The following is a 72,089-nucleotide window of genomic DNA, read 5'->3' on the forward strand; positions in this document are numbered from 1 at the left end:
GTACATTTAGGAAACCTAACGGGTGGCTACAACCCCGGGGAATCTTTGTAAAGGCTACGTAGTGATGCCCTGCTAGGCCACCTAGGTAGTGGTCAATGGGGAGTAGCTCTCTCCGGGCAGAAAGGGAATCACGGCTTGTGGGTAAAGTGCACAACCTCTGCAGAGTGTTTGAAAACTGATATATCAGCCGTGCTCACGGTTATGAGCGGCCAAGGGAGCTCCAGTGATTAGTGGTACTTGATCAGAGACATTGTGGTACAGGTGGCTATGAGAATCGATGGTTTTGGTTATGACTATGGTGCTGGTAAGTGGTATTCTTTCCGTTTGGAAAGGGTACATCGGGTTAATAACTTGGGTAATGCTAAAACCTGGCTTTCTACTAGTAAGTAATAATCTGACCAACTAAAAGCAACTGCTTGACTTATCCCCACATAAAGCTAGTCCACTACAACCAAACAGGATGCTTGCTGAGTATGTTGATGTGTACTCACACTTGCTCTACACACCAAACCCCCCCCCCCAGGTTGTCAGCATTGCAACCACTGCTCAGGCGAAGATGAAGCTGTGGAAGGAGACTTCCAGGAGTTCCAAGACTACGACGAGTTCTAGGTGTGGGTTAGCGGCAACCCCCAGTCGGCTGCCTGTGAAGGCCGCGGTTATCTACGTTTCTTTTCCGCACTTTGATTTATTGTAAGAACTATATGGACGTCTCAGACGTATGATGTAACCGAATATTTCCCTTATTAATACTATTTTGAGCACTGTGTGATGATGTCCATATTATGTAACTGCTGTGTACGTGAATAACTGATCCTGGCACGTACATGGTTCGCATTCGGTTTGCCTTCTAAAACCGGGTGTGACATAAGTGGTATCAAAGCCGTGCTGACTGTAGGACCGCTAACCTAGAGTAGAATGGTCGTTCTAAGGACTATAGACCTCTGTCCCTTCCTTGACTTTGATATCCCTTCAAAAGTTGGTCATACCGATCAAACCTATGTTCTACTATATATTATACCTTGCTGAAAATCATGTTTTATTCTAATCCTTCATTTACTTATGATTCATTATTTGCTGGTCATATTAATTCTGTTCTCACCCTTTTGCTTGCGATGTCTTTTATAGATGGCTCGACTTAGACACACTGCACGTAAGTCCGTCATCCCCTTCTTACCCTCCCGCCTCGCTGAGCGTCCGCTTCGCCGTCCCGTGGCCGGACAGTCCAGCCACTTGGAGAGACTGCACCACCGCCTGCATGAGGAGCAGGAACGTCGACGACAGGAGCAGGAGCAGCAGGGCTCTTCCTTCTCGCTCCACCAGGAGATAGAGTCTGTGAGGAGCTGCTCCCCTGTGCTTCCCCTGGAGGCGCCCCCTGCACCACCACAGGGCGCCCCAGCCCCTAGAGCAGCTGCTGGAGGAGATCCAGACGACGGAGATGGTGACGACAGCTCGAGCCACGACACCGACTTCTCTGCTAACCATGAGCTGGAAGGATGGTTTGCTCGATCCATCACTCGCGACGCTGCTCGCGGGTGTCACTTCCACGATGCACTCGATACCCTGCTACGTCGGGCACTTAACCGGCATACTTGGTCCATCGAGTATCACTGTGTGGTCTACCAGCACTGTCGCGGGGTCTACCCGGACCGCTGGGAGGCAACTTGCTTGGTGCGCCGCCCGGAGAACAGTCTCCAGGGTGCGGAGGCCTGCTCAGAGCACTATTCTATCTCTGAGCGGGACTCAGCTGAGGCAGCCATGCAAGATGCTGCACGGCGTGCGCTTTCGCACTACTGCTCGGTTTTCGGTGGGGTAGCTGACGGTCTTGACCTGAGGTATTACCCCCGCCGTTCATCTGGCAGCACAGGAGGCGTGATTGTCTCACCCGTCGGTGAGGGCAATCCTAGGTTGAGCAGCACGGTCAACCTAGCCGCCGTGCTAAACACGGAGCTGGACCATGCATTGGACGAGCTGAGTAGGGCTCGTGCTGAGATCGCCCTGCTGCGGGCTGAGCGCGCGGAACGTCGTCACCTGGAGGATGGTTCCCCCGCTCCCGTCGGGACTCAGCACCTGTACCGTTCACCTCGGCGTGGATCTCAGTCTTATGGCAATCCCGACTGCAAGACCAAGATAAATCTAGAACCATAGATCGTTAGAGTTGGATCTTGTAATTAATACGAAATATATATATACATAGAAGCTTCAGTCTTAGCGTTAGTCTCAGTTTTAGTTAGTCTTGGTTAGACAGGGTAGTTTGCTATATCCTGTGCATTTATGTTTGTCATGATGAACTATGTTTGGTTTGGATCTTTGTAATGATTGTCACCAGAGTGTGGGTATCCCCTGCATTTTGGTTTACCTATTATGTTAATGGAGTTAGTTATATAGTTGGGAAACCTTTTATTCCCCTTTCCTCTTTATCTGAGAAGCTGTGTGGTCTGTGTTGGAGATCAGTGAAGATGCTCATCTGTTCAGTGCTGTTGAAGAATCCTCTACTCTTTTCTTATGCTGCAAGACTTGCCAGATCAGTTCTGATGTGTGGTTGCATTCTGCAGATGTCAGAGAACAGGCGCAGAGGAGGAAGGCGTGCTCAGCAGGAGCGAGCCGCTCAACAGGATGAGGTGCCCCAGCAGCAGCACCTGCCGCCCCCGCCCCCGATGTCCATCGAGCAGATGTTTCTGATGCAGACTCAGGCAGTTCAAGCCATCGGTCAGACTTTGGCCGCCATTCAGCAGCAGCAGCAGCAGCAACAGCAGCAGGCCCCACCTCAGCCTCAGATGCCTCAGATGCCCAGAGACAAGCGTGCTGAATTCATGAGAGGTCATCCACCAACGTTCGCTCATTCTTCTGACCCCATGGATGCTGAAGACTGGCTGCGCACTGTGGAGCAGGAGTTGCATACCGCTCAGTGCGATGACAGGGAGAAAGTCTTGTATGGTCCCCGTCAGTTGAGAGGAGCAGCCCAATCATGGTGGGAGTCTTACCTCGCCACCCATGCCCACCCTGACGCTATCACTTGGGAAGAGTTCAGAAGTAGTTTTTGTCAGTACCATGTCCCTGCAGGTCTGATGACAGTGAAGAAGGAGGAGTTCCTGGCTCTCAAGCAAGGGCCGTTGTCTGTCAGTGAGTATCGAGACAGGTTTCTGCAATTGTCTCGTTATGCTCCTGAAGATGTCAACACCGACGCCAAGCGACAGTACCGTTTCCTGAGAGGCTTGGTTGACCCTCTGCAGTACCAACTGATGAATCACACCTTCCCGACATTCCAGCACCTGATTGACAGAGCAATCATGACAGAAAGAAAGCGTAAGGAGATGGAGGATCGTAAGCGCAAGATCAGTGGACCCCAGCCTGGAAGCAGCAGTCGTCCTCGTTTCTCAGGCAATCAACCTCAGCAGTTCAGGCAGAACCAGCGTCCACCTCAGCAGCATCAGCAGTTCCAAAGGCAGTATCCTCAGCATCAGTATCAGAACCGTCAGAGCAATCAGTCAGGAGGTCAGTTTCAGAGGCAGAATCAGCAAGCACCTCGTCTTCCTGCCCTAGCAAACCAGCAGAACAATCAGGCAGCACCAGCTCAGGTTGGAAACAGGGCATGTTTCCACTGTGGAGAGCAAGGCCACTGGGTGATGCAATGTCCGAAGAAGGCAGCCCAGCAGCAGTCAGGCCCCAATGCCCCAGCGAAGCAGAACGTGTCTCAGCCTGGAGCAGGCAATCGCTCTCAGCCGCGTTACAATCATGGGAGACTGAACCACTTGGAGGCGGAAGCAGTTCAGGAGACCCCCGGCATGATAGTAGGTATGTTCCCAGTTGACTCCCATATTGCAGAAGTGTTATTTGATACCGGAGCAACACATTCTTTCATTACTGCATCATGGGTAGAAGCACATAATCTTCCAATTACTACCATGTCAACCCCCATTCAAATTGACTCAGCCGGTGGTAGAATTCGAGCCGATAGCATTTGTTTGAATATAAGTGTGGAAATAAGGGGGATAGCGTTTCCCGCCAACCTTATAGTAATGGATACTCAGGGAATAGATGTCATCCTAGGGATGAATTGGCTAGATAAGCATCAGGCAGTTATCAGCTGTGATAAAAGGACAATCAAGTTGGTGTCTCCACTAGGAGAGGAAGTGGTGACCGAGTTAGTCCCGCCTGAGCCAAAGAAAGGAAGTTGTTATCAGATGGCTGTTGATAGCAGTGAAGCAGACCCAATTGAGAGTATCAAGGTTGTGTCTGAGTTCCCAGATGTGTTTCCAAAGGACTTACCGGGTATGCCACTAGAGCGGAAAGTTGAGTTTGCCATAGAGCTTCTTCCTGGAACCGCCCCTATCTCTAAGAGAGCTTACAGAATATCTGGACCAGAGTTGGTTGAGCTTAAGGAGCAGACTGATGAGCTGTCAGAGAAAGGTTACATTCGGCCAAGCACCTCGCCTTGGGCCGCCCCTGTCCTATTTGTGGAGAAGAAAGATGGCACCAAGAGGATGTGCATTGATTATCGAGCTTTGAATGAAGTCACGATCAAGAACAAGTATCCCTTGCCCAGAATAGAAGATCTGTTCGACCAGTTGAGAGGAGCCAGTGTGTTCTCCAAGATTGATCTGAGGTCAGGTTATCATCAGCTCAGGATCTGACCTTCGGACATTCCGAAAACGGCATTCATTTCCAAGTATGGTTTGTATGAGTTCACAGTGATGTCTTTTGGTTTGACCAATGCGCCAGCATTCTTCATGAACTTGATGAACAGTGTATTCATGGATTACCTTGATAAGTTTGTGGTAGTATTCATTGATGACATTCTGGTTTATTCTCAAAGCGAAGAAGAGCACGCAGATCATTTGAAGATGGTATTGCAGAGATTGCGAGAGCACCAGTTGTATGCAAAGTTGAGCAAGTGTGAGTTCTGGATCAGTGAAGTTCTGTTCTTGGGTCACATAATCAACAAGGAAGGTTTAGCTGTGGATCCGAAGAAAGTGGCAGACATTCTGAACTGGAAAGCGCCAACAGATGCTCGAGGAATCAAGAGTTTCATTGGAATGGCCGGATATTATCGGCGATTCATTGAAGGGTTTTCGAAGATTGCGAAACCAATGACAGCGTTGCTAGGCAACAAAGTTGAGTTCAAGTGGACCCAGAAATGCCAAGAGGCCTTTGAAGCGCTGAAAGAGAAGTTGACTACAGCGCCTGTCCTAGTCTTGCCTGATGTGCACAAGCCCTTCTCGGTGTATTGTGATGCTTGTTACACAGGTTTGGGATGTGTGTTGATGCAAGAGGGAAGAGTTGTGGCTTACTCGTCCTGACAGTTGAAGGTTCATGAGAAGAACTACCCCATCCATGACCTAGAGTTGGCAGCAGTGGTTCATGCACTGAAGTCATGGAGGCACTATCTGTATGGACAGAAATGTGATGTTTACACAGATCACAAGAGTCTGAAGTACATATTCACTCAGTCAGAATTGAACATGAGGCAACGAAGATGGTTAGAGTTGATCAAAGATTATGAGTTGGAGATTCATTACCATCCAGGCAAAGCAAACGTAGTGGCAGATGCTTTGAGCAGAAAGAGTCAAGTCAATCTGATGGTTGCTCGTCCGATGCCTTATGAGTTGGCCAAGGAGTTTGACAGGTTGAGTCTCGGATTTCTGAACAATTCGTGAGGAGTCACAGTCGAGTTGGAACCTACCTTGGAGCGCGAAATCAAAGAAGCGCAGAAGAATGATGAGAAGATCAATGAGATCCGGCGACTGATTCTAGATGGCAGAGGCAAAGATTTTCGAGAAGATGCAGAAAGCGTGATATGGTTCAAAGACCGCTTGTGTGTTCCCAATGTCCAGTCCATTCGGGAGTTGATCCTTAAGGAAGCTCATGAGACAGCCTATTCGATTCACCCTGGCAGTGAGAAGATGTATCAGGATCTGAAGAAGAAATTCTGGTGGTACGGAATGAAGAGGGAAATCGCAGAGCATGTGGCTATGTGCGATAGTTGCCGAAGAATTAAGGCAGAACACCAGAGACCTGCTGGATTGTTGCAACCGTTGCAGATCCCTCAGTGGAAATGGGATGAAATCGGTATGGATTTCATAGTCGGATTGCCTCGCACTCGAGCCGGCTACGATTCCATTTGGGTAGTAGTGGACCGCTTGACCAAGTCAGCCCACTTCATACCTGTCAAGACCAACTATAGCAGTGCCGTATTGGCAGAATTGTATATGTCTCGGATCGTTTGTCTTCATGGTGTGCCAAAGAAGATAGTGTCAGACAGAGGAACGCAGTTCACCTCTCACTTCTGGCAGCAGTTGCATGAAGCCTTGGGCACGCATCTGAATTTCAGTTCAGCTTATCATCCGCAGACAGATGGCCAGACCGAAAGGACCAATCAAATTCTTGAAGACATGTTGAGAGCCTGTGCGTTGCAAGATCAGTCCGGATGGGATAAGAGATTGCCTTATGCAGAGTTTTCCTATAACAACAGTTACCAGGCCAGTTTGAAGATGTCACCATTTCAGGCGCTTTATGGAAGGAGTTGTAGAACTCCGTTGCAATGGGATCAACCTGGAGAGAAGCAAGTGTTTGGGCCAGACATTTTGCTTGAAGCCGAAGAGAACATCAAGATGGTCCGAGAGAATCTGAAGATAGCGCAATCGAGGCAGCGAAGCTATGCAGACACAAGAAGAAGAGAGCTGAGTTTCGAAGTCGGAGACTTTGTCTATCTGAAAGTGTCACCGATCAGAGGAGTCAGAAGGTTCGGAGTGAAAGGCAAGCTAGCACCCCGCTACATTGGTCCGTATCAGATTCTTGCAAGACGTGGAGAAGTGGCCTATCAGCTCAGTCTACCAGAAAATTTGTCTGCTGTGCATGATGTCTTTCATGTGTCTCAATTGAAGAAGTGCTTGCGTGTGCCAGAAGAGCAGTTGCCAGTGGAAGGTCTTGAAGTCCAGGAGGACTTGACCTACGTTGAGAAGCCAGTGCAAATCCTTGAGGTTGCAGACAGAGTCACCCGAAGGAAGACCATCAGAATGTGCAAAGTCAGATGGAATCACCACCCAGAGGAAGAAGCAACCTGGGAGCGTGAAGATGATCTGATGGCTAAGTACCCAGAGCTCTTTGTTAGCCAGCCCTGAATCTCGGGGGCGAGATTCTTTTAAGGGGGATAGGTTTGTAACGCCCTGAATTTGGGGGTAGAATTTTTTTCTTCTTTTCTCTCACCAAATTCGGGCGTTACTCTTTTCTTTTCTCGTTCCCTCGCTAAACTTTGACCTTTTCCAAAGTTTTAGCGGGGTTCGGCTTGGAATTCCCGTGTTAAGAAAAACCCTAAATTACCTTATGTTGTTTGATGCACCATGCCGAACTATGCATTCTTTGATTACTTAGGAATGTAAGTGCATTCATCTAAGAAGATCGGATTTCGAAAAGAAGAAAAACCTTTTCTTTCTTTTTCTTTTTCTTTTTTCTTTCTCTCCCTCTTCCTTTTCTCTCCCCCGCGCCGTGGGCCGCGCCCTGGCCGGCCCAGCCGCCCGGCCCCCTTTTGGGCCCAGTTGGCCCATGCCGCCCCCCCCCTCCCTTTATTTTTCCCAAAACCCCTCTCCCTCCCTCTCATTCTCTCTCTTCCCCACCCCAGCCGCCGCCCCCCTGCCCTAACCGCCGCACCCTGCAGCTCGGCCGCCCCTGCAGCTCGGCCGCCTGTCCCCGTCCCCGGTGAGGTCCCCCTCCCCCTCTCCTCCCTTCCCTCTCCCCCTCCTCTCCTCCCTCCCCCTCCCCGGCCCAACCGCTGCCCAGCTCGGCCGCCCTTGGCCGGCTCGGCCGCCGCCGCCCCTGCGCGCCCTGCCCCGCCCCCTGGCCGGTTCGGCCGCCCGCCCGCCCAGCCCGGCCGCCCCCTGCGCGCCCCAGCTCGGCCGCCCCCCTGCCCCGCGCTCGCGCCCTGCCCAGCCGCCCCTGCCCCAGGCCGGTTCAACCGCCCCCTGGCCGGTTCAACCGCCCCCCTCTTTTTTTATTTTCATTTTATTTTTATTACTGGTATGTATTTTATTTTAGGCAGGTTAATCATTGTTCATGTTATTGAAACAGGAAATTTAATTTGGAATTCCGTTACGCTAGTTGATTCATATAATCAATTGTTTATCCAGTTCAATATTGATCAACTAAAAATGACTAGGTTCCCATTAGTGCATATAACTAAATTCTTTTGTTAGAACCAATTGTAACTAATCGTTAGTGCATAAGCTTTAACCCCTGCGAGACCTTTTCCCGTTTCTTTCTAACCATAATGAATGCGATATCGAATGTCATACTTGATGCATATTCACTTTATTTGTTCCCTTGTATGATGTACTGTTTGTTTCCCAATTTGAATGGATGAATGTATGTATGCTTGCAATCGCATAGAGAACGATCCGGTCGAAGAGCCCGAGGAACTCGCAGGAGAAGCCCCTGAGCAGCAGTCGGTTGGTGGAGGCAAGTGTCCTTTGACCTATCTCTGTCCTATTCATTATTTAATTCACCTCCCGCATTACACATTTATACCTAAGGATTGACTAGCTTTTGTTGTCCATGTCCTTGTTTACCTATCTGGGTTGGATTATTATTATTATTAGTTAGCTTTATGCTATTGCTCAAACTCTAATCAATGAACATGATGAGATTATCTATGATACGCTATTTTCCCTTCTCTTATTATGATGTCGTACTTGTGGCTTTAAGGGGGCTCGAGCGGTTTCTCGAGTGCCTCTCCGTAAGGACCTGTTCTATGGATGACCGCCCGGGAAAACAGTGCAACCATGAGGGTAGAATGGGGTGCCCTTAGCTGAATAATTAGAGGATCCGGGATGTAGTTCACTTAGCCGTCGTGCCGTCAATGGGGCTCGGTGTATGCGGCTCGCTCTGCCAAGGTTGATTTGTCCCTTGGGGAGGAGTGCGGTACATTTAGGAAACCTAACGGGTGGCTACAGCCCCGGGGAATCTTTGTAAAGGCTACGTAGTGATGCCCTGCTAGGCCACCTAGGTAGTGGTCAATGGGGAGTAGCTCTCTCCGGGCAGAAAGGGAATCACGGCTTGTGGGTAAAGTGCACAACCTCTGCAGAGTGTTTGAAAACTGATATATCAGCCGTGCTCACGGTTATGAGCGGCCAAGGGAGCTCCAGTGATTAGTGGTACTTGATCAGAGACATTGTGGTACAGGTGGCTATGAGAATCGATGGTTTTGGTTATGACTATGGTGCTGGTAAGTGGTATTCTTTCCGTTTGGAAAGGGTACATCGGGTTAATAACTTGGGTAATGCTAAAACCTGGCTTTCTACTAGTAAGTAATAATCTGACCAACTAAAAGCAACTGCTTGACTTATCCCCACATAAAGCTAGTCCACTACAGCCAAACAGGATGCTTGCTGAGTATGTTGATGTGTACTCACCCTTGCTCTACACACCAACCCCCCCCCCCAGGTTGTCAGCATTGCAACCACTGCTCAGGCGAAGATGAAGCTGTGGAAGGAGACTTCCAGGAGTTCCAAGACTACGACGAGTTCTAGGTGTGGGTTAGCGGCAACCCCCAGTCGGCTGCCTGTGAAGGCCGCGGTTATCTACGTTTCTTTTCCGCACTTTGATTTATTGTAAGAACTATATGGACGTCTCAGACGTATGATGTAACCGACTATTTCCCTTATTAATACTATTTTGAGCACTGTGTGATGATGTCCATATTATGTAACTGCTGTGTACGTGAATAACTGATCCTGGCACGTACATGGTTCGCATTCGGTTTGCCTTCTAAAACCGGGTGTGACAGGAGCCTTTTCTCCTTTTCTTGATACATCATTGTGTTGCCTTCTTGATGATGAACCTAGCTTGACCTTGGGTGCACCTAGCTTATTAAGGTTAATTGCACAAGCATTCATATCATAAAGACAAGTTATGCATGTAATTTACAACTTAGTGATCCAATTCAATGTGAAGCATATGGATACCGATTGAAGTAGATTTCTAAGATATCAAAATATGGGTTTCCAAAATTTAGAGAGTATGGATCACTAATTGTACCTTTTACAGTTTAAAAATCATATCCATGTTAGTGCATATGTATGAGATGAATATCAACAAAAAAGATTCTTATGCACTTTTAGATTTAACTATAAGGGAATTTTAAACAGCATCAAGAGTAGCTATTAAAAAAAGGTTACAATCCATATGAATGAGATACAAATTTACCATTTTGGATTGTCTTAGTATAGCTTACTCAAGGGAAACTTATTCTCTACGACACAAGATATATAATGTTCTCCCACTAGATATGTGCATCAAGTATTTGAATGACTTACCACATGCACTTTCAATTCAGTTAAGAGTTTCATGAGGAGTACATTACATATCATGGTCAAGGCATGACAAATTTGCAATGAATTAACTTATGCCTAAGAATACTTACCACCATATAGAACGTATCATTTGTTATACCAATTTGATAGATCTTACTATCTGTGGTGGTGTCACCTTAGTATTCTTCTTTTCATCATTTGTGGAGACTTCCTTCTTTGTTTTTGAAAGGGAATTAGGCTTACACCTAGTCCCTAATTAATTTTGGTGGTTGAATTGCCCAACACGAACATTTGGACTAACTAAGTTTGCCCAAGTGTATAGTCTACACAGGTGTAAAAGGTTCACACTCAGCCAATAAAAAGACCAAGTTTTGGATTCAACAAAGGAGCAAAGGGGCAACCAAAGGCACCCCTGGTCTGGCGCACCGGACTGTCCGGTGTGCCACCGGACATGTCCGGTGCACCAGGGGGACTCAGACTCAAACTCGCCACCTTCGGGAATTCCCTGAGGCGACTCGGCTATAATTCACCGGACTGTCCGGTGTGCACCGGACAGTGTCCGGTGCGCCAAGGGAGGTCGGCCTCAGGAACTCGCCAGCTTCGGGAAAAGCCAACGGCTCGTCCACTATAATTCACCGGACTGTCCGGTGTACACCGGACTGTCCGGTGCGACTCCGGAGCAACGGTCATCTCCGCGCCAACGGCTCTCTGCCGCGCATTTAATGCGCGCTCTGCGCGCGCAGGAGTCAGAGTCGCCCATGCTGGCACACCGGACAGCAAACAGTACCTGTCCGGTGTGCACCGGACACCCAGGCGGGCCCACAAGTCAGAAAGCTCCAACGGTCAGAATCCAACGGCAGTGATGACGTGGCAGGGGGCACCGGACTGTCCGGTGCGCCATCGAACAGACAGCCTTCCAACGGCCACTTTTGGTGGTTGGGGCTATAAATACCCCAACCACCCCACCATTCATTGCATCCAAGTTTTCCACTTCCCAACTACTACAAGAGCTCTAGCATTCAATTCTAGACACACCAAAGAGATCAAATCCTCTCCAATTCCACACAAAGCCCTAGCGACTAGTGAGAGTGATTTGCCGTGTTCATTTGAGCTCTTGCGCTTGGATTGCTTCTTTTCTTTCTCACTTGTTCTTGTGATCTAAATTCCATTGTAATCAAGGCAAGAGGCACCAATTGTGTGGTGGCCCTTGCGGGGAAATTTTGTTCCCGGCTTTGATTTGAGAAGAGAAGCTCACTCGGTCCGAGGGACCGTTTGAGAGAGGGAAGGGTTGAAAGAGACCCGGCCTTTGTGGCCTCCTCAACGGGGAGTAGGTTTGAAAGAACCGAACCTCGGTAAAACAAATCCGCGTGTCACACACTTCATTATTCGCTTGCGATTTGCGCCCTCTCTCGCGGACTCGTTTATATTCCTAACGCTAACCCGGCTTGTAGTTGTGTTTATATTTGTAAATTTCAGTTTCGCCCTATTCACCCCCCTCTAGGCGACTATCAATTGGTATCAGAGCCCGGTGCTTCATTAGAGCCTAACCGCTCGAAGTGATGTCGGGAGATCACGCCAAGAAGGAGATGGAGACCGGCGAAAAGCCCACTACAAGCCACGGGAGCACTTCATCGGAAGAGTCCCGCACCAAGAGGAAGGAGAAGAAGAAGGACTCCTCCAAACGGAAGGAGAAAAAGTCTTCCTCTTCTCACCACAAAGAGAAGAAGGAAAAATCTTCTTCTCACAAGCCGCATCGGAGAGGGGACAAGCACAAAAGGATGAGGAAGGTGGTCTACTACGAGACCGACACTTCATCAACATCAACCTCCGACTCCGACGCGCCCTCCGTCACTTCTAAGCGCCAAGAGCGCAAGAAGTATAGTAAGATCCCCCTACGCTACCCTCGCATTTCCAAACATACTCCTTTACTTTCCGTCCCATTAGGCAAACCACCAACTTTTGATGGTGAAGATTACGCTAGGTGGAGCGATTTAATGCGATTTCATCTAACCTCGCTCCACAAAAGCATATGGGATGTTGTTGAGTTTGGTGCGCAGGTACCATTCATAGGGGATGAGAACTATGATGAGGATGAGGTGGCCCAAATCGAGCACTTCAACTCTCAAGCAACAACAATACTCCTAGCCTCTTTGAGTAGAGAGGAGCATAACAAAGTTCAAGGGTTGAAGAACGCAAAGGAGATTTGGGATTTACTCAAGACCGCGCATGAAGGTGATGAGCTCACCAAGATCACCAAGCGGGAAACGATTGAGGGGGAGCTCGGTCGGTTCCGGCTTCGCAAAGGGGAGGAGCCACAACACATGTACAATCGGCTCAAGACCTTGGTGAACCAAGCGCGCAACCTCGGGAGCGTAAAGTGGGATGACCACGAGGTGGTTAAGGTTATTCTAAGATCACTTATTTTCCTTAACCCTACTCAAGTTCAATTAATTCATGGTAATCCTAGATATACTAAAATGACCCCCGAGGAAGTTATCGGGAATTTTGTAAGTTTTGAGTGCATGATCGAAGGCTCGAGGAAGATCAACGAGCTTGATGATGCCACCACATCCGAAGCTCAACCCGTTGCATTCAAGGCAACGGAGGAGAAGAAGGAGGAGTCTACACCAAGTCGACAACCCATAGACGCCTCCAAGCTCGACAATGAGGAAATGGCGCTCGTCATCAAGAGCTTCCGCCAAATCCTCAAGCAAAGGAGGGGGAAGGATTACAAGTCCCGCTCCAAGAAGGTTTGCTACAAGTGTGGTAAGCCCGGTCATTTTATTGCTAAATGTCCTATATCTAGTGACAGTGACCGAGGTGACGACAAGAAGGGGAGGCGAAAGGAGAAAAAGAAGTACTACAAGAAGAAGGGCGGCGATGCCCATGTTTGTCGGGAATGGGATTCCGACGATAGCTCAAGCGACTCCTCCGACGACGAGGACGCCGCCAACATCGCCGTCACCAAGGGACTCCTCTTCCCCAACGTCGGCCACAAGTGCCTCATGGCAAAGGACGGCAAAAAGAAGGTTAAATCTAAGTCCTCCACTAAATATGAATCCTCTAGTGATGACAATGCTAGTGATGAGGAAGATAATTTGCGTTCCCTTTTTGCCAACCTTAACATAGCTCAAAAGGAAAAATTAAATGAATTGGTTAGTGCTATTCATGAAAAGGATGACCTTTTGGATTCCCAAGAGGACCTCCTTATTAAGGAAAACAAGAAACATGTTAAGGTTAAAAATGCTTACGCTCTACAAGTTGAAAAATGTGAAAAATTGTCTAGTGAGCTAAGCACTTGCCGTGAGATAATTGACAACCTTAGAAATGAAAATGCTAGTTTAAATGCTAAGGTTGATTCTCATGTTTGTAATGTTTCAATTTCCACTCCTAGAGATAATAATGATGATTTGCTTGCTAGGATTGAAGAATTAAACATTTCTCTTGCTAGCCTTAGATTAGAGAACGAAAATTTGATTGCTAAGGCCAAAGATTTTGATGTTTGCAAAGTTACAATTGCCGATCTTAGAGATAAGAATGATATACTTCGTGCTAAGATTGTTGAACTTAATTCTTGCAAACCATCTACATCTACCATTGAACATGTCACTATTTGTACTAGATGTAGAAATGTTGATATTGATGCTATTCATGATCACATGATTTTAATTAAGCAACAAAATGATCATATAGCTAAACTAGATGCTAAAATTGCCGAGCACAACTTAGAAAATGAGAAATTTAAATTTGCTCGTAGCATGCTTTATAATGGGAGACACCCTGGCATTAAGGATGGCATTGGCTTCCAAAGGGGAGACAATGTCAAACTTAATGCCCCTCCAAAGAACTTATCTAACTTTGTTAAGGGCAAGGCTCCCATGCCTCAGGATAACGAGGGTTACATTTTGTACCCTGCCGGCTATCCTGAGAGCAAAATTAGAAAGATTCATTCTAGGAAGTCTCACTCTGGCCCTAATCATGCTTATATGTATAAGGGTGAGACATCTAGTTCTAGGCAACCAACCCATGCTAAGTTGCCTAAGAAGAAAATTCCTAATGCATCAAATGATCATGCCATTTCATTTAAAACTTTTGATGCATCTTATGTGCTTACTAGCAAATCCGGCAAGGTAGTTGCCAAATTTGTTGGGGGCAAACACAAGGGCTCCAAGACTTGTGTTTGGGTACCGAAAGTTCTTGTTTCTAATGCCAAAGGACCCAAAACAGTTTGGGTACCTAAAGTCAAGAACTAAATTTGTTTTGTAGGTTTATGCATCCGGAGGCTCAAGTTGGATACTCGACAGCGGGTGCACAAACCACATGACCGGGGAGAAAAGGATGTTCTCCTCTTATGAGAAAAACAAAGATCCCCAACGAGCTATCACATTCGGGGATGGAAATCAAGGTTTGGTCAAAGGACTTGGTAAAATTGCTATATCTCCTGACCATTCTATCTCCAATGTTTTTCTTGTTGATTCTTTAGATTACAATTTGCTTTCCGTTTCTCAATTATGTAAAATGGGCTACAACTGTCTATTCACTGATGTAGGTGTCACTGTCTTTAAAAGAAGTGATGATTCAATAGCATTTAAGGGAGTGTTAGAGGGTCAGCTATACTTGGTAGATTTTAATAGAGCTGAACTCGACACTTGCTTAATTGCTAAGACTAACATGGGTTGGCTCTGGCACCGCCGACTAGCCCATGTTGGGATGAAGAATCTTCATAAGCTTCTAAAGGGAGAACACATTTTAGGACTAACAAATGTTCATTTTGAGAAAGACAGGATTTGTAGCGCATGCCAAGCCGGGAAGCAAGTTGGAGTCCATCATCCACACAAGAACATCATGACGACCGACAGGCCACTTGAGCTACTCCACATGGATCTATTCGGCCCGATTGCTTACATAAGCATCGGCGGGAGTAAGTATTGTCTAGTTATTGTGGATGATTATACTCGCTTCACTTGGGTATTCTTTTTACAGGAAAAGTCTCAAACCCAAGAGACCTTAAAGGGATTCTTGAGACGGGCTCAAAATGAGTTCGGATTAAGGATCAAGAAAATAAGAAGCGACAACGGGACGGAGTTCAAGAACTCTCAAATTGAAGGCTTCCTTGAGGAGGAGGGCATCAAGCATGAGTTCTCTTCTCCCTACACACCTCAACAAAATGGTGTAGTGGAGAGGAAGAATCGAACTCTATTGGACATGGCAAGAACCATGCTTGATGAGTACAAGACACCGGACCGGTTTTGGGCCGAAGCAGTCAACACCGCCTGCTACGCCATCAATCGGTTATATCTTCACCGAATCCTCAAGAAGACATCCTATGAACTCCTAACCGGTAAAAAGCCCAACATTTCATACTTTAGAGTTTTTGGTAGCAAATGCTTTATTCTTGTTAAAAGAGGTAGAAAATCAAAATTTGCTCCTAAAACTGTAGAAGGCTTTTTACTTGGTTATGACTCAAACACAAAGGCATATAGGGTCTTTAACAAGTCCACTGGACTAGTTGAAGTCTCATGTGACGTTGTGTTTGATGAAACTAACGGCTCTCAAGTAGAGCAAGTTGATCTTGATGAGACAGGTAATGATGAGGCTCCATGCGTAGCGTTAAGGAACATGTCCATTAGGGATGTGTGTCCTAAAGAATCCGAAGAGCTTCCAAGTGCACAAGATCAACCGTCCTCCTCCACGCAAGCATCTCCACCAACTCAAAATGAGGATGAAGCTCAAGTTGATGAAGTAGAAGATCAAGCAAATGAGCCACCTCAAGATGACGGCATAGATCAAGGGGGAGATGCAAATGATCAAGACAAGGAAGATGAAGAGCAAAGGCCGCCACACCCAAGAGTCCATCAAGCAATTCAACGAGATCACCCCGTCGACACTATCCTCGGCGACATTCATAAGGGGGTAACCACTAGATCTCGTGTTGCACATTTTTGTGAACATTACTCTTTTGTTTCCTCTATTGAGCCACACAGGGTAGAGGAAGCACTTCAAGATTCGGATTGGGTGGTGGCGATGCAAGAGGAGCTCAACAACTTCACTAGAAATGAGGTATGGCATTTAGTTCCACGTCCTAACCAAAATGTTGTAGGAACCAAATGGGTCTTCCGCAACAAGCAAGATGAGCATGGTGTGGTGACAAGGAACAAAGCTCGACTTGTGGCCAAGGGATACTCCCAAGTCGAAGGTTTGGATTTCGGTGAAACCTATGCACCCGTAGCTAGGCTTGAATCAATTCGTATATTATTGGCCTATGCTACTTACCATGGCTTTAAGCTTTATCAAATGGACGTGAAAAGTGCCTTCCTCAATGGACCAATCAAGGAAGAGGTCTATGTTGAGCAACCTCCCAGCTTTGAAGACAGTGAGTATCCTAACCATGTCTATAGGCTCTCTAAGGCGCTTTATGGGCTCAAGCAAGCCCCAAGAGCATGGTATGAATGCCTTAGAGATTTCCTTATTGCTAATGGCTTCAAAGTCGGAAAAGCCGATCCTACACTCTTTACTAAAACTCTTGAAAATGACTTGTTTGTATGCCAAATTTATGTTGATGATATTATATTTGGGTCTACTAACGAGTCTACATGTGAAGAGTTTAGTAGGATTATGACACAGAAATTCGAGATGTCTATGATGGGGGAGTTGAAGTATTTCTTAGGATTCCAAGTAAAGCAACTCCAAGAAGGCACCTTCATTAGCCAAACAAAGTATACTCAAGATATTATAAGCAAGTTTGGAATGAAGGATGCCAAGCCCATCAAGACACCCATGGGAACAAATGAGCATCTCGACCTCGACACGGGAGGTAAGTCCGTAGATCAAAAGGTATACCGGTCGATGATTGGTTCATTACTTTATTTATGTGCATCTCGACCGGACATTATGCTTTCCGTTTGCATGTGTGCAAGATTCCAATCCGACCCTAAGGAATCCCACCTTACGGCCGTAAAACGAATCTTGAGATATTTGGCTTATACTCCTAAGTTTGGGCTTTGGTACCCTCGGGGATCCACATTTGACTTGATTGGTTATTCGGATGCCGATTGGGCAGGGTGCAAAATTAATAGGAAGAGCACATCGGGGACTTGCCAGTTCTTGGGAAGATCCTTGGTGTCTTGGGCTTCAAAGAAGCAAAATTCGGTCGCTCTTTCCACCGCCGAAGCCGAGTACATTGCCGTAGGCCATTGTTGCGCGCAATTGCTTTGGATGAGGCAAACCCTGCGGGACTACGGTTACAAATTAACCAAAGTCCCTTTGCTATGTGATAATGAGAGTGCAATCAAAATGGCCGACAATCCCGTCGAGCATAGCCGCACTAAGCACATAGCCATTCGGTATCATTTTCTTAGGGATCACCAACAAAAGGGGGATATCGAGATTTCTTATATTAACACTAAAGATCAATTAGCCGATATCTTTACCAAGCCTCTTGATGAACAAACCTTTACCAAACTCAGGCATGAGCTCAATATTCTTGATTCTCGCAACTTCTTTTGCTAGATTGCACACATAGCTCATAAATATACCTTTGATCATGTCTCTTTCATATGCTATGACTAATGTGTTTTCAAGATTATTTCAAACCAAGTCATAGGTGTATTGAAAGGGAATTGGAGTCTTCGGCGAAGACAAAGGCTTCCACTCCGTAACTCATACTTCGCCATCACTCCAAGCAACTCTCTATTCTTTTGGGGGAGAAATGAGCATCAAAGAAACGGACTTCGTCTTTGGGAGAGAGTAAGAGCTCAAAGATAAAGGACCGGACTTCGCCTTTGGTATAATCTTAACTCATTTATTTTTGCCCAAAGGGGAAGATAGCACTAAGAGGGCTCTAATGACTCCGTTTTTGGCGATTCATGCCAAAAAGGGGGAGAAATAAGCCCAAAGCAAAAGGACCGCACCACCACCAATTTCAAAAACTTAGTGTTGAATATTTTCAATTGGTTTTCCTATTGTGTTAAAAAGGGGAGAAAGTAGCATTTAAAATGATATATCAAAACCCTCTTGAACGCTAAGAGGAGGATCTCATTTAGGGGGAATTTTGTTTAGTCAAAAAGAGAAGCATTTGAAACAGGGGGAGAAAATTTCAAATCTTGAAAATGCTTGGCAAAATCTTATTCATTCACCTTTGACTATTTGCAAAAGATCTTTGAAATGGATTTACAAAAGGATTTGCAAAAACAAAACATGTGGTGCAAACGTGGTCCAAAATGTTATCTAAGAAAGAAACAATCCATGCATATCTTGTAAGTATTTATATTGGCTCAATTCTAAGCAACCTTTACACTTACATTATGCAAACTAGTTCAATTACGCACTGTTATATTTGCTTTGGTTTGTGTTGGCATCAATCACCAAAAAGGGGGAGATTGAAAGGGAATTAGGCTTACACCTAGTCCCTAATTAATTTTGGTGGTTGAATTGCCCAACACGAACATTTGGACTAACTAAGTTTGCCCAAGTGTATAGTCTACACAGGTGTAAAAGGTTCACACTCAGCCAATAAAAAGACCAAGTTTTGGATTCAACAAAGGAGCAAAGGGGCAACCAAAGGCACCCCTGGTCTGGCGCACCGGACTGTCCGGTGTGCCACCGGACATGTCCGGTGCACCAGGGGGACTCAGACTCAAACTCGCCACCTTCGGGAATTCCCTGAGGCGACTCGGCTATAATTCACCGGACTGTCCGGTGTGCACCGGACAGTGTCCGGTGCGCCAAGGGAGGTCGGCCTCAGGAACTCGCCAGCTTCGGGAAAAGCCAACGGCTCGTCCACTATAATTCACCGGACTGTCCGGTGTACACCGGACTGTCCGGTGCGACTCTGGAGCAACGGTCATCTCCGCGCCAACGGCTCTCTGCCGCGCATTTAATGCGCGCTCTGCGCGCGCAGGAGTCAGAGTCGCCCATGCTGGCACACCGGACAGCAAACAGTACCTGTCCGGTGTGCACCGGACACCCAGGCGGGCCCACAAGTCAGAAAGCTCCAACGGTCAGAATCCAACGGCAGTGATGACGTGGCAGGGGGCACCGGACTGTCCGGTGTGCACCGGACTGTCCGGTGCGCCATCGAACAGACAGCCTTCCAACGGCCACTTTTGGTGGTTGGGGCTATAAATACCCCAACCACCCCACCATTCATTGCATCCAAGTTTTCCACTTCCCAACTACTACAAGAGCTCTAGCATTCAATTCTAGACACACCAAAGAGATCAAATCCTCTCCAATTCCACACAAAGCCCTAGCGACTAGTGAGAGTGATTTGTCGTGTTCATTTGAGCTCTTGCGCTTGGATTGCTTCTTTTCTTTCTCACTTGTTCTTGTGATCTAAATTCCATTGTAATCAAGGCAAGAGGCACCAATTGTGTGGTGGCCCTTGCGGGGAAATTTTGTTCCCGGCTTTGATTTGAGAAGAGAAGCTCACTCGGTCCGAGGGACCGTTTGAGAGAGGGAAGGGTTGAAAGAGACCCGGCCTTTGTGGCCTCCTCAACGGGGAGTAGGTTTGAAAGAACCGAACCTCGGTAAAACAAATCCGCGTGTCACACACTTCATTATTCGCTTGCGATTTGCGCCCTCTCTCGCGGACTCGTTTATATTCCTAACGCTAACCCGGCTTGTAGTTGTGTTTATATTTGTAAATTTCAGTTTCGCCCTATTCACCCCCCCTCTAGGCGACTATCAGTTTTCTCTTTTCCTTTTAAAACTAGTCGATAAAACACTTTGAAAAGAGGTATTAGTAGTACAAGGAAGTATTTAATGAATGATGATATCTATATATGAATGGCAAACAATTCATCATTTATGAGACATAAAGGCATAAATTAAATTCCTTTTAAATTAATGCACATGGATGAGTGAATTAATGATATGCACCAATTTACAAATTTAATCCAAAAAGAATTTAACTTTCATATTGACATTTTTTTATAAAATAGATTATTACCAATTGAAAGAATGCCACTTGAAAGGAACTATTATTGGTCACATACCAAATGAAACAACTAGTTCCATACCTTTGCCTTGAGCATTCCTAATCTTTCTTTATTTGAAGATTAACCTTTAATGCTTGTGATTTTACCAAATGGAAGAGCACAATCTCTACTTATGAATTTCCATGAAATGGCTTAAAAGAGATTGCATTAGAAACACAAACAATAGTTTCCTATTTAGAAACCTCTAGTATATGAATGACAAGAAGGTTACTAAAATAAGGAAACTTCATGATATGAACTAAATTGCCCTTACAAGCATCATGCATAACACCAAAATTAAACAAGGTGAAAAAGCATGATTATTTAATTAAGTTTACATGGCAAGTTTAATTCATAGCATGGTGAGTGATTAATGTAGAAGACCCAAAACCAATTTAAATGAGAATGAATACACCACATAGTATTGGTTCGATCTTCTTTGAATGTTGAATGTCACACTCCATTTGAGAAACACATTCGCATGTTCTGAGACTACATAAACACTTAGATAGAAATATTAGTCTCACAACTCTAGTCATATAGAGAATTCCCCTTTTGATAAGTGCTTTAAGAATTTGAATTTCTTACCTAGCACTCTATTCATTTAAGAACATGGGATAATCCTCTTTATGTCTAGGTCATGGCAATAATACGATAATTCATTTGAAATATGCCACGAATTAATTATCATCAATTAAAGTATGTAGATTGCCACATATAAGAATAACAAATATGCAATCTACCATATAATTGGATTCTTTCCAAAGCAAGGTAAAATATTTTAAGTTCATTCTCATGTGCTTTATTTTTCCTATGTGGCTACAAAAGACACAAAGGAATATACCAATTAAAAGCAATGTGCACTTAAGAATTAGTTGTTACCATCCTTTGGATATCACTTGGTTGTAGGCCTTTTGCTTGATTCCCACAAAGGTTAATCCTTATTCCCTACAACACAAGTTCTTGCTAGAGATGAATATGAAGTTAGTGATATAACAACTCAATTCATCTTTGGGTCAATCTTAAAGGATAGACAATGTAAGATTGATAGCTTGAGATAAGAATTGAGTTAAACCGCTCAAGCACCCCAAAGCTTCATATCATCTCAGGGTACCTACAAAACTTATTAAGTACATTTTGGTACCCATCTCATGATGGGTCCATCAAGGTTAGCCAATAAGGACTTAGGCACCCAAACAGCCTTGGTCCTAGAATGTGGTGAACTCATCACCTTTCTAGCACAAGAGTCAAATTTGGGTCTCCTAAGCATATTTGAATGTATTGACAAGTTAGGCTGAGGAGTTTTACCATTTGGACAAACCTTGAATAGATGACCTTTTTTACGGCAATTGTAGCAAATGTGGTGCTTGTCCTTGCAATGCATTTGCCTTTTGCTTTCATCTTTGTTGATGATCATCTTTCTTGATTGTGCAAGGTCTTGGTTCTTCATGTGGGGGCATGAACCAATTTCATGACCCTTCTCCTTGCATCCATAGCACCTTCTATCGCTTCTCTTTGATCTTTCTTTGTTGAAGCACATAGGCACATTGTTAGAGCAAATAGTATGATCATTAATTTTCTTACCATGGATTTTGCTCATGCCCTTCTTGAAAAGCTTGGTATTCTTTTGAAGGGGTTTTGTGCATGCTACAGTTGTCCCCTTCTCAAGCTTTTTCACCATATTGTCACGGTTATCATGAGAAGGTTGAGCATGACACTTTCCCTTCAAAAGTGTTAAGCTCCTTCTTAGCCTTCCAACTTCTTCCTTGAGCTCTTTATTTTCTTGTGTGATAGAAATATCACTAATTCCTGAAATTTCTAGCTCAATGGAAGATTGGCTTGCTTGATAACAACAATTGTTAGCACATGGTGATATAGTTTCAATTTCAACACATGTGCACATGTGAGGTTGGTATGATTTCAAATTAGTTAACACAACCTCATGAGCCATTTCTAACATGATATGTGAATCCATAAATTTATTATGAGAGCATACAAGCATATCATGTTTTTCTTGCAAAGCTAGATTTTCAATGTTTAGCTTTTCTACCGTGTTCTTGAGCATAACATTTTTATTTTCTAATTGAGCAATATATGATGAATGATTAATAGCTTTAATTTGCTCAATTGAAATGTCTTCATACCTTTGGACCAAATCATCATGAGAGCACTTTAGCTTCTCATGCTCTTTGGTCAACTTCTCCAAGTCTTTGATTTTTTCGATGAGGATATCTTCTTGCTTATGAAGCATTTCCTTTTGTTCTTCCGCTCTTTTCATGAGTTTGAGCAAGCTCATCCGGTTCTTCTTGCTTAGTTGAGCGAAGAATTTTTGAAGATCATCCTCATCTTCACTATCACTTTCATGCTCCTCCTCATCCTCACTTTCGCTTTCACTGTCACTCTCATTAGCAACAAAGCACATATGAGAAGTGGATTTGAAAGACGAACCTTGTGAAGAGGTGGATTCGTCGTTTGGTCTCCATCGATCATTTTCTTCTTCTTCAATACTTTTCTTCGCCTCATCTTCCTTCATTTTGAGGAACATCCTTTCGGCGATTCTCATGGCAAGATCTATTGCCCTAGGATCAACATCTGCACCAAAAGATGAAGTCGAGACAATCTCAACTTTTTCAAGCTTAGAAGCACGTTCGTTTCTTAGTCCCCTCGACATGATCTTTCCTCACGCGGTTAAGCGTTAGAACGAGGATTAGGCTCTGATACCAATTGAAAGTTGCCTAGAGGGGGGTGAATAGGCAAGTTAAAACTTTTTCAACAAAAAAACTAGAAGCAAACTGGGTAAAACTGAATTGATCTCGAAATTCACCCAGATAACTTTGGAAATGAGATGTTCTAAATGATCCACAGGGTTCAAAGTAGTAGATCTGAGAAGGGCACTTCTCAAAATCCACACACCAAAAAGATATAAACAATCTTCCACGGAATGGTGAGAGAACGAAGAACATGAACAAACACAATGAGCAAGAACACAAGAGACACAAGATTTATCCCGAGGTTCGGTCACACCACAAAAGGTGCCCTACTTCCTCGTTGAGGCGCCCACAAAGAGCCGGGTCTCTTTCAACCCTAATCCTCCCTTTGCCGACCACAAAGGTCAAGTCCACACAATAATCTTTGCTCAAACGAGCGGGTAATACAAACTTTCTTGTGGTCTTCCACAAGATTTGGAGACTCACAAGAGACACCTAGTCGTCTAGGAGCTAGAAGCTCCAAGAGTAATGAATCCACAAAGAACTCGATGTAGTACCAAAGCTCGAATGAAGAAGAAGAGCAAGAGAGATTTAGAGATGAAGCACAAAACCGCAGCTCTCAAGCTCACTCAAAGATTTCTCTCCAAAGATTTGAAATGGGAGAGGCAAGAGATGTGTGAGAGAGAGGGAGGTGTTTCTTGGGTTAGAAATGGAGTTCAAATCGTGCTCACTGCTTTGGGGAGAGAGGTAGGAGGTAGTATATATAGGTGGAGCTCAAAACTAGCCGTTGGGCAGATTTTTCTGCCTGAGACCGGTTGAACCTCCCCCTAGGGCGGTTGAACCTCCCCTGGCAGGCCTGGCAGCCTGTCTGCCAGTCTGACTGGCAGACTGACATGCAGACTGACCTGCAGACTGGTCAGGGTTGACCAGACCGGTTGAACCTCCCCTAGGGCGGTTGAACCTCCCGTGACACCTCTGGCGACCTGTTTGCCAGTCTGACTTGCAGACTGTTGGTCAGAGGTCAGAGGGGTCAGAGACCAGCTGAACTGCCCCTCAGGACTAGTTCAACTGGTCTTGACCAGAGAGTTTAGGAGAGAAAACCCCAGCTCAACTGCCCGGAGGCAAGTTCAGCTGGTGTATGGTCAAAGAGGTTCACAGCTGAAGTTGAGTTCAGCTGAAGTTGAGAAAGCTCAACTCAGCTGAAGTTCAGCTCAGCTGAAAAGCTCAGCTGCAGCTGAAGAAGCTCAACTCAGCTGAAGTTCAGCTCAGCTGAAAAGCTCAGCTGCAGCTAAAGAAGCTCAACTCAGCTGAAGTCAAGTTCAGCTGGAAAGCTCAGCTGCAGTTGAAGAAGTTCAGCTGCTTTTCAGCAAGAACACTCTAGGTTTCTCAACCCTAACCACGGTCAACCATAGAACGTTAAAGAGATTTTTGCTTTTCAAAAATAGCTTTTGAATAGAGAGGTTTGAGCTTTGGCAAACACCAACCTTCTTTTTGGATCCCCCTTTATAGTACGACGATTCCTATACTCAAGTTAAATAAAATATAATGAAGTAAACTCCTTGAGTCATTGGTGTCTCATGCGTGATTTCTCCATGGCATTGCTTCATAAGGATCACAAACATCTTTGTCTCACCTTTTGAAGCAAACTCAAATCAAACCCAGTGACTTGTACCATATCACCTTATATGAGTTCAAATCATGGCTTCAAGTCACATTACTGATGCATCAACATGTTATAACTCTTCATAGTTGATTAGTTCATCGACTTAGTGCAAGTACTCTCTTCTTCACCTTAGCCATGGTACCTCGGTCTACAAGCCGTCGCTTGACCTTCACCTTCGCTTAGTTCCTCGAAGCCCTTTCCTTGCTATCTTCACCCTATCAAGCCATTCTTGAGTCACATCAAATTGAGCATCCATTGAGAGAATCATTTCTTCAATATTGTGAACCTTGCTTGAATGTCTTCTAGATATAACTGCTAAGATCAATCAAGCTCTAGTTTGATTCTCATATATTCATATATGGACTAATAGTAATATGGTCAAGCCAATTCACGATTCCTCATATCTTATTCACTTTGGCTTGACCAATCCTCTTAATCACTTCAACCTCTATTATGATCATATTTATGCATAGTGATTTCTTAGGACTTGTCCATATATTCAAACCAATATAGAGACCATATTATATCCATTTGCATTGTCTCACTGGTTATTTGACCTTGTGTTGAACCTTGTTCACTGATCATTATACACTATTCAAGTATGTTCATCATACTGAATTTCCTGTTCAACACTTAGCAAACTCGTTAGACCTTTAAATGTGTTGTTATCCAAATCACCAAAATCACAAAAGGGATGAATGCACTTTCACTAAAAATATACTATTAAAATTATCTAGCTAACAAAAAGTTAGCTAACTAGTAGGTAATTTACTAAAAATAGCTAATAGCTGAACTATTAGCTAAGAGTGTTTAGATATGTCTAATTAATTTTAGCCATAACTATTAACTCTAGTACACTGTAACTCGGTGCCGTCCGCAGTACGTCGCCCATCGCTCCATCTAGACTGCTACACTTACACTAGTAGGATAGGAGTGTTGAGAACTATGTTACCATGGATCACCAGATCCGCTCCATTCCCTCCCGTCAGCAGTAGAGACGCAAGAAGCTGTAGAGAATCTGTCTCCCTTCCCATAAGCACAACAGAAGAAACACACGAGACACAGGATATAGGGTTGGGCCTCTAGCCTCTTTCTGATCTCTGTCTTATGAAGGGGTGTACATGTTCCTTATATAGAGATATGAGACCCCTCAGGGGCAAAGTCGGTATTTGCCCACATAACCCTAACTAGGGTTACTTAACACTCCCCCTTGGGCGAATACCGCGACCAACACATGCCTCTTTAAAACTCCCAAAAACCCAATGGGAAAAATATGGAGAAAGAGTACATGGTGACGTAAATTGCATTTGCACTTTGTTGCCTCGTTAAAAACCTCATGTGAGAAACTTCAAGAAAACTCACCAAAGGAAAAAGAGTACAACAGCTGTCATCGGGACAGATTTCGATCCTCTGGGATCTAGATTCTATCGAATCTTCTACAAGGGCTAACTTCAGAAATGTGCTCCCCTGATCCTTGCAAAATTGTATCAATAAAGCAAAACATCTTCTTCTGGAAGTATATGCACATGAAGATTTAGCAAACGGATTGCATATCCTTGCAAGGACTATTTCAGGAACTTTACCTCTACTCACTTCTAGGATATACGAGGTAAGTGCACGTATCAATATAAATAAGCCACTTTGACTGATGGTGTTCGATCGACTGGATCTATATATTTGATAGAAAGTTCCATAAAAGTTCACATATTGATCATCAAGCTCATGCCTTCAGGGCATAGAATATGACATTTATTGTCTCACGATTGTGCTCCCCCTGACGATGACATCTATCAAAGTCGTTATCCCTCATAACTCAAGCATATTCTTCAAGATATACGTCTCATTGTTCATCTGGAATAACGAGAATCGATGAGGTTGGGGTGCTATCATTTTCTATCTTACACCACAATTTATACATAGTTGTGCAAAGCAAATAACATGCCCTTCAATAGGACTTAGGGGATAATATAGTTGCAATAATACATATTCTAAATATGACACATCGCTCGAGGTGTTCATCCATTGCAACATCTATGATGGTGTAACAAAAGTCCATCTAAGATCGTAATCCATCAGGGATTTTTCATCGATCAGATACATCGTTATAGTCTGTCATTCTGGCACAATGGGGATATTTTGCCAGTAACACCTAAACCTTATAGGTTTCTGCCATCAGGGCTTTAGAGGATACCGTAATTCCACATCTAGTGGAAATTACCATGAGTAAAACTCATGGAATGCACATGTGCTTATTCAGTGAACTTCAAGTCCTTTGGTACCTCATCTTATTCCTTTTCGGGTCTGTATGGGTCTTTATCCCTTTATAGGGATTATTAAACTTTGGTGTTTAATACAGACTTTGTTTCTTCTGGATAGGTTCCATCTGGGAACGATAGTCTCAACTACGAGATATTCTCCCTACATAGGAGAGTGGTCATTCATTAGGAATGCATTATTCGGTATGAGATTTATATGTTGCATATTTATAATTCAAGATTATGAGTCCTCCTAGGATCTCATGATGGATCTTCAGAATCCTATTAACTGCATATTTTAATTCATGCCATTTGCCAGATATATTACATAGCGGAACAGTGTTTATTCAACACATATGTGGGATGGGTCTCTCACTAGACCACTTGAACCATCGCATTCACCACACATTATTTCAATAGTGCCCATAAATGTCCGAACTTCAAGCTCGCGACTTTCATTTTGCGATTCTTGGTTCAGCCTCGATTGCATTTATCAATGACCCGATAAGAGAGTTTAAAGCACTCATGCCTAGGACTTTGTTTTGGATCCATTTGCAATCTAGAGAGGCAATATAGGTGTCGACATATTTGTCTCCCACATTTAATAATGATCTCTGTTATTTCCCAAAACGAAAGATTCTTTGTTCTGTATTCCCAGCACAATGATATTGCGCGCATTGCTAGGAATTTCATCATCAAGATGAACCTCTTCGTGAGGCAAATCACCATCAGGGTGAATTAATCGGAGGAGAGTTATCACAGACCACGTGAATCTGCAATCAGAAACATATGCTTTGACTAAGGTCAATGGATCATATTCGCAGGCGTCCCCGAGAATAGATCAAATGCCAATAAGTCAAATGTGGATATGATATTAATCCCGGGTATATCCACATCTACATCAGGTAGAAGCATTCAGACCAATATGGTTACTCCTCAACGATTTCTGGCAAACTCCATATACACAGGAGTACACACCGAACGACAGATTCAGTTTGGCTTTTGTGCGTTTAATAGAATATTGAGGCATTACATTATATGGGCATTCCTCCCCCTAATGTCGAGATGTTATAAAAGCATACAGATAAAATCCCCAACCACAATCATCTAGTTGTGGCCAATGTATGCTATTGTGGTGATTTATTTGGAAAATCTTACGCACATTACAAATAGCGGTTTTATGCAGTGAGCTTTGGACTTAGATTAATGTAGTGGCATGAATACTACAGATTTGTCCTTCACATGAAGGGTTAGTCTCAACATCCAGCGAGACACGCAACAACAAGTTGCTTCATGGTTACAATTCTGCAAACTTATTGTTATTATTACCAAATGCACAATCAATCATTAAGATTTAGACTAACATGCACAACACTATTTTATCCATAAGGCTTCTTCAGGGGCTCATGAATACCATTCGTCATTTGGAGCCATTAGTTGACTTCAGATCAACAAGTAAAATGACCATCAGGGTCTAACGCTCACAAAGACATTCACTGGTTGCATTGTGCTTTGAGGCACATAGGAAAATGTGTGTTTATATTGGTAGTAAAGTGCACGACATCAGGCCAATGCTGCCAAGCAGAGACTTTTATATGCAGAGATGTATAGTCCAGCTCGTTTTATTATTGCCCATTGTTTACCCAATTACTCATACCGATCTGAAATTGGGTATCAATTTATGCAACATTTTTAGGTATTATAATTTTGAGAGAGAATTTATAACAATAGTTAATAATTTGTGATGCTGCTAGCAGGACAAACATTTCTCCTCATATTATATACCAATTTGTTCTATAAAGCATTATTTCTATCTCTTCGTTGTTCAGCAAAAAGAGAAGCTTTGAAATAGAACATACAAGGCCAAAAATTCATTTTATCTAGGAAAAATCACCATATAACTAGCTTTTGATGAAGCAAATGATGATATCTGCTTGGCAAGAACGAAACAAGACCGGTATCCATCTGGGACCAGACCTTAACAACAGATAATACTGCTCTCATACGAAGAAATCATCAGGAGTAGAGAGGATACAATAGGTCTCTACAATATCTTCATATTTCTATCACAAATTACCAACACCAACAACTTAGTGGTCAAGAATTATGGATCTTTCGGTGCCAAGGGCCAGTGACAGATCAATGCCCAATTTCGCTTCAAGCTCTATGGTGATGTGGGATTTCATGGCTATTTTCTACTCTTCTTACTTATGGTAGATCAGAGATAGATTACGATAAGCATGTCAAAGAGTAGAATCCATTGTGGTTCTACTACAAAACCCCAATTATATGTCTATTCAGGACTGACCGTTACCATTTGACTTATAATGTGTACCATACTCGTGAAGGGACTATCTCGAGTCAATTCAGCGACCATGAGTATTTACAATTCTGAGAGATGTATGCAACATAAGCATAAAGGTCCTAGACAGGATGAGCAAAGTGGTTCGACGGGAACACACAATAGTTTTCACACCAACATAGTGAAAATCTTCTCAGAATAACCTCTCGGTATACTCGCAACTTCGTGTTGCTAGCGACTACATGTCCTTTTATCTCATAGTTTGCTTCATGTCATTCAGCGACAAAGAGAGCAATGTGCTAACATCTGGTTGAGCAATGTATGACTGAGATTTTTGGTCATAAATTATTTGGTAAGGTCATATTGCTTACTAATAAAATTCCAATTTGTGATGTCTTATGCCAAAAAGGCTTTCATGCATTATATTATATATCTTCGGGTTACTTCGGGTAAAACTTTATGCATGAGGAGAGAGCAGAGAATTATTTATTTGTGTTTCATAGGTATTTCATTAACTTCCCAGATCTTACAAGCACCATAGAGCTTGTCAAAGTTGTTATGGCCACTTGGCGATATATATAAATATATTAAGCCACACAACACATGTCAAACAAAATATAGAGCCAAACGAAATTATTTACGAAGGTTGCGCTATGCTGTGACTTCAGGGGCTCGGATAACCCACCACATTCCGCGAGTACAAGCTCCAGCGTATCTGGCGGCAACACGGTTGCGGCCATCAGGGCTACGACAGTATAGCAAGCCTTCGTAATAAGCGCAACAGGCACAATTATGGCTCGGTAATTGGGGTACACGATTAGGGCTGGGCATTCGGTCTATTAGGGTAATTCGGTTCGGTCTATTCGGGTTTGTGAAATTTCGGGTTCTAAAAAATGAGAACCGAAATTTCCAAAAATATTTTTGGAACCGAACCCGAATAGACTCACAATTTCGGTTCGGTCTATTCGGTCCACCGAATAGACCCGAATTGTAGATAGACTAGTATATTTTTTTAAAATATAGACAATGAATAATTAATTGAAAGTACTATTACTACAACAAGTGACTATAAAAATTAGCATACAAAGATATATATACTATCGTTTAGATGATATCATTATTTCTAGCTAATAAGTTCATAAATCATATAATAATACCATCACATATTAAGAGCTTTTTTATATTTCGAGTTATTAGGTCTATTCGGGTTTTATAGGTTAGGAACCGAACCCGAACCCATAACCCGAAATATAGCACATATAGGAACCGAACCCGAACCCGAAAACCCGAATAGACCAATAATTCGGTCTATTCGGGTTCGGTTCGGGTTCGGGTTCGATTTTCGGTTTTAAAATGCCCACCCCTATACACGATAAATCCACGCAACATGCGCAACAGGCGCAATTTTGGCTCGCGTCAGACAGACAGTGCCTACAGGGCATGCAAAAAATACGCGACTCAGCGATGACGGTCTGACTCAACGGGAGCAATCCAATTAATGGAGAGCGCGACATAACAATCACATGACGCAGCCAAGTTCGAACGGCACAAATACTGCGTCGTGTTGCCAGGGCGCAGCCAGTGCTCAGCCAATGCCATAACTCGGTCGATTAATAACGTAGTCTGATCGACGTGTCTGAGTACCCACTATACAATTTAATCGCTCGGCGTGAGTTCAAAAGCTCAACGCAACACAAATATTTAGAGCGATTTGAGTATACACAATATAACCTTCACATGCATTTTAATAATTTTCTGCTAATTATTTACTACGGAAAATAATTATTAATGCAGAAAAAATGAACATCATAATTAATATATGAACATAACACATCAGGTGTAAAAGACATTTCTCCATATTTAAGCATGCATTTTCTAATAATTATTTACTGCAGGAAATAATTAATTAAAGTAGAAATTACTACGTAAAAGTAAACATACAACTTTAACTTGTTTAAATTCAACATGAATTTATTTATATAAAATAGGGGGCCTACTCGAGGAGTCTTGCATGGATAGACCGCTGGAAGTATCTGCGTCTGGTTGACTCGTTCACTGGTCAAAGGGAAGTGGGCCCAAATGCCTTTTTTCATGGCACGAACGCATGGAATAGTGCGAACACTTTTTTTTCTCTCGTACGTCCTTATCTCCATGCAGCACAAGAATAGGACTTTTCATCTCCACGACTCCAGGCGCACAAGAATAGGATAGGACTTCTCATCTCCACGAGACCACGACATGCATGACTGGCGGATGTAGCTCCCAGGGCAGTCGGCTCCGGCGCGACTGCAGGCGCGGGCGCTGATCCTGGCGTGACAGCCAGCACGGTTGCCAGGGCCGCACGACTGCTGGCGTGGGTGCGGCTCCTGGCGCGGCCATAGCTCAGGCGCACGGCTTTCGACGTGACGTGAGCATCTCTGATGTGCGGGCGAGCGGTGCAGGTCCGACGCGCGGTCGTGACTCCAAGGCGAGCACGAACTATGGTGCTCGGGGTAGATCGAGAGGAGCCCCACTGGACATGGTGGGCGATGACGAGATTCCACCAACATTAGATTAAAAAAACAATTATACCGTTCGATTGCGTAGAGGAGTAATCGAAGACTGTCGCGTAGGACTGTTCGGCTAGGCCGGGGACCTGCCGGCTTGACGGAGAGTTGATGCAGATCTGATCTCGCAGCAACATCGAGGTAGAGCGTGCTGATAACGTGTTGAGAACTACGTTACCACGGATCACCAGATCCGCTCCATTCCCTCCCATCAGCAGTAGAGACGCAAGAAGCTGTAGAGAATCCGTCTCCCTTCCCATAAGCACGACAGAAGAAACACACGAGACACAGGATATATGGTTGGACCTCTGGCCTCTTTCTGATCTCTGTCTTATGAAGGGGTGTACATGTTCCTTATATAGAGATATGAGACCCCTCAGGGGCAAAGTCGGTATTTGCCCACATAACCCTAACTAGGGTTACTTAACAAGGAGCAAGCCTGTGCTTGGGAAAGTTTGGAAGACGAATTGACGACGCCACGTACGTGTCCCTCTGGCCCGCGAGCCCTCGGAATCAATCGAAGCGAGTGAGCTGCTGGTATGGGCTCGGAGCGGCCCTGGGAACGTTTGGGCTGTAATGACCTGGTTAGAATTTATGGGCTTCTAGGCCTGGTTGAAACTGGGCCAAAAAACGAGGCTGTTTTGATGACTGGTCAGGCACTCAGGCCTTATATACAACCTGGAACGACGGTCACAAACCGAGGCCCAGCAAAATTTCCCCGTTCTTGCTTCCCCTCCGTGTCCACTCTCGATCTTCCCTTCCCCCTCGGCGCCGGTCTCCAAACCCGCTTCCGCAATTCGTACCGCTTCCGGTTCCGGGGGCGGGCGGGCAGCACCGTCTCGGCTCTCGGATACTATGGCTTCCGGCGAGGGGTGGGAGGCGGCGGTGCGGGCGGAGGTGGGCGCCGTTGCCTGGTGGGACGACCTGGACAGCGCCGACCTCCGCGCCAGGTTCAAGGCCTTCACGGGGCAGCGCAGCGACTGGCCTCAGCCCACGGTCCTCTTCTGGAAGGACCTTCTCCTCCGCGTCGCCAGGCGACTCCGCGTCTGCTCCGCCCCTGCCCACCACGTATGCGTCCCGCCCACTGCCGGACTGCCCCACTAACCAACCCACCTGAGCTCTCTTCCTCTCTTCTGAATGTTCTGACGGGGCGACGCCGACAAACTGCAGGTGACGAGCGCTTGGTTCGCGCGCCCCGGGGGGCTCACGCCGCTATGCTTGCCGCAAGTTCTGGTCTGCCCGTCGTACGGCTGTCTCAGATTCTCCAGCTGTTGCGTTAGGTCATGGGAACTGGATTTTGAATTTTTTTTTTGGCATTTTTCAGGAAGAGATGCGTGCGGATGGGGACGTACTGCTGAAATCCGAGCTGATTGATCCATCCTCAACGAACCTGCACCAGCTGGTCAGGAGGGTGAGACTCATGACCATCAGCTCCAGGAAGGCGGTTTGGCAGGAGGATATCCTCGTGTTCAAATTGTTGATTGAGGTACGTGAAATTGCTCGACCCAAGTGTCTTTGTTTGGTAGCATACAGTATTTTTATTTGTTTCTCTGCTAGTTGATTGCAGGAACGAGCTGCCGATATTGCTAGGCAATTGAGTGACTCTCATTGGACATCGACATGTGTTGTCACGATTAGCAAATTCAATAGCTTCTTTGTTGACATGGATGATGCTCATATTGCATTATGTTTTTTGACGCAACATGGGAAAGCTAGGTACCTTTTGGGCAGGAAACAAGACCCTATTGAGGCATGCTCCCTTTTTTCTCGTGCATTATGTTATTCTGCTGAAGCAAGTGCCCACTAGCATGCTGCATTTTGTTCAGTTGGATTCATGCCTGCAGGGTGTCAAGGTTGCACTCACTGCTTCACAAGTTCCTGCTGTATCCAAACTTGACCATGACACCTTGCACTTAGTCTGGACAGAAGAGAAGTTGCAAGAACAGCTTGATGTGCTTGATCGACGATGGGAGATGTAAGTATTTTTCACACTTTGGTCTCTGTTGTTTAAATGTACTCCCTCTGCCCCATTATATCTGTTGTTCTGGCTTTATACCAGCTACAAGAAAGATTCTCTAAATCTGGACATAAGTTGGGTCTGGATGCATAGAACGTGATGTGAATCTAGACACCCCAAACATTGTTATTAATCGTTTAAGCGTCGTTTAAGCGAGAAAACATGATTAGTAGTTGGAACATCCGAGCGTTTTAGGTAAGCCGCGTAGAACGTCCGTTTCGAGTTTAAGCGTTGCTTAAGCGTCCTAATCGCGTTTTAGGACGTTTTACGCGTGCTGAGGACGTTCTACCCGTCCCGGGCCTTTCCTGGGCCTTTAGGTTTTTCTCTAGGTGGTTGGACGCACGTCGCCCTCCACTCTCCTCTCCTCCAACGGCTCAGCCGGCCGCCGCCCTCCTCTCTCCTCTCCTCCAACATCTCTGGCGCGTCTCTCCTCTCCTCAGCCATGGAGGCACAGCCGGCCGTCGGCCGTGGAGGCACAGCAGACCTGCGCCACCGCCGGCCGCCTACCCCACAGCAGATCTGCGCCCAAGACCAGCAGCCAGCCAGCCATCCTCTGCGGCTCCACTCCGCCAGCGCCCTAGACCAGCAGCCAGCTATCCTCCACCTCCACTGCTCTCTATTTTGATCATTTGGTGAGTACCGATTTTGCTCACAGTGAATCAATCATTCGATCTCTATTTGATCAACCATATTGGTGAGTACTGAACTACTGATTGTGCAACCATATTGCTCACAGTGAATTTCAATGGCAACAAATAGTGAGGCATTGTCTGTCGGTCAAAGTAATGACTCCTATGACCCACTCAAAGATCAGTCACGAAGGCCAAAGTCAAATGATCCAGGATGGAAATATGCTCATGGTCTTAATATTGATGAGTTCGATGATGGTTACTGATCATGCATAAAAGTCGTAACTTGTGTGGTTGAACTTGATCTGTTTCTTTTTATGCTATTTGGTTTGTGAACTCAAGTACTCAACTTATGTATTAACTTATTCTATATTTGAACTTCTATGTCAAGTCTGAAAAGACGTTTCAACGTTCGTTTAAATGTTTAAATGTTAAAAAGGTGGTTCATAATGTTTTACCGCTTTAATAACCATGACCCCAAAACACTGCCTAGACGACAGATATAATGGGGCAGAGGGAATATCTTTCGTGTATCTCAACTTTCAAAAGGACTGCCTTTCGTGTATTGGTTGGTTGTCTTCTATAGATTGCAAACTCCTGAAGAGTACATGACCCAGCAGATGATACTTTTTTGGCCAGTTTTGTACACAGAAGTGCATTAATATCGCTGGTTGCCCAAAGGTGATCCATCTACTTTCAACACATTAATAACACAACATGTAAACAGTGAATAGGTTATTATGATTTTCTATATATGACCTTTTGAATTGGGAAGGGGCTACCCAGCCTATTGCTTCCTGCTAGTGCTACGAGATCTGACAATTTCATGCTATTGGATTCTCCATCACTTCCTCACACCTTTCTGGTACTGCTGCCCCTTCTGCCTTTTGTACTTGTGATGTCAATTTTTTTAGGATCTCAAATTCCTACATTTGGCTGTTGGATGTTGTTCAGTGTTGAAAATTACGTCACACAATCATTGGTATATTAATATTTAATATAGCAACCAGAAGGTCTAGATTAAATCGTAAACTGAATAAGGTTCTGTACTATGGGTTAATACTGAACTCCATGAATTGTACTATGATCATAGTGGAGTTTGATAAATGCTAGTGCAAAAATTTGCTGACTTGTAAAGAATTATCTTTTGATAGTTCAAGGCGAAGGGCATTGGCATCCTTCAAGTCTGGAGATAAACTAGCTGCTTATCGTTATGTGAGGCAGTCTAAATTATTCTCACAAAGCCGGAGCAGATGCACACAGTTGTTGGAAAGGATTGAAGAAGTCATCAGCCTAATTGCTAGTGCTGAATCAAATAAGAAGGTGTGATATTTCCTCAGACCCCACTCATGTGGGAGCCTCTGTCACCGTGTCTGTCCCTTTTGATATTTATTACAAATTTATCATTATATGATAAGTAGTTACATTACGTGTATATAGATTCCTCGGACCTAACTCATGTGTTCGACACTGGGTCTGCCCCTTCTGTATTTATTACAAATTTATCATTATATGATAAGTCGTTACATTATGTGTATTTAGGATTTTAGATATCACAAACAATGGCATCTTTGTAGCATAATTAGTTATGTAGTCTGTACATGATACTAGGTTTATGAGGCAATACAAATTGGTATCCTGGCAATGAAGGACAACACTGTCAGCATAGATGAGGTTAACATCCACATGAAGGAGATTGATGAGCTTGTTGCTGCACAAAGAGAAGTTGATGCTGCCCTTGGTAAGTTGTTTGTTGTCCTTTTACAATGAACTCTATAACTAAGGGTTTTTTCTAGGGTGAAATCCATTTTCTAACCTCCAACTTGCACGACAGTATGATTTCCAAACATGAACTACAAAACTGGGAACCAAACACCCTCCAAAACTGGGTCAAATTTACTCATCGAACTGGTTTCAAAGGTGGTTTCCTATTTTGTAAAAATGATAAAAATCTGCTGTAAACTTAAAAAACCATAACTAATTTATTTTAAATCAGGTAAATATGAAACTAGTAATTTTTTTCTTAAAATGTTGTATGTCTGTTAGTGTATTTATTTAGATGCATTTGGAACTTATTATTTTGATCCCGTTTTTTTGCCGCTCGTAATGAAACACTCAGAACATTTTTTTTGAAGAAAACACAAGGATAACTGCGTTTCGTTGTATAAGAGAGATGGGGTGGTCCTCAACAGGATTCTCACTCATATGAGGACCAAATATTAGTGAGGCAATTACAGATTCAAAACTCTTTCACATAGGGAACACACGACGTATTGCGCCCCTACCTTCGCCAGTTTGTGGTTGTCTTCTTTGACGACATTTTGATATACAACACCTCTTGGGCGGACCACCTACGACATCTCTGTGGCGTCCTCGACACCCTGCGCCAGCACCACCTCTTTGTGAAGAGGTCCAAGTGCTCATTTGGCGTCGACTCCGTCGCCTACCTGGGCCACGTCATCTCGGCGGAGAGCGTCGCTATGGACCCTGCAAAGGTCTAGACCATCCACGACTGGCCCCAACCACGGTCGGCGTGGGCCGTGCGTGGATTTCTCGACTTGGCGGGCGCCCTCTTGTGTCGCGACACCAAAGAGGACAGCACAGGGGCTCTACAGGCGATCTCGGCGCCTCGCTTCGACTTCACCAACCGGCTTTGCCATGCCCAGGCCACTGACCCCGCCCTGGCCGCCATCCACGACGAAGTCAACATAGGTACACGTGCTGCTCCATGGGCAGTGGTCGACGACATGGTCCTCTACGACAGGCGTCTGTACATCCCACTGTCCTCGCCCCTTCTGCTGGAGATTGTGGCAGCTGTCCACGAAGATGGACACGAGGGCGTCCAGCGCACCCTGCACCGGCTCCGACGTGACTTTCATTTTCCCAACATGCGTCGTGTTGTGCAGGACTTTGTGCGGGCATGACCCACTTGCCAGCGGTACAAATTAGAGCACCTTCACCCGGCAGGTCTCCTCATGCCGCTACCAATCCCCACCGTCTTCTGGGCAGACATCGGCCTCGACTTCGTTGAAGCACTGACCCGTGTCAACGGGAAGTCGACGATCCTCTCCGTTGTCGACCGCTAAGTACTGCCACTTCATCGCCCTCGGCCACTCGTACATCCTCGAGTCCGTGGCGCAGGCCTTCTTCACCGAAATTGTGCGCCTCCATGGCATGCCACAGTCCATGGTGCCTGACCGCGACCCGGTGTTCACCTCGGCGTTCTTGCGTGAGCTCATGTGACTCATGAGCACTAAGCTGCACATGTCATCCGCCTTCTAGCCCTAGTCTGATGGCCAGACGGAGGCGGCCAACCGCGTCATCATTATGTACCTCCGTTGCTTCACCGGCGACCGTCCTCGACAATGGCTTCGCTGGTTACCATGGGCCGAATATGTGTACAACACGGCATACCAGTCCTCGCTCCAGGAGACTCTGTTCCGGGTAGTGTACAGTTGTGACCCGCCCTCCATCCGCTCGTATGAGCAGGGGGAGACGAGGGTTGATGCGGTCGCACGCGACATAGAGGAGCGCGAGGCCTTCCTCGCCGATGTGCGCTATTGCCTCGAGCAGGCACAGGCGGTGCAGAAACGCCACTACGACAAGCAACATAGGCCAGTGACCTACGCGGTCGGTGACTGGGCGCTCCTTCGTCTACGCCAACCAAGGTTTTCAAGTCGATAAGTCGAGTCGAGTCGACAAGGTACCGACTTGGTGACTAGTCGATAAGTCAATCGACTTGCCAATATAGTGGCTGTTTTGCCTATATAATGACTTCATATAGACAATATAGCATTTACATATGAAGAAAGAGCATGTTTTACCTCATTTGAAGCCTGAAATTGAACGAAACTGAAATAAACAGCAAGTCTTACCTCATTTGAAGCCTCAAATTGAACCAAATCAGCCACATAAGTGATAAGTCATAAACTCATAAGTCATAACAACCATATAGTTCAAATTGGAAAACAAATAGCAAGAAAATATAGTTCAAACTTGAAAGGAAATAAGCTCCATTAGATAGCTAAGCTGCTGCTGCAGCTAGATAGATACTAGATAGTAGATACCCTAAATATCTCCCAAATCAAGATCATCCATTGCATTTTCTCCCAAATCAAGAAAATATGTTGTGTAATAGGCCTTTGGGCTGAACTGGGCCACAAGTCGCCCGACTTGCCAGACCAAGTCGACGACTAGTCGACTGAGAATTTCCAGTCGTTGACAAGTCGCCCGACTTGTCAGAAAAATCGAGCCGACTCCCCAAGTCGAGCTCCCAGGACCGACTGGACGACTAGTCGCCGACTAGTCGACGACTTGAAAACAGGGACGCCAGCGTGCCCTGTCCTCGCTGCCACAACAGACAACGGGCAAGCTGAAGCCCCGGTTCCTGGGGCCATACTGCGTCATTGAGCTCATCAACGACGTCGTCGTTCGCCTGGAGCTGCCCCCACATGCCCGCATTCATGACATATTCCACGTGGGCACTTTGAAGAAGTATGTGGGGACACCGCCATCAGCCCCATCACCCCTGCCCGACATCCATCATGTGTGGTTGTTCCAGAGCCGGCTCAGGTTGACCACGATCGCTTGGCGTGTGGTGTTCAACAGGTGCTGGTCCATTGGCGGGGCGAACTGGCGACTTCGGCAACCAGACCTCGACAAGTTTCGCGCCACGTACCCAGATTTTCAGCTCGAGGACGAGCTGGACCTCGAGGGAGGATAGATTTTATGTGGGGCCGCACCTATGCGCGCCAACAGCGAGCCCGCGACGCCATGAGAGCTGAGGCGCGGGCGTCCACGGTGGGCGCGAACATCAGCGCGCCTAAGGAAGGCATGGCTAAGGAAAGTGGCTAGATTGATGGCTAAATTGATAGGCCTTAATAGTAGGGGGGGTTGGTTACCAGATAAGTTAATTGCCTAATTAGTTGTTGCCTAGTTGGTCGGATTGATTTCCAAATAAGTTAGTTGCCTAATTAGCTGTTGCCTAGTTGGTCAGGCCAGTGGCCTATTTATATTGGAATCGTGAGACAATGAGGAATAAGAAAAGTATCACCTCTAATCTCCTATCTCCCTGCATTCTCTAAGCTTGTGGCTGAGGAACACCTCGCCGGAGAAGACACAACGGCTACGAACTATGTAGCCACGGTCCAGCCGCTCGAGGGCTCAACGCCCTTGACAGGCTGGGGACGTCGGCGGTGGGGGGGGGAGGGTGAGCGGCGGTGGGGCATCGGTGGCGGCTGCTAGTGCAGCGACTAGGTAGGGAGGGAGGGGGGAGAGAAGAAAAACTAACCTAGCTCTACCATGTAGGAAACCCTAACCCTGTCTTAGGGATGGGTGATGTATTAATAGACTTGAGTTAACTAGGCCTGGCCCATTACATAGGGGTGAGAGAGTAATTACACGGGGAGAACCCCAAACCCTAAACGAGATTCTAACACTAGGGAACGGAGAGGGAGGGGGAAAGAAGATTGATACCTTGTTAAATTGGAAACCCTAACCCTTATGTGTATTATTAGATCTGGGCTGGGCCTAAAGTCCTAAACCCATTACAGTTAAGACACACACATGTCTAACAGAGATAAATGATTATGTTCTCAGTTGCCTAGTTGGAACAATGAACTGCATGCATTGTGTTACCCTTGCTTCTGCTGCAAACTTCACATGTATGATTGTATTAGTTATAGAAAATAGTTTGCACTGTTTTTGGCTAATGCAGTACTACTTATATGCCCCATGTATTTATGTAAGCCAGTTTACACTCATCTCCAAAAAGAATTAAATATTTTTTTGTGACATTCTGACTGGGTTATTTGCTGAATCAGTACCACTCCAGTCGTTAGATGATGAAGGAGATATTGATGAAGAGTTCAGCAAGCTTGAAGCAGAATTGCAGGATGACGTCCCTCATATTCATGTTCAAGAACCAATGGCACCTTCCAACGAGGAATCACCTGATGAAGTGGTTGAATCATTGAGCCATAACATGTCAAGAATTAGACTGGAGCCCATCTAAATGCTCCATTTTACGTTTAATCAATTTGACCTGTACATAGTGTGATCTAGTCAAATCATCTAGTCCCAACAATGTGTCTTATGTTTCTTGTTACACCATCCTTATAAAAGGGCAATTCTGTTGCAGATATTCCTCAATGTTGCCTGCTGTTTTATTGAGCCTCCATGGTTCACCTCCTACATTTTTTTTGAAACGGTGGTTTCAATACCCTAAAAACTTAGTTCATATACTGTTTGATGCATATCGTTTAGTGACTGGCATTTTACTTTATTTTCTCGATTTCAGCGCTTATGCTGTCCATAAATTTAGTTATTTTCAGTGCACTGAATCTGTGGTTCATATTTGTATATGGCATCTATTGGAGAAATTGAAGAACACATCTTATCATAGGAGAATCTTGTGTAAATGGTATAGGGTTTTTTAGGAATCAATGAAATGTATCACTCTTTGTGATGTTGATTTGTATTGTGGCAGGTTTTAAGTTCATCCTTTCATAAAGTTGACTTCCTACAAAAATGAACTGTCTTTGTTGAACTGTGACCCGTTCTTATCATTGCTACCTCAATGGTGATGGAAAAGGGAGAAGAATGGATGGATCATCTGCAGGTGCCTCTCATTAAGTATTGGCAACATAAGTGATTTGTCTGAGATCTATTCTATCTTCATGATGATGCTGGCCTTTCCGGACCAGTCTTTCTCCATATGAGAGAGGTCAGCAATCCTTAATCCAGAAGCATGAATAATCTATTTAGGCCTTGTTCGGTTATTCCCAATACACATGGATTGGATGGGATTGGAAAAAATTCTTAAGAAGTTTGACTTGTTTGGGATTCAAACCCATCCAATCCCACTCAATCCACATGGATTGAGAGCTAACCGAACAAGCCCTTAATTGGTGAGTCCATCGGGCTTCCAAGTTAAGAAATCTTCTTTAAGCTATTACAAAGCCTTTTCATTTATATAGATGTCGCTTACCACTTACATATAATGCTAGTGCTAATAGTTTATCCGTCTTAAAATAAGAGCATAAAGCCTGAAACTGACTCATGCTTATCTGAGCCCCTTTTGCTGGATGAAAAGAAAGCAGCACATGCAAACAATTGTGCTGGGCCATACCTTATTAATTAGATAATTTGGCTAGCTACCGTATACTTGCCTTAACCTAATATCACACCAGGAGGTTATGGTAGGCAGTAATAGGGTTCTTAGAAGTTAGAACTGTTTAAGCCCCATCTTTACAGCTTCTGGCCAGTGTTTATGGTTAGCTGCTAGATTATTCTTTATTGAAAGAGGCAAATTTCTGCTGGTGTCAGCTTGATTTGTATTCAAATTCGAACCATCATTTGGGTGGAGTATCTGACAAAAAGTTAACATAGTCTATGTAGCTTTTAAATGTTAAACAAAATACCATGCTTCAACAAATTCTAATTATCTATTGTCAACCGACGTGCAACTATTATTTTATATTCTTTTAGGCAAACTAATATTTAATTCAAGTCAAAACTATCAGGTGTCCATAGTTTGAAATGTCATCGGTCATGACATCAACATGTAGGGCAGGGCAGATACAGCTATTCAACTAAATGTAGGCAGTTCCCAAAGAAATTAGGGTATATGCAATATGAGTGCTTATTTTGACGTGGTAGAGAACATATTTTTATTTGATATACTTCGTTGGACCCTTGGTTACAAACTGAGTTGTTACTATAATTTCTGTGGTGCAAACTGAAGAATACCTGCATTAAGGGGTACCTTGTTTTTATACACAATAGTTAATGCTCTTTCGTCAATTTTAGTCCCTAGAATCAAACATGATATTCTTAAAGATCTGGCATATAAGGGGTGGACCCTCATGCTATACGGAGGTCAGCTTTTGTGACCTTTCTCGGTCAGGGCTCCGATTGAGCTTCTTAATATAATACCCGTGGGGGCGGTCTGTCTGTTAGACTATCTCTAGCAGTTTAACCATCCTATCTCCCATTTCACCTCCTATTTCAAACCCCATTCTATGAACAGTGCATTCTGCAGTGCAAAACAATGTTTTGGATGACTATACGGTACGTGTTACTGGCTGAGTTTTTAAAGAGTAAAGTTTAATACCTAAAGTTTAGAAAGGTGACTAGAGGAACCAAATAGGGCCTAACTGTGCAACTTGATTGTGGTTGTTGAGTCCATCATAGTACAACTCCAGGTATTGCTGGAATAATATCTATAATAAAGACAATGGAGTTGTCTTATCATGTGCATGTTTATTTCTGTCTACCACCACATGAGATGTTTTTATTGCTGGACCCACTTCAGTCCTTGAATATATGTACATCAGTGTTTCCTTTCTTAGATATCGTTGTCTGTTATTTTCCTTACTGTAGTTGATCAGGGCATGGATAGGTGCTGACTGCTGACCAAAAGAACAAGTCGGGATGGAGTAGTAAAATATCTGTTATACAAAAGCAGAGGAGGAAAAGAAAAGATAGGCGTAGGATAAGCTGGCAAGGCACATAGCATTTCCTCGATTTGAGGGGATCAAGATCCATCAATGGACGATCTGAAGATAGGCCTGAAAACTGACGACAACACCTAGTCCTGAATGATAAGACCTGAATTATTGGAGGGGACTTTGCTTGTGCTTTCTCCACATGCATAGATGCATGAATGTATCAGATGCCTGTCCACACCAGTCTTCAAAGTTATGTCACATCACGAATAAAATAGGTAGGGAAAAGCAATCCTGTACCTCCATCAAGTGATACAATAATGTTAGATACCATAACTAGCTTATCCTCTTACACAGTTTACTGTAGAGTGATTTGTGTGCAATGGAAAACATAAGATTAAAATGCCAGGGCAGATGACTAGTACTAGCAGTACACCGTGATGCATGCTTTCTTTTTCTAGGCCAAAGATGTACGTACTTTAAGACTTTATCAAGTCCAGCATTTCAGATTAAAATTTAGCCCCACCTTTTCATTTTTGCATTGTACTTGCTGCATGCTGGGCCCTGAACTTATTTTAGTATTGTTGAGTATAATATGCGATTTATATTATGACTAATAGTTTAATGTTTGTTTCCTGATGGGCTAACAAAGGTTACACTTTAAGAATTGAAGTCAACATGATGACGCTAACATGTAATCAAAAGTAGGTAAAATATATTCACGATTGAGATTTTTTTTGCACGCTCCCCAGAAACTCCTTTTTTTAAGACATCTCTCCTGTAGCTTGTGTTCAAATTAAGACTACACACTTTTTAAAGTAGTACTCTGATTGACCAGAATATGGATTACATCTTCTATTCTTATTTTTTTTGTGGCAAACTAAGCAGTCTAGAACATAACTTCGGCTAAATTATATTGACTATACAGATCATCTATGTGAATTAATTCATTTCTGCTCCTTGATGTTCAAAAGATATTTAAGTATGGTGTCATTACTGGAAATTTTCAAAACTTTCATATTACTGCTTTTCTGGCCCTATGCATACATCTGCAGAATAATGTGGTTGCATATTTGCTTAAGGATGCAGCTCTGAACAGTTATTAGCTCATTATTATTTGTGAAGAGATAGAGTTAAAGCAGAGCCACACAGATATCTTTGTGCATATGATCACTTAAGGTCTGGGAAAATAAGATATATTGACTCAAGAAAACTTCAGTGAAGCAACAAAAAAAAAAAACACCTGAAAACGGCATCGCTGCCAAGAAATGTTACTTGTAACAAGGTTCCATCTACATTTTACACAAAACTTTGGAGCATCTTAGCTCGCTAAGCTAGACATCCCGCCACCAAATCCATCTTGATTGATTGGACCTTTTTCAAGTGATAGATCTGCTTCGTGAATCATGAAACTCGTTAAGCTCTTCCATGATGAGTTGGTGCTGATATTCACACCTGCAGCTTGTTAGTCGAGACCTGAAAATCATCAGCCATGTTATCTATTAGGATAATAACGCTCTGCCAAGTTCCATGATTTGTGTCAAGTTTAGCTCGAGTCAGGTTACACACTGGCACTTGCTGACCGTTTTTATGTTTCAGCCTCATTTCTCCCTATAGTATTAGTCCTGTTGCCACCACCATCCAGAAACTGATTACTGGCGAAGATCTCTTCATCTATTTTTGTAGTATTTGTGGATCTCCGGTATTTGCTTTCTGTTGAGCTTCATTATTCAGACTCTGCTGCTGCTGAGTCGCTACGCCTTGCTGTTGCTCCTGCACCATGTTAGCCATGACGGCTGGGACTTGAGGTGCCAGGTTTGGCCTAACAGGAAGACCCGCCAACGATGGGAATGGCTGTACGCTAGACGCTGAGGGATGGATTGCTTGCCCAGGGAGTCCAAACACTGGCATCGTGTTTGTGCCAGGCATTCCAATTCCAAGACCTTGTGGTGGCGTGCCTGGGATCATCGGACAAGTATAGTGAGCACCAGGGATGGGCTGAAATGGAACTGCCGCTGTGCTGTTCATATCGAGGACACCCATCCCATAACCCAATCCCATGCCGAGATGATGGAAATGAGCAATTGAAGGAATTTGCAGCTGCATGGCTCGCGGCAGCAGCATGGGAGGAATGCACAGTCCACTTCCCATGGCCATCATCTGCGTGTCAGATAGCCACCATCTTGTCAGTGCATTTATGTTTGCATCTATCTGAAAGAACCGTGCTACATTTCCAATTAGGTGGTTTTAGTGTCACCTGAACTTGAAGCTGGAGGGTTTTGAGGTACTCGATCGCTTCATCCAGCATGGAGGCTTTGTCAATCTGCAAGAAAGGTGATGCATCTGTTGCTACCGATTTACCAAATGCCTAGGGATTCAAAAGTGTCGGATAAGTAAGGGGTTGTTTGGTTACTTTAGTACAGGGACTAAAGTTTAGTTAGGAGACTAAATTTTTAGTCTCTACACTGTTTAGTTTTAGTAACTAAAAGTATTTAAAACAACACTGTTTAGTTTTAGTAACTAAAAGTATTTAAAACAGATTAAATGAATCATAAGAGAACCAAAATACCTCGTAGCATTCGCCCGTCGTTAGTGCAACTGAAATAAAGGAAGGGCAAAAGGTAGAATTTATATGGTTTAGTTTTTTTAGTCACCTCTTAAGAGACTAGAACAATTTAGTCTCTGTTTAAGTCCTACCATTTGGTAATTTATGGACTAAATGTGACTAAAATAGAGGGACTAATCAGATCAAACGGGGCCTAATTAAAAGATGGTAGAAATGGATCGTCGTACCTTGTTGCAGTTGGGGATGAGCTCTTGCAGGGCGCGCATTTTCTCATTGATCCTGTCCCTTCTCCTCTGCAGGTACAGTCCGATCAGTTCAATGGTAGCTCGAGCTTCAGAGTCAGGAATGAGCCTGTACAGAGACCGATTGCATGCTTACCCTTTCGGACAAATTGTGCACCTCCGCGGTGCGGCTGCGCTTCGTACCTCTGCCGCCTGATCCTCGCATCCCACCGGACTCATCATCAAGATCCTGAACAAAACCATTTTTTACGAATTGTTAGCAGTAAGTACAAGGTGTGCGTAGCCACATACCACCGACTCCCTATCTCAGATCCTCTGCTTACATCGTCTTGACTTGCAGAACATTCGGCCTGACTCTTCCTCTTTTGTTCGCGCCAGGACTCGCCATTGCCGGAGCAGAGCGATGGAGTAGCGACTGCAACCTCACAAGCCTTTTTGGTCTCCATTTTCCCCTGGGGAGTCATGTTGTTGCCAGGTCTTCCCAGAGGCATATCCTGGTGCAGGTTACCAGCCGCCAGCGCTGGTGCGCATGAAAACCGCACCTCCTTGGATTGTGACCACGCCGTCCTCTGGTCCGTGAACACAGGGGCGATTCTTGGCCCACTAGCCGACTGTAGAACCGTCGACTCCACGCGGGTGCTCGTGGTGACATTGGACACCTTGTCAGTGCCTGTCTGCGGTGGCGGTGGCCTCTGTAGGCTTGCCCGGACCAAGGCTGCAGGCCTAGAGAAGAGGGAGAAGTTCATCAATCCCTCTCCACCGCTCTCCGGCCGAGGTTTCCTGGTGGCCGCGAACTCAGATTGTGGCTCGGGCCTGCTGCCTGGACCTGGTACTGGTATGCGCGGGGCTTCCTTCGAGGGTTCTGGTCCTCTGCTGGTGGTGGCAACCGGGGTGCTTCTGTTGTGCTGGACCGGTGGTGGCAGAGGGCTGAGGTTCGTCTCTGCCGCCGCCGCTGCTAACGCCGCTGCATGGAGCTCCGAGAAGAAATCTGGGCTGTAGCCCTCCGCGAGGGCAGGTGCGGGTGCGGCGCTGTCTTCCTCGACGATGGGGCAGTGGATCCAGGGCACGGTGTCGTCAAGGTCACCGTTGCCACGGGCGGCGTCTAGGCCGGACGAGAAGTCGGCGAAGAGGCCTCCCGTCTTGAACAGCGAGACCGGGTCGGTAGTACCCGGCTGGTTTTCTTGAGCTCTACTGCTGCTGGCCGCGCCGCAGGTGAAGGGCGGGAAGGCGGCCTGGGGATGCTGCTTCCTCCTCCCGTGCACCACCGCCTGGCCGTTCTCCCATAGCAGCTCGACGAAGTCGTTGCTGTCGGACCTGCACCAAGCGCACATGCACGCATAAGCTAGCGCTGTATCAAGGAAGCAAGAACCGGTCAAGAGATAAGCTCACATCTCGGCGCCGAGAGGACCTTGGGTAGATGAGCGAGAGGAGCTCTCGCGGCAAGCAGGAGCAGAGAACAGCAGCAGGACACGCTTGACGAGCAAGCGCTGGGAACCGACGTTGATCGGTGCAACACGCAACAGCAGATTGGCTAACGGCTTTGCCTCTGCTGCTGCTTGTTCAACCTTTAGGTATATATCTTGGCTACAGGAGGAAGGGCTGGGAGCTCTCACCCTCTCGGTCACGGTAGAGAAGGCAGCGAGCGGTGCACAGTTGTTGCCCTGGGGGACCTGGATGGAAATGGACAAGCAGATGAGACGTGCAAAATGTGCAACAGCGGCCTAGGCAGTGCTCTGTACCGGCCCGCCCCCCAAGCTTGTGCTTGCCACAGTGTGTTCCTTGTGCTCTTGTTGGATTTATATTCCCCTCCTAGTTAGGAGTCAGGTGATTTTTACAATGCGCGGATTCCACCTAGCAATAACCTCTGTTCCTACTTCTACACAAGTTAGTATTAATTAGGGCTTGACGAACCTGAAGATCCATAGTTAGTTAGTTAACCTGACATCTTTGTTTATCCTATTATATTTTTTGGCAAGGACCTGCCATGGCATCCTTTATTGTAGATTGAGTAGAATATTTACTACTAGCTTGTTTGTTTACTTACTTTTACTATCACTAGGGGTTTGTATGAAAGATCTTTCAGGATGCAGAATGAATTTATACAGTAGGCATAGGATGAAATCTACGCACTTCGTGCCTCCATCGTATCGCACTATTTCTTGCACGGAGAGATTTAAATGATTGGACGATCGGGGGGACGAGGGGACCGAATCCATCCATCAAATGAATGATGAGCTAGCAGCGGGGGAACACTGCTGCAGCTCGTGCTTCCCTGCTACACTTGACAGCTTGCGCATGCATCATGTACTCCGTGCTGATACCGAATCCATCCATGGGCATGCGACTTGGACGCCGGTGCAGTCCCAGCGACACATGGCAGGAACTCAGCTCCTGCAAAGCCAAAAGGGGGGGCATCTTGCTGCTGCAAAAGCAACAAAGCGGTAGAAAAGAAAGGGAACTACTGAACTAGTAGCAAGCTGAAGGAAGGGAGGCAATCAAAGCCGCTTTGGGCAGGGGATCCAGCCCAGACGTGTGAGCTGAGCGTACGTACGGGGGTTCGGTGGTGGTCGCAACCACCGAGGACGCTCCTCTGATAGAGAAAGGTGCGTCCGTGCGTGTGCGGCTACGAAAGCGCGCCCAAAACTCTGCTCCCTCGCGCCACACACGTACTCCTTCCTGTACGCCACACAGCCCACAGCTACCTAATCATTGGTCCTGCTCAAGCAAAGGGGGCAATAGTTCTTAAAGTATAATATAAGTTGATATAGACATGCTGTAAGTGATGACATTTCAGATTTATTTATGATGAGGTAGAAAAAAAGAAGAAGCGAAGAAAGAAAAAGCGGGCTACTCACTAATAGTAACCAGCTAAAAGTGAGATGCACACGGACTTCAAGGCAGGACTAAATATTAAATATACATTTTTTTTATTATGAGAGTGTTATTATATAATATAAGTAGTCTTTTAGCTGGCTACATGATATAGCAATATTATAAACCTTACTGTAACTTATATTATTATAACTAAACTTGCTCTTACGCGTGCATGGTTTGACATTTCCGCGGCTTAATTAATCTGCCGGCTGCTGCTACCTGACGACCAACGGTACGGTGCTAAATGGGACTTGTTTCATGGCGGTGCTGCAACTGCAATAGCAGGGGGGCGCACGGGGTGTCCATTCCTCGGCGATTCCGTTGGGAGATGGGCACGTGGAGTGTTCGGTTTCGCGCATTTAAAACATATATCGCATGTTGAGCTAGGGGGAGTATGGGCGCGTCTCTGTCGGCTTGCTAGCCTCTTTTTCTTCCCAACCTCTTTTTCTTCCCGATTTGGAGACGGACGGAAGCGGTGCATCAGAATTCGGGCACGCATGAGTCGCATGACTCATTGCGCATACTTTATACTATTGGTGAGCTACTCCTGCTCATATTTTTAACGGAGGCAGACGTGCAGGCAGTCCTGGATGCATCTGTTTAGTAGTAGGTAGCTGTAGCCATCAGAGAAGATTTTCACACGATACCACAAACTGTTTGTTCTCTGTCTTGGCTACTCATATACATACTCCCATGGAGAGAAAATATTGGCTAACTAGTCGACGCATATTGAGCCAACAAAGTACTATCTCCATTCTTAAATACATAATACATGACACCGTTGACTTTTTCTTTTAAAAAAATTGACCTCTTATCTAATCCAAAAAAATGAATTATAATTTATTTTGTTATGATTTATTTTATCACTTAAGGTTGTTTGCTCATGACTTGAAATTTTACATTTTTGAATAATATTTTAAATAAGACGAGTGATCAAAGTTTTCAAAAAAAAAGTCAATAATGTCATATATTTAAGAACGGAGGTATTTAGTCACACTCTTAAATTTTAGAGACTATAGTCTCTAGAATCTCTATTTGAGAGACATCCCTTAGTTATACTGTTTGGCAATTTAGAAAATAAAAGTGACTATCGAATACTCGTACTCTTTTATCTGCCTGTTCTTCGACTAAAAAGTGATTACCAAATTTTTTTTTTCTATTCTAATGCGACAATTCTCTGTATGCCATAGGAAATTATACTAATCCTTGCATGCCACGTAGCCCACATGTCATACACACAAAAATAACGCCTAAATGTCATTCATGGCAAACAAGAGATGAGTATAAAGTCCAATGGCATGTAGGGTTTTTTCTTTTCGGATCTGCAATACACTCTAGACACAACTGCAGGAAGATCTGTGGGATACACGTGGTCGAAGTTTTCTGCGATGACACATAATCATATTTGATACCCATAAAAATAAATTAAATATCAAAAGAATATATGATCTATATATCTAATATTGAACTGATAAGAACAAATATTATATTTTATTTTAGTCAAAAGGCCGAAAAAGGTATGAGTTGAAAATGAGTCCGACCCTCTTTTTTATAGCTCGCTCGATCATTCGTCCTCCTTCAGCTAGTGAAGTGTGGTACTCTGTGAGAGCGCTGCATTACGTGTGACTTCCTGTCATATTGGACTTTGGTGGTTTCTCAGGGCCCATATATGGTGTAACAATATATTGTGGCCATTGTTATGTGAGAAGTGGAGGATTAGAATAGACCTACGTGACACACAACACACCATGCATGCTTTAAAGGGGTGGAGATTGAGAAAAAAAAACTAGCAAAAAGGTATATGGTATATGTCTCTATTGGGTTGACGAATATTTTTTGAAATTAGTAACAAAGTATATGTTATATTTATGGTAAACTTAATTTAGGTATTTCAGCATAGTGTATGACGATCACATAATTGCTGGGACTGTTGTCCCTCAAAGAGATTAAAAGTTTCAGTCTTTTGTGAACGAAGAACGAATATGTTGCCTGTTAAAGTGGTTCACGTTTGACCAAATTTCGAATGAATAATATTCACATTTATGGTTTTAAATTATATTATATAAATATATTTATAACTTGTCTAATCTTTTTATTTGATGTCATAAATACTAAGAATATTTTATCTATATGGGAACACAAGGTTGGTATATGCTCTTGTGATTCAGGTTATGATGAGTGATTGTCAACAAGTGTAGCGTATTGGGTTCAATTGTATGGATTAAACAGTTGTGATGAGTGATTGTGCAACATATCTCTTGGTTTGGTTGCACAGGTGTGGAGTCTAGAGACGATGGTCGACGACGAGGGTGTAGGTCATATGCAGGTTTATGCTGATAGACCAAGAGTGGGGAAGGACGAATGTTGTGTCTTGACCGAGTGACTAGAGAAGCGAGGTGACCAGCCATGATAGCTAACACTTAGAGACACCAACATACATAAGGATATGACGGAGCAGACCGTGTCGTCGACATGGTTGTGGACCGGCAAGACACATGTTTAGGAGATGTGGGTCACGTGTGGAGTACACTACCCAGGGTGGTTTCAGTGGTTGAGCCTCAAAACCACCCAGTGTGATAGTTCACGGGTTTCGCCAGGTTTGGGCCTCAAATTCCAATGATATGGTGCTAGGGGGAATCAGAGACGGCACATGACATCATCACGAAAGATGTGTCAAGGCGAAGCAACTTCGTGAAGAGAGTGTAATCGTCAGATCAATACATCAAGAGTTGGTCTATTTCGTCCCTAACTGAGTGGATATGCTCTATGTATCTAGAGTAGTTTAGAAAGAGGAATAACCCTCTATAAACAGGAGGAAGGGCTAAACCATTTAGGTATCTTTTTTAGCATTTCATTTCCATCACTTAGCTTGTTATCTTCATTTTTTGTCCCATGTTTTAGGAGATCCTTATATGCTATGAACCTTAACATCTAAGTTCATGGAATTTTGAGAAGTGTGGTCGTAACCACACTTTGCCCTCTGGGTTTTCATTTCGTGTCAAATCTGATGGTTTTTTGTGTTTGAGTTGTTTATTCTCTTCTCGATTCTTCTAGTTTGAGTTTTGTGTTTGCCTTCAAGTTTGGGAAGTGTTTTGGGGGGGTTAATCCCTGTTTTAGAAAATGTTCTTGATTTATTGCAACCCCTAGTATGAGCTGATCCAACTCGTGGACAAGTTTACTAACAGATTTGCTCTTTTGACAAAACCTCAAGTCAAGTGTGAGTTTTTTTATCTAACTTTGAAGTTTTGATCTTTTGCGCTCAACTCTCGAGTGAATTTTTCTTTCCCTCTTGTTGGTCACAAAATTTAAAGTCAATCTGAGCATTTTTTGTCGAGCAGCACTACTCCTCCACATGCAGCGCTATCGTACTTTTGCCCGACACTGCCGCTCGACGCTGAGGGGTTCCCTTTTGGTCTTTCCTCTTAATTTTTGGGTTTTAAATCTGAGAGCACCTAGAGGGGGGGGGGTGAATAGGTGATCCTGTAAAACTTGAAAACTTAAACCACAAAAACTTGGTTAAGCGTTAGCACAGTAAATGCCAAGTGGCTAGAGAGGAGTCTCAACAAAACACAATAACCACAAGAAGTCAATCACAGAGATGGCACGATGGTTATCCCGTGGTTTGGCCAAGACCAACGCTTGCCTACTCCACGTTGTGGCGTCCAAACGGACGAGGGTTGCAATCAACCCCTCTCAAGCGGTCCAAAGACCCACTTGAATACCACGGTGTTTTGCTTGCTTTTCTCAATCCCGTTTGCGAGGAATCTCCACAACTTGGAGCCTCTCGCCCTTACACTTGAAGTTCACAAAGAAGCACGGAGCAAGGGAGGGATTAGCAACGCACACAAGACACAAAAATCAGAGTGTCACCACGCACACAAGTCGCAACAAGAGCTCGCAACACAACCCAATGAGTTCACAACTCTACTAGAGCTCTATATGCTATCACAACGAAACAAATGCGCGGAATCGAGGTCTTGGTGCTTAGGAATGTTGTAGGAATGCTTGGTGTACTCCTCCATGCGCCTAGGGGTCCCTTTTATAGCCCCAAGGCAGCTAGGAGCCGTTGAGAGCAATCTAGGAAGGCTGATCTTGCCTTCTGTCGACTGGCGCACTGGATAGTCCGGTGCACACCGGACAATGTCCGGTGCCCGATTTCCTTCCAAAAATGACGCAGTCGACCGTTGGCAGTCTGAGAGCCGTTGGCGCACCGGACATGTCCGGTGCACACCGGACAGTCCGGTGCCCCCTTCTAGCCGTTGGCTCGGCCACGTGTCCCGCGCAGATCGCGCGGCCGACCGTTGGCTCACCGGACAGTCCGGTGCACACCGGACAGTCCGGTGAATTATAGCCGTACGTCGCTGGTGAATTCCCGAGAGCGACCACTTCGCTCGAGCCAGCCTGGCGCACCGGACACTGTCCGGTGCACCACCGGACAGTCCGGTGAAACCAGACTGAGCAGACTTTGGCTGAACTTGACCATCTCTTCTCCAACTCGATTTTTTCTGTTTCCAGCACTTAGACACAATACATTAGTCCATAAAACAATGTACTAAGTCTGAGAAACATACCTTTATCCTTGATTTGTGCTTTGTCCACCTTTTTGCACTTAGGCACTTGTGTTGGACACTAAATCACCAAAATACTTATAAATGGCCCAAGGGCACATTTCCCTTTCAATCTCCCCCTTTTTGGTGATTTATGCCAACACAACATAAAGCAAGTAGAACAAGTGCAAAATCAGTTCAAATAAGAACTCAAAATTGTTTTGATTCAATTTTGACATATATGGATCATCATTTGCCACCACTTGATTTGTTTTTGCAAATCAACCTCAACTTCCTATCTCTAAGTCAAACACACTTGTTAAAACATAAGGATAGTCATTCCAAGAGAAATTGAGTCAAGATTCAAAAACTCCCCCTTTTTCCCATTGAAAGTCGCCTAGAGGGGGGGTGAATAGGGCGAAACTGAAATTCTCAAAAAATAATCACAACTACAAGCCGGGTTAGCGTTAGAAATATAATCGAGTCCGCGAGAGAGGGTGCAAAACAAATCGCAAGCGAATAAAGAGTGAGACACGTGGATTTGTTTTACCGAGGTTCGGTTCTCGCAAACCTACTCCCCGTTGAGGAGGCCACAAAGGCCGGGTCTCTTTCAACCCTTACCCTCTCTCAAATGGTCCCTCGGACCGAGTGAGCTTTCTCTTCTCAATCACTTGGAACACAAAGTTCCTACAAGGACCACCACAATATTGGTGTCTCTTGCCTCAATTACAAGTGAGTTTGATCGCAAGAAAGAATCAAGAAGGAAGAAAGCAATCCAAGCGCAAGAGCTCGAAAGAACACAAGCAAATCTCTCTCTCTAATCACTAGGGCGTTGTGTGGAAATTTGAGAGGATTTGATCTCTTTGGTGTGTCTAGAATTGAATGCTAGAGCTCTTGTAAGTAGTTGAGTAGTGGAAAACTTGGATGACTTGAATGTGGGGGTGGTTGGGGTATTTATAGCCCTAACCACCAAACTTGACCGTTGGAGGAGGCTGTCTGTTCGATGGCGCACCGGACAGTCCGGTGCACACCGGACATGTCCGGTGCGACAGCCACATCACCAAAAGCCGTTGGGTTCGACCGTTGGAGTTCTGACTTCTAGGCCCGCCTGGATGTCCGGTGGCGCACCGGACACGTACTGTAGGATGTCCGGTGCGCCAGCATGGGCGTGCCTGACCTCTGCGCGCGCAGCACGCGCATTTAATGCGTCGCAGGTAGCCGTTGGCGCCGAAATATCCGTTGCCCCGCTGTTACACCGGACAGTCCGGTGTACACCGGACAGTCCGGTGAATTATAGCGGAGCAGCTGACGTGAAATCCCGAGGCTGGCGAGTTCCGGAGGCCGCTCTTCCTTGGAGCACCGGACATGTCCGGTGTACACCGGACATGTCCGGTGTACACCGGACAGTCCGGTGAATTTTAGCGGAGACGCCTCTGGAAATTCCCGAAGGTGGCAAGTTTGAGTTGCGAGTCCTCTGGTGCACCGGACATGTCCGGTGGCACACCGGACAGTCCGGTGCGCCAGACCAGAGGTGCCTTCGGTTGTCCCTTTGCTCTTTGGTTGAACCCAATACTTTGTCTTTTTATTGGCTAAGTGTGAACCTTTGGCACCTGTATAACTTATACACTAGAGCAAACTAGTTAGTCCAATATTTGTGTTGGGCAATTCAACCACCAAAATTAATTAGGGACTAGGTGTAAGCCTAATTCCCTTTCAATCTCCCCCTTTTTGGTGATTGATGCCAACACAAACCAAAGCAAATATAAAAGTGCATAATTGAACTAGTTTGCATAATGTAAGTGCAAAGGTTGCTTGAGCCAATAAATGTTACTTACTAGATGTGCACAGATTGTTTCTTTGTTTTTAACATATTGGACCACATTTTGCACCACATGTTTTGTTTTTGCAAATCCTTTTGTAAATTCTTTTCAAAGTCCTTTTGCAAGATAGTCAAAGGTAAATGAATAAGATTTTTGCAAGGCATTTTCAAGCTTGAAATTTTCTCCTGTAGTTTCAAATGCTTTTCCTTTGACTAAACAAAACTCCCCTTAAATGAGATCCTCCTCTTAGTGTTCAAGAGGGTTCTTCCTCCCCCTTTAGAACATAATAAGATACTAATTTGAAATTTACCAATTGAAAATCTCCAAAATTTTTAAAATTAGGTGGTGGTGTAGTCCTTTTGCTTTGGGCTCATATTTTCTCCCCCTTTGGCATGAATCGCCAAAAACGGAATCATTAGAGCCCAACGAAGTACTTTCTCCTCCTTTGGTCATAAAATAAATGAGTGAAGATTATACCAAAGTTGGAGAGATGCTTGGAGTGACGGCGAAGGATGAGTAGTAGAGTGGAGTGGAAGCCTTTGTCTTCGCCGAAGACTCCAATTTCCTTTCAATATACATATGACTTGGTTTGAAATACACTTGAAAACACATTAGTCATAGCATATATAAAAGAGATACGATCAAAGGTATACTTGTGTGCTATGTGTGCAAATTAGCAAAAGAAATTCCTGGAATCAAGAATATTGAGCTCATGCCTAAGTCTGGTAAAAGATTGTTCATCAAGTGGCTTGGTAAAAATATCGGCTAATTGATCTTTAGTGTTAATGTATGAAATCTCGATATCCCCCTTTTGTTGGTGATCCCTTAGAAAATGATACCGAATGGCTATGTGTTTAGTGCGGCTATGCTCAACGGGATTATCCGCCATGCGGATTGCACTCTCATTATCACATAGAAGAGGAACTTTGGTTAATTTGTAACCATAGTCCCGTAGGGTTTGCCTCATCCAAAGCAATTGCGCGCAACAATGGCCTGCGACAATATACTCGGCTTCGGCAGTAGAAAGAGCGACCGAATTTTGCTTCTTTGAAGCCCAAGACACCAAGGATCTTCCCAAGAACTGGCAAGTCCCCGATGTGCTCTTCCTATTAATCTTACACCCTGCCCAATCGGCATCCGAATAACCAATCAAATCAAATGTGGATCCCCGAGGGTACCAAAGCCCAAACTTAGGTGTATAAGCCAAATATCTCAAGATTCGTTTTACGGCCGTAAGGTGTGATTCCTTAGGGTCGGCTTGGAATCTTGCACACATGCAAACGGAAAGCATAATGTCCGGTCGAGATGCACATAAATAAAGCAATGAACCAATCATCGACCGGTATACCTTTTGATCCACGGACTTACCTCCCATGTCGAGGTCGAGATGCCCATTGGTTCCCATGGGTGTCTTGATGGGCTTGGCATCCTTCATTCCAAACTTGGTTAGAATGTCTTGAGTATACTTTGTTTGACAAATGAAGGTGCCCTCTTGGAGTTGCTTGACTTGGAATCCTAGAAAATACTTCAACTCCCCCATCATCGACATCTCGAATTTTTGTGTCATGATCCTACTAAATTCTTCACATGTAGATTCGTTAGTGGACCCAAATATGATATCATCAACATAAATTTGGCATACAAACAAATCATTGTCAAGAGTCTTAGTGAATAAAGTAGAATCGGCCTTGCCGACTTTGAAGCCATTAGCAATAAGGAAATCTCTAAGGCATTCATACCATGCTCTTGGGGCTTGCTTGAGCCCATAAAGCGCCTTAGAGAGCCTATAGACATGATTAGGATACTCACTGTCTTCAAAGCCGGGAGGTTGCTCAACGTAGACCTCCTCCTTGATTGGTCCGTTGAGGAAGGCACTCTTCACGTCCATTTGGTAGATCTTGAAGCCATGGTAAGTAGCATAGGCCAATAATATACGAATTGACTCAAGCCTAGCTACGGGTGCATAGGTTTCACCAAAATCCAAACCTTCGACTTGTGAATACCCTTTGGCCACGAGTCGAGCTTTGTTCCTTGTCACCACACCATGCTCGTCTTGCTTGTTGCGGAAGACCCACTTGGTTCCTACAACATTTTGGTTAGGACGTGGAACTAAATGCCATACCTCGTTCCTCGTGAAATTGTTGAGCTCCTCTTGCATCGCCATCACCCAATCCGAATCTTCTAGTGCTTCCTCTACCCTGTGTGGCTCAATAGAGGAAACAAAAGAGTAATGTTCACAAAAATGTGCAACACGAGATCTAGTGGTTACTCCCTTATGAATGTCGCCGAGGATGGTGTCGACGGGGTGATCTCGTTGGATTGCTTGGTGGACTCTTGGGTGTGGCGGCTTTGGTTGTTCATCCTCCTTGTCTTGATCATTTGCATCTCCCCCTTGATTATTGCCGTTATCTTGAGAAGGCTCATCTCTTTGATCTTCTCCTTCATCAACTTGAGCCTCGTCCTCATTTTGGGTTGGTGGAGAGGCTTGCATGGAGGAGGATGGTTGCTCTTGTGCATGTGGAGGCTCTTCGGATTCCTTAGGGCACACATCCCCAATGGACATGTTCCTTAGCGCGATGCACGGAGCCTGTTCTTCACCTATCTCATCAAGATCAACTTGCTCTACTTGAGAGCCGTTAGTCTCATCAAACACAACGTCACAAGAAACCTCAACTAGTCCTGAGGACTTGTTAAAGACTCTATATGCCCTTGTGTTTGAGTCATATCCTAGTAAAAAGCCTTCTACAGTTTTAGGAGCAAATTTAGATTTTCTACCTCTTTTAACAAGAATAAAGCATTTGCTACCAAAAACTTTAAAATATGAAATATTGAGCTTTTTACCGATTAGGAGTTCATAGGATGTCTTCTTGAGGATTCGGTGTAGATATAACCGGTTGATTGCGTAGCAAGCGGTGTTGACCGCCTCGGCCCAAAACCGATCCGGTGTTTTGTACTCATCAAGCATGGTTCTTGCCATGTCCAATAGAGTTCGATTCTTCCTTTCCACTACACCATTTTGTTGTGGCGTGTAGGGAGAGGAGAACTCATGCTTGATGCCCTCCTCCTCAAGGAAGCCTTCAATTTGAGAGTTCTTGAACTCCGTCCCGTTGTCGCTTCTAATTTTCTTGATCCTCAAGCCGAACTCATTTTGAGCCCGTCTCAAGAATCCCTTTAAGGTCTCTTGGGTATGAGATTTTTCCTGTAAAAAGAATACCCAAGTGAAGCGAGAATAATCATCCACGATAACTAGACAGTACTTACTTCCGCCGATGCTTATGTAAGCGATCGGGCCGAATAGGTCCATGTGTAGGAGCTCCAGTGGCCTGTCACTAGTTATAATGTTCTTGTGTGGATGATGAGTGCCAACTTGCTTTCCTGCTTGGCATGCGCTACAAATCCTGTCTTTCTCAAAATGAACATTTGTTAGTCCTAAAATGTGTTCTCCCTTTAGAAGCTTATGAAGATTCTTCATTCCAACATGGGCTAGTCGGCGGTGCCAGAGCCAACCCAAGTTAGTCTTAGCAATTAAGCAAGTGTCGAGTTCAGCTCTATCAAAGTCTACCAAGTATAGCTGACCCTCCAACACTCCCTTAAATGCTATTGAATCACCACTTCTTCTAAAGACAGTGACACCTACATCAGTAAATAGACAGTTGTAGCCCATTTGACATAGTTGCGAAACGGAAAGCAAATTGTAATCTAAAGAATCTACAAGAAAAACATTGGAAATGGTATGGTCAGGTGATATAGCAATTTTACCCAATCCTTTGACCAAACCTTGATTTCCATCCCCGAACGTGATAGCTCGTTGGGGATCTTGGTTTTTCTCATATGAGGAGAACATCTTCTTCTCCCCTGTCATGTGGTTTGTGCACCCGCTGTCGAGTATCCAACTTGAGCACCCGGATGCATAAACCTACAAAACAATTTTAGTTCTTGACTTTAGGTACCCAAACGGTTTTGGGTCCTTTGGCATTAGAAACAAGAACTTTGGGTACCCAAACACAAGTCTTGGAGCCCTTGTGTTTGCCCCCAACAAACTTGGCAACTACCTTGCCAGATTTGTTAGTAATCACATAAGATGCATCAAAAGTCTTAAATGAAATGTCATGCTCATTTGATGCATTAGGAGTTTTCCTTTTAGGCAACTTAGCACGGGTTGGTTGCCTAGAACTAGATGTCTCACCCTTATACATGAAAGCATAGTTAGGGCCAGAGTGAGGCTTCCTAGAATGAGTTCTCCTAATTTTGCTCTCGGGATAACCGGCAGGGTACAAAATGTAACCCTCGTTATCCTGAGGCATGGGAGCCTTGCCCTTAACAAAGTTAGACAAGTTCTTAGGAGGGGCATTAAGTTTGACATTGTCTCCCCTTTGGAAGCCAATGCCATCCTTGATGCCAGGGCGTCTCCCATTATAGAGCATACTTCTAGCAAATTTAAATTTTTCATTTTCTAAGTTATGCTCGGCAATCTTAGCATCTAATATTGCTATATGATCATTTTGTTGTTTAATTAAAGCCATGTGATCATGAATAGCATTGATATCAATATCTCTACATCTAGTACAAATAGAAACATGCTCAACATTAGATGTAGAGGGTTTGCAAGATTTTAGTTCTACAACCTTAGCATGTAACATATCATTCTTAGTTCTAAGGTCGGAAATAATATTATTGCAAACATCAATATCTTTAGCCTTAGCAATCAAATTTTATTTTCTACTCTAAGGCTATCAAGAGAGTCATTCAATTCCTTAATCTTAGCAAGCAAATCATTATCATTTCTAAGATTGGGAATTGAGACATCACATACATGAGAATCAACCTTAGCAATTAATCTAGCATTTTCATTTCTAAGGTTGTCAATGGTCTCATGGCAAGTGCTTAGCTCACTAGACAATTTTTCACATTTTTCAACTTGTAGAGCATAAGCATTTTTAACTTTAACATGCTTTTTATTTTCCTTGATTAGGAAGTCTTCTTGGGAGTCCAAGAGATCATCCTTCTCATGGATGGCACTAATCAATTCATTTAATTTTTCTTTTTGTTGCATGTTTAGGTCGGCAAAAAGGGTACGCAAATTATTTTCCTCATCACTAGCATTATCATCACTAGAGGATTCATATTTAGTGGAGGATTTAGATTTAACCTTCTTCCTTTTGCCGTCCTTTGCCATGAGGCACTTGTGGCCGACGTTGGGGAAGAGGAGTCCCTTGGTGACGGCGATGTTGGCGGCGTCCTCGTCGGAGGAGGAGTCGGTGGAGCTCTCGTCCGAGTCCCACTCCCGGCAAACATGGGCATCGCCTCCCTTCTTCTTGTAGTACTTCTTCTTTTCTCTCCTCTTTCCCTTCTTGTCGTCGCCCCTGTCACTGTCACTAGATATAGGACATTTTGCAATAAAATGACCGGGCTTACCACATTTGTAGCATACTTTCTTGGAGCGGGGTTTGTAGTCCTTCCCCCTCCGTTGCTTGAGGATTTGGCGAAAGCTTTTGATGATTAAAGCCATTTCCTCATTGTCGAGCTTGGAGGCGTCAATTGGTTGTCTACTCGGTGTAGACTCCTCCCTCTTCTCCTCCGTTGCCTTAAATGCCACCGGTTGTGCTTCGGACGTGGAGGGTTCGTCAAGCTCGTTGATCTTCTTTGAGCCCTTGATCATACATTCAAAGCTCACAAAATTCCCGATAACTTCCTCGGGGGTCATTAGTGTGTATCTAGGATTACCACGAATTAATTGAACTTGAGTGGGGTTAAGGAAAATGAGAGATCTTAGAATAACCTTAACCACCTCGTGGTCATCCCACTTCTTGCTCGCGAGGTTGCGCACTTGGTTCACCAAGGTTTTGAGCCGGTTGTACATATCTTGTGGCTCCTCCCCTTGGCGAAGACGAAAACGACCGAGCTCCCCCTCGATCGTTTCCCGCTTGGTGATCTTGGTGAGTTCATCACCCTCGTGCGCGGTCTTGAGAAGGTCCCAAATCTCCTTTGCATTCTTCAACCCTTGCACCTTGTTGTATTCCTCCTTGCTTAGAGAGGCAAGGAGTATGGTTGTGGCTTGGGAGTTGAAGTGTTCGATTTGGGCCACTTCGTCCGTATCATAGTCTTCATCCCCTACGGATGGTACCTGTGCTCCAAACTCAACAACATTCCATATACTTTTGTGGAGTGAGGTTAGATGAAATTTCATTAAATCACTCCACCTAGCATAGTCTTCGCCATCAAAGGTTGGCGGTTTGCCTAATGGAACAGAAAGTAATGGAGTAGATCTAGATGTACGAGGATAGTGTAGGGGGATCTTACTAAACTTCTTGCGCTCTTGGCGCTTAGAAGTTACGGACGGTGCATCGGAGTCGGAGGTCGATGTTGATGAAGTGTCGGTCTCGTAGTAGACCACCTTCCTCATCCTCTTGTGCTTGTCGCCTTTCCGATGCGACTTGTGGGAAGAAGATTTTTCCTTCTTCTCTTTGTGGTGTGAGGAAGAAGATCTTTTCTCCTTCCGTTTGGAGGAGTCCTTCTTCTTCTCCTTCCTCTTGGTGCGGGACTCTTCCGATGAAGTGCTCCCTTGGCTCGTAGTGGGCTTGTCGCCGGTCTCCATCTCCCTCTTGGTGTGATCTCCCGACATCACTTCGAGCGGTTAGGCTCTAATGAAGCACCGTGCTCTGATACCAATTGAAAGTCGCCTAGAGGGGGGGGGGTGAGTAGGGCGAAACTGAAATTCTCAAAAAATAATCACAACTACAAGTCGAGTTAGCGTTAGAAATATAATCGAGTCCGCGAGAGAGGGTGCAAAACAAATCGCAAGCGAATAAAGAGTGAGACACGTGGATTTGTTTTACCGAGGTTCGGTTCTCGCAAACCTACTCCCCGTTGAGGAGGCCACAAAGGCCGGGTCTCTTTCAACCCTTACCCTCTCTCAAATGGTCCCTCGGACCGAGTGAACTTTCTCTTCTCAATCACTTGGAACACAAAGTTCCTACAAGGACCACCACAATATTGGTGTCTCTTGCCTCAGTTACAAGTGAGTTTGATCGCAAGAAAGAATCAAGAAGGAAGAAAGCAATCCAAGCGCAAGAGCTCGAAAGAACACAAGCAAATCTCTCTCTCTCTAATCACTAGGGCGTTGTGTGGAAATTTGAGAGGATTTGATCTCTTTGGTGTGTCTAGAATTGAATGCTAGAGCTCTTGTAAGTAGTTGAGAAGTGGAAAACTTGGATGACTTGAATGTGGGGGTGGTTGGGGTATTTATAGCCCCAACCACCAAACTTGACCGTTGGAGGAGGCTGTCTGTTCGATGGCGCACCGGACAGTCCGGTGCACACCGGACATGTCCGGTGCGACAGCCACGTCACCAAAAGCCGTTGGGTTCGACCATTGGAGTTCTGACTTCTGGGCCCGCCTGGATGTCCGGTGGCGCATCGGACACGTACTGTAGGATGTCCGGTGCGCCAGCATGGGTGTGCCTGACCTCTGCGCGCGCAGCACGCGCATTTAATGCGTCGCAGGTAGCCGTTGGCGCCGAAATAGCCGTTGCCCCGCTGTTACACCGGACAGTCCGGTGAATTATAGCGGAGCAGCTGACGTGAAATCCCGAGGCTGGCGAGTTCCGGAGGCCGCTCTTCCTTGGAGCACCGGACATGTCCGGTGTACACCGGACAGTCCGGTGAATTTTAGCGGAGACGCCTCTGGAAATTCCCGAAGGTGGCAAGTTTGAGTTGCGAGTCCTCTGGTGCACCGGACATGTCCGGTGGCACACTGGACAGTCCGGTGCGCCAGACCAGAGGTGCCTTCGGTTGTCCCTTTGCTCTTTGGTTGAACCCAATACTTTGTCTTTTTATTGGCTAAGTGTGAACCTTTGGCACCTGTATAACTTATACACTAGAGCAAACTAGTTAGTCCAATATTTGTGTTGGGCAATTCAACCACCAAAATTAATTAGGGACTAGGTGTAAGCCTAATTCCCTTTCACCCATAATCAACATTTCTCCCCACAAGAAGCCAACTTTTGACAAGAGAGACAATAAAAGAGTTTTGACAAACCAAGAGAGATAATAAAAGAGTTTTGACAAACCAAAAGCTCTATTTTACTATTTTCAAAATCTCTCAAGTGGTAGCTGATCCATTTATCGCTTTGGCCTTTATTTTCTCCCCCTTTGGCATCAAGCACCAAAACGGGATCAATCTTGGCCCCAAAACCCCATTACCTCACCAAAATCTTCAAATAAGAACACAAAGGCAATAAGAGTACATGAGATGAACTTGGAATAAGTTACCCTCTCATCGGAGTGCAGTGGAAGTCTTTCATGGTCCAAGTCCACCTTTTCCCTTTCAAATCTCCTTTGAGACTAAAACAAGCAAACTCAAGCAAACGGTTAGTCTCAAAGGGTCAAGTTGTAGCACAGCTCCCCCTAAATATGTGCATCACTTGCAAAAGGACTTGTGAGGTCCAGGGAGTGTTTGTACAACTTGAGCACCATAGTAAGCAACAAAATTGCATAAGGAACATGATCAAAGGCATAAACACATGTATGCTATAAACCAATCCAAGTTCCGCGAATCTAGGGCATTTAGCTCACTACGCAGCCTGCAAAAGGTCTTTTCATCTAAAGGCTTAGTGAAGATATCGGCTAGCTGGTTCTCGGTGCTAACATGAAACACTTCGATATCTCCCTTTTGCTGGTGGTCTCTTAAAAAGTGATGCCGGATGTCAATGTGCTTTGTGCGGCTGTGCTCAACAGGATTTTCTGCTATTCGGATAGCACTCTCATTATCACATAGGAGTGGGACTTTGCTCAGATTGTAGCCAAAGTCCCGGAGGGTTTGCCTCATCCAAAGTAGTTGCGCGCAACACTGTCCTGCGGCAACGTACTCGGCCTCAGCAGTGGATAGGGCAACGGAAGTTTGTTTCTTAGAATTCCATGATACCAGGGACCTTCCTAAGAATTGACACGTCCCCGATGTACTCTTCCTATCGACCTTACATCCAGCATAGTCGGAATCTGAGTATCCAATCAAGTCAAAGTTAGACCCCTTTGGATACCAGATCCCGAAGCAAGGCGTAGCGACTAAATATCTAAGAATTCGCTTCACGGCCACTAAGTGACACTCCCTTGGATCGGATTGAAATCTAGCACACATGCATATGCTAAGCATAATATCCGGTCTACTAGCACATAAATAAAGCAAAGATCCTATCATTGATCGGTATGCTTTTTGATCAACGGACTTACCTCCTTTGTTTAGGTCGGTGTGTCCATCGGTTCCCATCGGCGTCTTTGCGGGCTTGGCGTCCTTCATCCCAAACCGCTTTAGCAAGTCTTGCGTGTACTTCGTTTGGGAGATGAAAGTGCCGTCCTTGAGTTGCTTCACTTGGAACCCAAGGAAGTAGTTCAACTCGCCCATCATCGACATCTCGAATTTCTGCGTCATCACCCTGCTAAACTCTTCACAAGACTTTTGGTTAGTAGAACCAAATATTATGTCATCGACATAAATTTGGCACACAAAAAGATCACCATCGCAAGTCTTAGTGAAAAGAGTTGGATCGGCTTTCCCAACCTTGAAAGCATTAGCAATTAAAAAGTCTCTAAGGCATTCATACCATGCTCTTAGGGCTTGCTTAAGTCCATAGAGCGCCTTAGAGAGCTTACACACATGGTCGGGGTACCGTTCATCCTCGAAGCCAAGGGGTTGCTCCACGTACACCTCCTCCTTGATCGGCCCATTGAGGAAAGCGCTCTTCACATCCATTTGGTACAACCTGAAAGAATGGTGAGCGGCATATGCTAGCAAAATACGAATTGATTCTAACCTAAAACACACTCGTGTTCTACTTCCTTCTGGCCTCTCTTTCTTGTGTTGCCTATCTATCTCTCCCTTTCGAATCCATCGCCTCCTGGCTTCCTCCCTCAGCACCGACAACTACGACAGCGTGGATGCCTTCTTCCCCAATGACTGGTGCTAGTCCCCTGCTGGCGCCACCGGCCACCGCAGTGGCGTGCCTCCACACGCAGCAGGGGCAAAAGCGCACCGACAAGAACACCATAGTCGTGTGGGGGATGAGCTCATAACCACCGCTTCTTGCCGAATGCAGTGAGATGTAAGCATTCCTACTTCTCAGCCACCGACTCCCTCATTTCCCCTTCGTATCCTGCACTAATCCACACTCACTTGCTCGACATAGTGGATGCGCTCTCCTCCATCCGCTGGCAGTGCAAACAGCTTCGTCCATCAATCTGTCGCTTGACCACCTCCCGCCCTGGCTCAGCTCCCAAATCCTAATCTAGAATCTTGGATTTCCCATGGCGTAGGACACATTGATGAGCTATTGGAGCACAGGTCGTGCTCTCGGTTATAACACCCTGAATTTGGGTATAAATTTTCTTCTCTAATATTCACCAAATTCAGGCATTACTCTCTTTTTCTCTTCTTGTTTTGCTTCTTCCTCCTATTTTCAAAGCAATATAGAGACGGATATCCGTATCGTGTGTAACCAAAACCTAAGTTGATATTGTTGTTGCATCATGTCGGAGCATATTTATTTTGTCTGATGTTATGCCTAGACGTGTGTTCGTCTAGTTTTGGTATTCGATTTGCGGAACGATCTTGATTAGAAGCAGGCGAGATCGAGTAGAGCGAAGTCGGCCCGGCCTGCGGTCTAGCCCGGCCCTGGGTGTAACACCTCAAACCATCAACTAAAATAATACATTTAGAATATTAGTGGTAATAATATTAAAGAAAATTTTATTTTTTTAAGTGTTTGATTTTATTTACCTTTAGAATAATTTTTGTTTGCTCATATTGGATTGATAATTGTATTTGTGGAATTTCTTTTATATTGAAAGCCCAATTAATTAATATAGAAACTTGGGTTGAAAATAAGTATTTTAGTTATAAATAATTTTGGTATAATTATTATGATTTTTTAATATTTCAAAATATATTTATTTATATTTTTGGGAAATGGGGATAAAAGAAAAAAACAAAACAGCCAAACCCTAGCCGAATTCGGCCCACCAGGGCCCAACCGGCCAGCCGCCCTCCACCCCTTCCCTCTCTCTCTCTCTCTTACGTGTGGACCCGCCCCTGGCCCCGCAGCTCCTTCTCTCCCTGGTCGCGCTGCCGCCCAGGCGCACGTTCGCGTCTGTGCCCCGGCCGAGCGCCTCCACCGTCGCGCCTGGCCGCACCCTCTCCTCTCCCCTGCGCCAGAAACCGCTGTAGCCACCTCCTCCTCTCCCACCACTTACTCTCTGCATTAGTGAATTAACGGCTGCCATCAACGACGAAGTTATAGCCGCCGCCATTAATGGCCGGCCGACCACCTCCTCCCCAGCATCCCTCCCCCTCCCTCTCTTCTCTCTATAAATGGAACTGGGTCGAGCCCTTCTCTCCCCTGCCCGAGCTCTCTCCCTCCCTCCTCGCGCTCTCTTCCTCGCTCACGCTCACCGTACTCTGACCTCGCTGGAGCTAGCCGCCGCCGCGCCCCTTCGTCCGCGTCCACGCCGGAGCCGAAGCCGACGACCACCACTACCCCTGCTCGGTCGTCGTCCCCCTCCCTACACGCCGACCCCCTGCTCGCCGAGCCCTCCCTGCTCACAAGCAAGAGCTTAAGGTAGAAGAAAGTCGTTTTGCATTTTGGCCCTCCGATTTTTCTGAAAATCATTTCTGTATTTTCTGCAGTACAAATGTATGTAAAAGAGATCCAAAAACCTTATGTGCTACTCCCCAAAGTATACGTGTAATTTGGAATCGACCCCGACAATAATATTTTGAATATGGACATTATTTTTATAATTTGAAAAATACATAAGTTATGTTACGATTATTTAATTTTGTGATTAAGTACTAGAATCATTTTGGACTAACTTCTCATATTAGCACATAAAATAATATTATATTAGTAGATGTTTAAGTATAGTTTTACTGATATAGGAAATTAAAAGAGGTACTAACCCCATCTTGATCACGTTAAGATATAGGTTTTTACTAATCATGATATTTGTGTTCATACACATATCACTTATTCACTAAGATTAGTAAAATATCTATTTATGTCAAAATAACCATGATTATGTTACTAAAGTCCAAAATTAGTAATCTACATTAATTCTTAGAATATTAATGTTAGGTGATTTATAAATAAACATTTTTAGCAATACGTATAATTTCTATTTAGAAAGAAAAGGATAAAACCCAAAAGACTATTATTAGTAATAAAGAAAATAATTAGTCTGTAAAGTTTGTTAAGTCATTTTATCTACGTTATACTAGATAAACTAGCTTCGTAGTCACCTGCTCACATTTTCACCAATGATAACTCAAAATGGAGAATGTAGTGGATTAATAAAATATTTTTGAGTATAGTTGCGTGATATTTGAATGTTTATGTAATGGTGAATGTTACCCATGTAATGGTGTATGTTTATTTATTTAGTGTACGCATTCTTTTGTATGTACGATGCGCGAATCGATGATTAGAAGTTGACGGTAGGGTAGACGAACCAAACTCGTTCGAAGACGACCCACAGGACACATTCGATCAAGGCAAGTGAATTCTCCCTCTGCATATCTATTTGTGCCCAAATAATGCATATAATAATGTTTACTTTTCGGATGTTTCATAATTTGTTGGGATTTACCTAAATAAGGATTTCCTAGAATTACCAACCCTATTCCTTGAATTACCCTGGGATAAATACTATGCTTAGCAATTTTTGCTATTGCTCAACTTGATAAACATGATGTCACTCTTTTAATGTTACTATGTTTCAGAAATGAAGTTTTATTTATGATGTTAACCCGATGGTTAAACAAGAACATTTTGTATTAAATAGAACATGGAGTGGCCATCTAGGATAACAGTGCAACCACGAGTGCTATAATGGCTCTGGCTTTGGTAATTAGCTCTATAGACTTAGTGCTTAGCAACCCTACCTGAAAGATGGGCAAGAGGGGTAGCAGTGGTTTGGTGGTAGCTCATGTTAACATGGGGTGGTAGTCTTGGCTAAGTTACCTCACCTAGAGGCCATTAATACTGACGTGGAAACCTTAGCGGGTGGCATTGTACTAAGGATATTTTGTGAAAGCCTCATAGTGGATCCCTAGCCATTCACCTAGGAAGTGTTTATGGGTCCGATCAACCCAGGCTAGATGGGATACATGGCTTGTGGGTAAAGTTGTACCACCTCTGCAGAGTGTAAAACTGATATATCAGTCGTGCTCACGGTTAAGAGCAACCTGGACCCTCACATGATAATTGAACTTAATGATGGAAAATAAATCGTGGTCCGATGATCTACCAGTGGTTTGCTTAAGTGATTTCACTTAAGTGTTTTGATATAATCTTATACCTTTTGTTAATTGGGATATTTGGGACACACTTATTAGTAAGACAGGTGCTGCTAATAAAATATTGACAAACTAAAATGCTTACCGCTTATCCATAGCTTACCTTGTTAACTTTGCATTATTTCCCCCACTTGCTGAGCCCCGACCATAAGTGAGCTCACCCTTGCTAATATTTTGATCAGAGGATGATGACGAAGACTTCACAGATGACGTTGATGAATTTTGAGTCTAACAATGAGCCAGCCACCTTCCTGTGGAAGAGTGTCCATGTTTAATTCCGCCGTACTTTGATAATGTTACTTGTTTAAGATACTATGATCTGGATGATGTAATAAAGTTACTCTACTCCCTTTTACGCCTTTATTGCATTGTGTTTTGATATATTACACTTGTGATGTCAACATATGTGTGGAAAATGTATCCTAGCCCACAATACTATGCATTCGCTTTTTCCCTTAAAACCGGATGTGACACTGGGCGCGTGGCCTAGGCGCCCCTGCCCCCCCATGCACGCCCCTTCCCCATTTTCTCTTTCCCGCGCAGTAACCTCCCTCTCCCTCTTCCACCACTCCCCACCTCTCTCCCTGCCCTAGGGGTGGATCCCGGTGAGCAGTTGCTGCTGTCTGTCGAACCCGTGGTGAGTTCCCCTCTCCTCCCTCCCCTCTCTCTCCTCCCCTTCCCTCGGTGCACGCGCGGCTCCTGCGCGGCCGCCCCGGCCGATCCCTTCCCCTGGCGCGCGCGTGGCCCCTGCCCGCGGTCGCCCTGTCCAAGCCCTCCCTCGGTGTGCACGACATCCCTCGGCTCGACGCGGTGCCCTCGGCGCGGCCCTAGGCCCTTGACGTGGTGCCCCCCGGTGCGGCCTCGGCCCCCGGTGTGGCTTCGCCCCCTAAGCGCTTTGGCTTCGGCGCGCAGCTTTGGCATGAGGCCTGGTCCCCGTGCACGCAGCCCTAGCGCGCGTCGTCGCGTTTTAAATTTCCATTTGAGTAGCGTGTGGTGTCGCGTGCTTTGCCGCGCGAGAATCTTTTTATTCCCGTTTAGATCATGTGTTGTGTCATGCGCTTCGTCGCGCGATAATCCTTTTTTAATTTCGTTCGAGTAGTGTGTTGTGTCACGCGTTTCGCCCCGCGATGATCCTTTTAAATTCACCTAGGATCACATATAATAATTAAAGTGTGTAGTGTAACGACCATTAATCAAATATCGAACTAATTAGGATCTAGTGCCAAGTTTATTTATGCATTGCGTGAATGTCAATTAATATGATTATGTTTAGATAAGCATTTTAATCTATAGCTACTGAACATAATCGCTATGTCTCTCGGTCGTAGTTTCTAAAGTTGTAGTTTCTTTCCTCGCATAGTCGTAGATGCGAGCCCTATGCCACGTGTCTGTTTAGTTGTTATATTTTATTGTGTGGTGTATTAATTCTTTCTATGTTAAGAATGTGGAATGTATGTTTGAACTCGTATAGATAACGATCCATTGGCGGAGTTCGAGGAAGTTGCAGGAGAAGACCCTGAGCAGCAGTTGGTTGGTGAAGGCAAGTGTCCTCTGACCTATATATGTCATATTCATTTTATAATTCACCTCCCCGCATTTACACAATTCATACCTAAGGATTGACTAGTATTTGTTTACTTTGTCCTTGTTCACCTATTTGGGTTGGATCATTTTCGGATTAGCTCTATGATAGCGCTTTACTTTAATCAATGAACATGATGAGATCATTTATGATACAAAGTTTACTTTTGATTATGATGATGACATTGTGACATTTAAGGGGGTTGGAGCGGTTTCTCAAGTGCCTCTCCGTAAGGACTGGTTCGTTGGATGACCACGCGGGAAAACAGTACAACCATGAGGGTGGTATGAGACACCCTTAACTAATTAATTAGAGGAACTGAGGTGTAGTTTGCTTCACCGTCGTGCCGTCAATGGGGCTCGGTGTATGCGGCTCGCTCTACCGAGGGTGATTTGCCCCTTGGGGAGGAGTGCGGTACATTTAAGAAACCTAACGGGCGGCTACAACCTCAGGGAATCTTTGTAAAGGCTTTGTAGTGAATCCTTGGCCATTCACCTCGGGAGGGAACAAGGGTCTTGCAAGCCCAGGCTAGAGAGGGAATCACAGCTGGTGGGTAAAGTGTGCAACCTCTACAGAGTGTTATGAAACTGATATATCAGTCGTGCTCACGGTTATGAGCGGCCTTGGGAGCTCCTTTGATTAGAGATACTATGATCACATATGATGATGAGGATAATGATGGTTTCAATGATTATGATTATGGTTTCTGGTATTCTTTCTGTTTGAAAGGAGTACTTTTGAGTTAATAACTTGGGTTTAATGCTTAAACCTCGCTCTCTACTAGTAATAATTACCTGACCAAGTAAAAGCAACTAGTTGATCCTAACCCCACATAAAGCTAGTCCACCACAACCAAACGGGACAACTGCTGAGTATGTTGATGTGTACTCACCCTTGCTTTACAACACGAACCCCCCTAGGTTGTCCACATTGCAACCATTGCTCAGGAGAAGATGAAGTCGTGGTGGAGGATTTTCAGGAGTTCCAAGACTATGATGAGTTCTTGGCATGTGTTAGCGGCAAACACCCCTAGTCGGCTGTCTGTGAAGGCCGTGTATTGCTACGTTTCATTTGCACTTTGATCTATGTTAATTACTATGTGGATGTCTCGGGCATCATGATGTAATCAAATTAATACTCTTTTATGTTATTATTTGAGCACTGTGTGATGATGTCCGGTTATGTAAATTGCTGTGTACGTGAATTGCTGATCCTGGCACGTACATGGTTTGCATTTGGTTTGCCTTTTAAAACCGGGTGTGACATAAGTGATATCAAAGCCGTGCTGACTGTAGGACCGCTAACCTAGAGTAGAATGGCCGTTCTAAGGATTATAGACCCCTATTCTCACCTTGACCTTGGTGTCACTTCAAAAGTTGGTCATCTCGACCAATCCTATGTTCTACTATATATTTTACACCTTGCTAAAAATTTTGTTTTATTTTATTTCCTATTTTTTGGTTTACTTGCTGGTTATATTAGTTATGTTCTTAATCTTATGCTTACGGTGTCTTTTGTAGATGGCTCATCTTAGACACACAGCACGGAAGTCAGTCATTCCTTTCTTGCCCTCTCGTCTTGCAGAGCGTCCGCTTCGTCGCCCAATGACTGGCCAGTCCAGCCACTTAGAGAGGTTGCACCACTGCCTGCATGAGGAGCAGGAGTGTCGGTGCCAGGAGCTGGAGCAGCAGGGCTCCTCCTCCTCGCCTCAGCAGAAGGTAGAGTCTACGAGGTGTTGCTCCCCTGTGCCCTCGCTGGAGGCGTCCCTTGCACCACCACTGGGAGCCCCAGCCAGTAGAGTAGCTGCTGGAGGAGACCCTAATGATGGAGACGGCGACGACAGCAGCTCGAGCCACAACATCATCCTCTCAGAGGAGCAGGAGCCGGAGGGATGGGTTGCCCGACCCATCACCCGTGATGCTGCTCGCGGGTGTCACTTCCACGATGCGCTCGACACCTTGCTGCGCTGGGCACTTGACCGACACACTTGGTCCATCAAGTATCGTTGTGTGGTCTATCAACACAGTCGTGGGGTATACCCGGACCGCTGGGAGGCAACCTGCTTGGTGCGCCGTCCGGAGGATGGTCTCCGGGGTGCGGAGGTCTGTTTGGAGCATTATTCTATCTTTGAGTGGGACTCAGCCGAGGTGGCCATGCAGGATGTCGCATGGTGTGCGCTTTCTCACTACTGCTCGGTGCTTAGTGGGGTGGCCGATGGTCTTGACCTGAGGTATTACCCCCGCCGTTCATCTGGCAATACTGGAGGTGT

General features: G+C 44.8%; 2 protein-coding genes across 6 annotated transcripts; one reads left to right on the forward strand and one right to left on the reverse strand.

The window, feature by feature from the left end:
* Positions 1-32,447: 32,447 nt before the first annotated feature.
* Positions 32,448-40,734, forward strand: LOC100274253 (uncharacterized). Of its 5 annotated transcripts, none has more exons than XM_008674305.3 (8): positions 32,448-32,820; positions 32,923-32,985; positions 33,077-33,238; positions 33,320-33,502; positions 33,579-33,727; positions 35,553-35,721; positions 36,010-36,139; positions 40,221-40,734. In XM_008674305.3, the coding sequence occupies exons 1-8, from the start codon at positions 32,608-32,610 to the stop codon at positions 40,409-40,411; spliced, it is 1,260 nt and encodes a 419-aa protein (XP_008672527.1). In that variant the 5' UTR covers positions 32,448-32,607; the 3' UTR covers positions 40,412-40,734. The 5 variants fall into 5 exon arrangements, with proteins under 5 accessions (XP_008672527.1, XP_008672528.1, XP_035821653.1 ...); XM_008674306.4 differs by having other exon boundaries at positions 32,458-32,820; positions 32,923-32,996; XM_035965760.1 differs by having other exon boundaries at positions 32,458-32,820; positions 32,923-32,996; positions 33,597-33,727.
* A 3,287-nt stretch (positions 40,735-44,021) lies between these two features.
* On the reverse strand, positions 44,022-46,995 carry LOC100382453 (uncharacterized). Its single transcript, NM_001175194.1, has 3 exons — positions 45,977-46,995; positions 45,790-45,882; positions 44,022-45,704 (listed from the first exon to the last, which is right to left on the reverse strand). Exons 1-3 carry the CDS (start codon positions 46,982-46,984, stop codon positions 45,609-45,611), a joined length of 1,197 nt encoding a protein of 398 aa, NP_001168665.1. The 5' UTR covers positions 46,985-46,995; the 3' UTR covers positions 44,022-45,608.
* Between the last annotated feature and the right edge of the window lie 25,094 nt (positions 46,996-72,089).

The sequence above is a fragment of the Zea mays genome, chromosome 3 (assembly GCF_902167145.1).
Source record: "Zea mays cultivar B73 chromosome 3, Zm-B73-REFERENCE-NAM-5.0, whole genome shotgun sequence".
NCBI lineage: Eukaryota > Viridiplantae > Streptophyta > Magnoliopsida > Poales > Poaceae > Zea > Zea mays.

Excerpts from the sequence above, each read along its gene's own strand:
- LOC100274253 (XM_008674305.3), top strand. The coding sequence starts at position 32,608 with ATGGCTTCCGGCGAGGGGTGGGAGGCGGCGGTGCGGGCGGAGGTGGGC. Across the intron at positions 32,821-32,922 it reads GCTCCGCCCCTGCCCACCAC|GTGACGAGCGCTTGGTTCGC; the intron begins GTATGCGTCCCG and ends GACAAACTGCAG. Across the intron at positions 33,728-35,552 it reads CTTGATCGACGATGGGAGAT|TTCAAGGCGAAGGGCATTGG; the intron begins GTAAGTATTTTT and ends ATCTTTTGATAG.
- LOC100382453 (NM_001175194.1), bottom strand. The coding sequence starts at position 46,984 with ATGTGCGCTTGGTGCAGGTCCGACAGCAACGACTTCGTCGAGCTGCTA. Across the intron at positions 45,883-45,976 it reads GTTCTGCAAGTCAAGACGAT|GATCTTGATGATGAGTCCGG; the intron begins GTAAGCAGAGGA and ends GGTTTTGTTCAG. Across the intron at positions 45,705-45,789 it reads TGCACAATTTGTCCGAAAGG|AGGAGAAGGGACAGGATCAA; the intron begins GTAAGCATGCAA and ends CTGTACCTGCAG.